At 34.3% G+C, this 60,948-nt stretch overlaps 1 long non-coding RNA gene across 1 annotated transcript; it reads left to right on the top strand.

Moving 5' to 3' along the window:
• The first annotated feature begins 1,135 nt into the window (after positions 1-1,135).
• Positions 1,136-29,464, top strand: LOC139356539 (uncharacterized). The gene is made up of 3 exons (XR_011608536.1): positions 1,136-1,971; positions 5,790-6,010; positions 29,101-29,464. It is a non-coding gene; the product is annotated as an uncharacterized lncRNA (long non-coding RNA).
• Positions 29,465-60,948: the final 31,484 nt, after the last annotated feature.

The following is a 60,948-nucleotide window of genomic DNA, read 5'->3' as shown; positions in this document are numbered from 1 at the left end:
TCAGATTAGTTTCTTATGACATATTCATATTCAAGTTACTAGAGAGGATTACTTTTATGTCACTTGCCAACTGGTAAAATACTTTCTCAGAATAGTTGTAGTAATTTACATTCCTATGACCTGTTCATAAGCATGGCTTGGTATTCTCACTGCGGGATAGATTAACAAGAAGAATAAAAGGAAAATGTGAGGAATCAGATCTTAGAAAAAAGAAGACTTAGGGAGGCTCTGCAATTGAAGTAGAGGGAAACAATGCTTTCCGTAAAAGCAGTGAACATCTATGATTTTGGCTAAGGATGCTTTTGTTTTCTTGTGGCAAAAGTGCTGTAGTTTTAGAGAACCCGATAATGTACAATTGCCTTCACTTACAATGTCACTAATAGGCAAGATGCCTTGTTTTCTCCCAACCAAGACAAATGACCCAAGCAAGGGTAACTAGAGCCTTTTGCTCTGGAATTCAAATCTTGAACAGAGAAAGCAAACACTGAAAAGCGTAGGAGCCATTCAGATTGATAGGGTTACACTGAAGTGACAGTCATTGTTTCCCTCTACCTCAATTGCAGAGCCTCCCTAAGTCTTTCTTTACAAAGGCCTGATCCCTAACTTTTTCTTTTTATTCTTCTTGTTAATACCTGTTTGTTAAATAAATGTGTTTTTTTGCTTAACACAATTGTAAGGAGTTTTAATAATACGTTAAGTTGTAATTAGTTTTTTTCTAAATAAATCATTAAATTTATTTAGATATTAAATAATCCTTCTTCCCTAAAATTATTCTTTACCAGTTATTTGTGCTGTCATTTTTATATACATTAAATTATTGTATTTAATATGATATGCTTTTTCATTGATTTCTTTGTATCTCCCTCTTCTAATAAATAGGACACAGATATGTTTATGAAATTGTATAATCTATTTTAATGTATTATAGAACTTGTTTCCCCAGCTTAATTCTTCATTACATTAGCTTCTTAGCTTTTCCTTCAATTGTCTTTATAATTTTACTGAGAATTATATTTATACAGGAACTTAGGATAAACTGGCATCTTTATAATATTTATTCCAATGTTGTTTTATTTGGAATGCTTGTTTAAATAGATCCATATATATTATTTATAATCATATAAATTCCTACGGTCATTTCTATTGGTATGTTGTAGCTACTTTAGTCAAGTACTGATTGTTTAAAAACTCGGATTACTTAGGATGTGAAAAAACACACACAAATCATCCAATGGAGAAAAATACATATATTTATGTGAGGCGACATTGAAACATTTCTGGAAAATGGAATTAAAAGGTAAAAATGAAAAAAATAAAAACATTATTTCTTAACATAAGCTTCATCAAAGTCAAGCACTTTTGTACAGATGATATCAGTCATTTAGTCTATCCCCAAAGAACTGAGGGTCCTGGCAATTTAACCATGGCAATGTAGTTTTTTTTATATTATCAACCAAAGAAAAGTGAGTGAACTTTACTCATTTTTTTTAAGATTAGAAAAAAACAATCAGAATAAGCCATATGAGGATCATAAGGTGGATGCCCAGTGATTTTCCACTGAAATTCTCACAAAATTGCCCTTGTTTGATGAGACAGATGAGTGGGAGCATTGCCATAGTAGATTAGGACTCTCTGGTGAAGCTTTCCCAGGCATTTTCTGCTAGACCTTTGGGAAACTTTGTTAAAACGCTCTTATAATAAGCAGATGTTATCATTATCTGGCCCTCCATAAAGTCAATAAGCAAAATGGTTTTAATTGTTGGTCCTCTTCAATTAGGGCACAAATAAGATGAATTTTTTTCCTTACAGATTGATGAGGATGGTTTGCTGCTATGGGCTTCATCTTTAACATCATCTCGTCTCTTCTTAAAATGAGTTATTTGTTTGTAAATTGTTGATTTATTGGGGCACGTTTCCATAAAATTTCATGAAGAATCAATTATTTCATCATTCTCCCACCCAAGCTTCACTGTAAGTTTGATGTTCGTTCTTGCTTCAATTTCAGCAGAATTCATGTTGTTCTGATAAGTGTTCTTTTCAAAATGATGTGTTATTCTTTTTAGTGCTTCAGACTAGATCCTGTTTAGATATGTTGTAATAAGTTAGCACAAGTGTATTTAGGTGCAAAAATTTGAAATCCATAAGTAATTTTTTAATACTATGCATTTTCCATGAACTTTTTGTCGTCATATTATAAACCCCTTCTGGAAATATAATAGCCTGAGTTACTTGGACCAATCACATTGATGAACAGAATTTAGAAATGAAAAAGACACTAGTGGCTAGTTTTCCTGGGTCACCCACTATGGATTAATGCATTCATTTCCCCAGTGTTGGGAGAGCAGTCCTACCCAAATTTGTACCTTCCTTGGATATATCTCTTAACCTAATTACTAATCAGTGGGGTAGATCACAATGGGTAGATCACCCTGTTGCTCTTCTCGACATTTTCTGATCCAACCTTCAGAGCTCCACAGGACATCAGGTAATGTTTTTCCCTCCTACCCAAATGCGAAATTTCAGTTTTCATCATACATCAGAGAAAGGGAAATGAAGTAAAAAGCCAGAGTCTCTCCAAGAGGGGAAGACCAATAAGGAGACTTCTTCACCTTAAGCTTGGATCCAAAGGACTATATTCACAGAGCAAGCCTGAAAACAAAATAAAAATTATCTTCCCAACTCCTCAAGGAAACACACACACAAACACACACACACATACACACACACACACAAAGTTTGCCTTGGTGCCAAAGAGAGACAAGGGGAAAACCTTATCTATCTCTATAATATTGAATGCAAAGCTAAAAAAATGAGTTTCTCATGGCAGGGATCATGTTTCTGAAATGTTTATATTTCAAATACACTGTAGGATGTTATTGTTTGTCAAATGAACACTTAGAAAACAAATATGTTATGTACCAAAGCTGGAAATAAAACAAATGCATTTAGAATAATAAAGACAATTTTAGATTGCAACAAAGGATTATAATTATTAACTTATGGTATGAGTTTTCTTGTTACAATAGTAATAACAAATTAATTTTTTCAAGATATTATATTAACTTTCATGTTCAATAACTATAGTTAATGTGACAACATGAATGCTGTAAATTTTCTTGTTGTCTGAGAAATAATTTGCACTAATTTGAGTGGGAGACTAAAGTGGTTAATTAACATAACATCTGGTCATTACACTAACTCCATGCTATGCTTTAGATGAGCAGCAAAAGGTAAAATCCTTTGCAAAGGAAAACTAAAAGTAATAGCATTCTGTCCTTGAAGAGCTTTAAAACTTGTTGCCTTAAAACACACACTGACAGCACACGTCTCAATAAATCAAAACAAACTTCTACAGAAGAAAATACATGTTAAGATAATTGAAAATTATGAGTGTACACTGTGTGTGTGTGTGTTTGTGCATGCACGTACTTCAAAATTTTATTTTCTCATTCTGTGAATACCAACTAAATTCAGTTCTCTTGAGAGAAACTGCTGAAACTGTATCATTGTTCAGGAAGCAGGAACTGGCTTTTGATAAAAGGCTTCCCTTTCTCTTCCACAATGCATCTGGGACCTTCACAGTTGATTACTGTAATATTTATATAATATAGCTTTGACGTACAATTGAGAACTGTAACACATTTTATATGGAAAAAAAATTGGCTAGCTTCAAATATTTTTAATGAATTGGAAGAAAGCCTATTTTGTTTCATCTGAAATCAAGAAAGAGTGCCAGGCTAGTTACTAAATACTAGTCAGTTTCTTTTATAAAGAATGCTTAGAATTTTTCTTTTGGATGTGGGTCCAAAAATCCTTCATTATTGCACTACAAAACTCAAATAAAAATGGTGCCTTCTTACAGACCCCATTAACTGCAGTATCAGATTGAAGATTGTCTTGCTCTTAGGAAAACCAAGATAATTGTACTGTTTTTTTTTCAAGTTACTACTTTTCTTTGTATGGATATAGAAAGAAATCTTATTATACTGAATTGAAAGGCTCAAAAATGATGAAAATTCTTTTCTTTTCACCGTGCCTTCATTTATTTATAATAGGCAGTATTCTAAGAAATTTCAGATGGGTATTAGAATAAATTTAAAAATAAAAAAAAATAAACCCGGAAACCTCACTAGGTCAATATACTACGTTAAAATAACTTAATTACAACAGAATCTCCAAACTTTTATTTATGATCACTTGTTTTCATTGATTATATAACAGAGATGTTTAATATAAAAATATATATGAAGCATTTTAAGAAAATAAAAAATATGTGAAAATCTAATTTCTTATGTCATATTGAGGAGCCCTGGATATGTACTGAGAAGGGCACATCACTCTTGTGATATTCTGGCCAAAAATGTTTACCCTCAAGTCAGTTATGAGAAAATGTCAGACCATCCAAATTTAGGGATAGTCTGCAAATTAACTGGCCACTACTCAATAAAAATGTGAAAGTTTTAAAATATAAAAGTCTTTGGATCTGTCACAGATTATAGGCAACTTAGGAGGCATAATGATTAAATGCACTGTGTGATTCTGATTTACTCCAGGAAAAGGGAAAGGACTTAATGAGAAAAAGCAAAAACAGAAAATGAAAAACCAAGAAAAACACTGGGATAGAATAATGTGTGTTGTTTAGTTAATAGCCTTATAAAGATTCTCTATGCCGACATTCACACATATCTTTGTAAGTGATTATTTGTGCTGTTTTTTTACAACAGACAACTTTTAAAAAGCCACTTCTGTTTGCTTTCTCAGCCTAATCTATCTTCAACTAAAGGAAATTAAAATTAACAAAGTAGGTTGCCTTCTACACATTTCTCCACAGAATCATACAAAAAACAAAAACTGTCTTTTACAAACACACATACATTTACAGACAATTTCATACGATTTTTTCTTTATGAATAATGTATATCATTTAGGAAACATTTTTATCTAATTTTAAAAAATACCTCATGGAAATCTTTTCAAGTCAACGGCATAGATATAATTATTTTTATGGAAAAATATTTCATGCTATTTAATAATATACCAGCATTTTTTTCAACCATTCCCCTAATGATGATCATTCATTTTGTTTCTAAGTTTTGTTTTCAGCCAACAGATCTGTAATAAATACCCTTTGAATTTCTGGGCATATTCATACTTTTATTTCTATAGGAGAGATTCTCATGAATAGGAATATTAGAATAAAATATATGTATTTTAGCTATAATTGACTGTAATGCTTCCCTTGAGGCAGTGATTCAAATTTCTACATTATGCAGAAGTAGATCTTTCTACTTATTACTGACAGCCATAAATATTGCCATCTGTTAACATTTCTTTCATATAGCTGATAAGTAACCTTTTATTGTTACTTCAATTTCTTTTGAACTTAATTTTATCTTCAACTAATAGTAAGATTGAGAATCATCAGTTATACTCATAGGTTATTGAAACTAACTCTTCTTTGAATTGTTAATTTGTGTATTTTTCTATGGGAATATTTGTCTTTTAGTTTTCAATGTGTAAATGACTTTTTAAATGACTTTTCTGTTGAGACTGGTTCTTTCTCTGTCAAGCAGACTGGAGTGCAGTAGCATGATCAGCTTCTGAGTACCTGGGAATACCATGTGCAGCTAATTTTTTTTTTTTTTTTTTTACTTTTTTGTAGAGACAGGGTTCTGACTATGTTTTCCAGTCTGGTTTCAAATTTCTGGGCTCAAGCGATCCTACTGTTATTTTAGAATGCACTCCTCCTACATTTTTTTTCTTTCTTTTTTTTTTTTTTTTTTTTTTAGTTAACAGGAAAACGTTCTCAGGCAGGTCCTTCAGGAGGTATTCCAGAAGAAGGCATTCGTATCATAGGAGATGACAGTTCAAGCAATAAAGTACCGTCAAATCTTTCTCTGAAATACTTTCACTGTACCTGAAGACCGCTCAGTGAAAGAAGATATGGAGGTGGAAGATAGTAATACTGATGATCCTGACCCTGGGTGGACCTAGGCTAATGTGTGCGCAGGTATCTTACTTTTTAACATAAATATTTAAAAATAAAAAATAAAATACACAAAGTTAGTAAAACACACATTGAGGATATTAAAAAATTTTTTTCATACAGCTGTGTAATGTGTGTCTGAAGCTGTTATTACAGAAGAATAAAAATTATCTAAATAAGAAGTTTATAAAGCACAGTTGTGGAAAGTAATGTCCTAGGCCTTCCCATTCACTCACCACTCACTCAGCCACTCACCTAAAGAAACATCTGGTCCTGAAAGCTTCAATTATGCTAAGTGCCCTATTCAGGCATACCATTTTTTTGTCTTTTCTATTGTATTTTCACTGTACTTTTTGTATGTTTGGATATGTTTTGGTACACAAATACTTACCATCATGTTCTAATTGTCTGCAGTATTCAGCACAGCAACATGCTGTACAGGTTTGTAGTCCAGGAGCAGGGGGCTATCCCATATAGACTAGGTATGGGGTAGGCTATACCATCTGAGTTTGTGTTAAGTCTATTCTATGATGTTCACACAATGATAAAATCACCTAATGATGCATTTCTCAGAACATATTCCCATCATTTAGTGATGCATGAATGTATATTTATTGTTACAGCATTTATTTTTCTAGCCTAAGAACTTTATGCAAAACAAAACCAAGCAAAACGAAAACAGACAACAACAAAAAACCTTTGCCCATTTAGAAAATGAACTTTAGCTACCTAGTAAAAGTAGATTTTGGTACATTTTGTGAAATTATCTCTCTTAACTGCTGTATTTATGTTAACATTTGCATTTTTTTTGTAAACCTCATCAAACACCTCATTAAATAAAGTACAACTGAAAGATAACTTTTATTTCTAAAATTGATTCATTTATTGAATCAAGCAATAAAATACTGTCAAATCTTCCATGGATATACTTTCCCCTTACTATTTCTCTTTCTCCCTTCCACACTAGTACCACTCTATTTCAGAAGGCCATTCATTTCTATTTGGATTAATACATTTACTTCCTGACTCTCTTAGCCTCTTGTCTTACTTTCCTCAATTTTGCTGATACTGATAATTATTTAGGAAATATAAATACATTCATCTCATTGTCTTCTTTAAATAACTTTTAATGATTTCCTATTGCTCTTCAGCTATGATGCAAAATATTTAATACTTTTTACAGTGATTGTTTCAATTTATTTCTCCTCATTCATCTCTTAGTACTCCTCACCTGTCTTCTGTATTCTGGCACCCATGAATGTCTTTCAATTCTCAAATCATACCATTCACTAATTTTTCTTCACACTTTTATGTCTTCTATCCCCACTGTTTGAGCATCTTAATGCTACTCTCTTCATCTTATGTGATATATTACAAACTTGTCATGCTTTGTATCTCATCATAGATGTCACTTTCTCAAGGTCACTGTCCTTCAAGCCTTTCAAGATGGGCTAGTGGCAATGTACTTGTTTATATCCTATACTCCCTCATCATGTGAATTTTAACACACAACTCTCAATGCTATGAGGAAGATAAAACAAATAGGGTTACATGGGTCATGGTTGAATATAAAGTCAAGGGGAGAGGAAAGACTTTATATTTCTCCACATTTCTGAATTCATCAAAGATATTTCTCTTCATTATATAAATTCCCAATACTGGTGCTTATGTGTATTATGTGGTAGGTGCTTAAATAACTATCACAGTATGAGGACCAATGTGTTGACCTTGTATTCATAGTTCATAAGTCATTAAGAATTTATCAGAGCTTTATATGAGATGGCGCCCTGCAGTAGGTTTATCAGCAAATAAACTAAGCATAAGGTATACTCCTGGGCTCCCGAAAACTGGAATCAAGTAAGAATATGACTGTTTTCTACTGTAGTGTGATCATCTATTTTTTATACTGAGAAGTTGGTAAGGTCTTGATTTAGTTATGTGTGATCCAGGTAACTACACAACTTTATTTAATTCTAAATAACTTTCAGCTGAGTGAGAGAGAGTTAAATTTTTGAGGCAGTCACTATGGTGTATTTCCATTTTATCACCAAGACATTTACTTAAATAAATACAATAGAACTAATGAATAAAAGAACCATTGAATCAGAATGGAAAGTTGGCCCTATTCATTTCTTAATTAAATTTTTCCAGATCATTGCATCTGGAGCATCAAGTATAATTTATGATTAATTATGAAAACAGTTACCTCAGATCCATGTCTCTTTTGAGCAATGTATTGGAAGATCATTGAGTATGAAACCCCAGGAAGCAAGGTCCATGAATGTTAACAATTTAGAACTGAGAATTACTATTGTTTTACACTAAATTGATATGCCTCACTTGTCTATATTATCAGTTACTGAATTATTTCTTTTGTGTTCTTTCAAAAGAGTCACAGTGGCACATGTTTTTGGGAATAGATTATTTTCTTTTAATTACACTAACTCTTGTGGAATTTGTAGTATATAATAGAATTAAAGTAAAATTAAATCAAAGTGACTTGAGGTGATCAACTTTTCTGTAAACAAATTCATATTAACACAAAGTTTGCCCTAAATATCATCATATTATTTATAATTTTAATAAACAAATATGAAACAGAATCAATGTATATAAATATATAGAGAAAAAATATAGCTATCTATATTGATAATATATACATACAGATAATATAGATATATCTATCATCTATCTATATGTAGAAATGGATTAAATGTTTTTTGAAGTACTTGAAAGAAAGTTGGAACAATCATGCATCTTTACTCCTCAGCACTTCAGAATATATTTCCCAAGAACAAAGACCTTATCTATAACATATTTTAAAACACCTTTAATCATGTCTAACCTGGAAATGTAACATTGGTACAATATTTATAATCTGTAGTACCTATTCAAACTTTGTCAAATGTTCCATTGACAATTTTTCACCATTCTCTAAATTAAATCCTAGATCATGCATTTTATTTGTTTTATTTCTTGTAAGTCTCCTTTCATTTGGAAACTTTCAGCTTTCCTTTGTCCTTTTTTTGTTTACATTTGATATTTTTAGAGTACAGTCTGTTATTTTGGAAAATGTCTCTCAATTTTGGTCTCTGTCAGGAGCAGCATTGAAGTAATGTATCCTGCTCTGTGCACCATATTAGGAGGCACATGCTGAGTGTGCCTTATGAATGGTAGTTGACTTTGATAATCTTTTTTTCTTTCTTTCTCTTTCTTTCTTTCTTTCTTTCTTTCTTTCTTTCTTTCTTTCTTCCTTCCTTCCTTCCTTCCTTTCTTTTTTCTTTCCTTTCTTTTCTTTCTTTCTTTCTTTCTTTCTCTTTCAATTTTCTTTTCTTTCTTTCCTCCTTTATTTCCTTCCTCCCTCCCTCCTTCTCCCTTTCTCTCTCTTTCTTTCTCTTTCTTTCTTTCTTTCTTTCTTTCTTTCTTTCTTTCTTTCTTTCTTTCTTTCTCTCTCTCTCTCTTCCTTTTTCTTTCTTTCTCTTTCTTTCCCTTCCTTCCTTCTTTCCTCCCTTCCTCCCTCCCTCCCTCTTTCTTCTTTTCCTTTCCTTTCCTTTCTTTTCCTTTCTCCTTTCCTTTCCTTTCCTTTCCTTTCCCCTTTGCTTTCCTTTTCCTTTTCCTTTCCTTTCCTTTCCTTTCCTTTCCTTTACCCTTTCCTTTCCTTTCCCCTTTGCTTTCCTTTTCCTTTTCCTTTTCCTTTCCTTTCCCTTTTCCTTTTCCTTTCCTTTCCTTTCCTCTCCTTTCCCCTTTCCTTTCCTTTCCTTTCCTTTCCCCTTTCCTTTCCTTTCCTTTCCCCTTTCCTTTCCTTTCCTTTCCTTTCTCCTTTCCTTTCCTTTCCTTTCCTTTCCTTTCCTTTCCTTTCCTTTCCTTTCCCCTTTCCTTTCCTTTCCTTTCCTTTCCTTTCCTTTCCTTTCCTTTCCTTTCCTTTCCTTTCCTTTCCTTTCCTTTCCTTTCCTTTCCTTTCCTTTCTTTTCCTTTCCTTTCCTTTCCTTTCTCCTCCCTCCCTCCCCCCCTTTCTTTCCTCTCTCTCTTTTTTTCTTTTTGAGTCTTGCTCTGTCACCCAGGCTGGAGTGCAGTGGCACAATCTCAACTCACCGCAACCTCTGCCTCCCAGGCTGAAGCGATTCTCCTGCCTCAGCCTCCCAGGTAGCTGTGATTACAGGCGTGTGCCACCACGTCCGGCTGATTTTGTAGTTTTAGTAGAGACAGGGTTTCACCATGTTGTTCAGATGCTCACCAGGTTTCTCTGCTGAAAAGAAACTATTCATTCCCATGAAGGGAAATAGTTTATGCCTGTGTAAATATCTTGCTTCTCACTAAACTTTCTCCAAATATTTTTATGGACTTTTTCTAGTATCCTGCCTATACCCTCTCGGTGACTAAAATCTAACCTCTGAATATATTATCTGCCATATTAATATAACATTAAATTGTCTTGCCCTGAGTTAAAAATTCAAATCACATGCTTACTTTTATATACAACTATATATTTAAGTTATTTTTTCTTCCATTTTACTTATCTAGTACCTATGTATGCCTCAAAGTGACAATGAAATAGAGCATGAGAAATTTTAAACTAAAAATTCACTTTTTTTCTCTCTATAGTTCGTCTTTTTTCAGAGGTATTCTATAAATAGTGAATACATATTTCTATATATGTACATTTTTATCTAAAATAATGCATTTAATAACATTTATGGAGTATAATTTTTAAATTGTTGTAGAGCAGAAAAATGTCTATCAACAAAATTAATAAAATCATTTAAAACTATGGCATAGTCTAACATACAAATGTCAGTTTTAGTTTACAATAGCAACTCATTTTCTTTAGTTATATACCAAGTAAACCGATTAAATTCACAGCTTTAAATAATCTGTGCAAATTAAAGGGAAAGATAATTAATTCTAAACAATATACAATGAAATGAATTACTTGCCTTGGCATTACAAAATCACTTTATTTTTTTCTCTGTATAATTACCTTTCCCAGCTGGTCATATGTGGGTTAATTTTAACACTGATTTTGTATACCTTAAGAACATATCTGCTAGGGAAACATCACAATGCGTTAAGTGAGCACTGAGTAAGAATTGTGCTTTTGTACATATTTGTGTGGGGGAGGTTTGGAAGGCAGGACCTTCTTTATGGAAATAAGATAGCATGTTTTCAAAATTCAGCATATATTTATGAGCATTCTTTGTACTCAATTGTAGTCTTTCATCTCAGCTCTAAATTTTAAGAGTGAACAAAACAGGAAAAAAAAAACTTTCTCATGGAGCTTATATTCTAGCAAAAGGAAATAAACAAGAAATAAATAACATCTATCTGTTGCATTCACTAGATGTTTACTGCAATGTGTCCTGCCATTGCCAGTATCTCAAGAGGTGATGCAGCCCAAGGGTGCTGCTGTCTCCCAAGGGGCTCAATGGGTTAGTTCTAGGAGTACCACGAGGAGCTTGAAGCTGGAACCGACTGCCTATTTTACAGTAAACTGCCTTAGCTACATTGATGCTGGAAGGATCAGCAAGGAAACCAGAATATGCAAGTACTCTCTCCCTGCTGAATTTCAAACCTTCTTTAAGTGTTCCATTTGGCAGAACATAGCAGGAAGCCAGTTGGCAAAGAAGGAATGTAGTTTTCTCAGTACCTGTATTACTGAGCAGATTATGGAAGGATGAAAATTCAATCAAAAAACAATAAGTTCCTAACATGCTCAAGTAAGTTATAATGGCAAAATACAAAATATACTGATATCGCTAAATCCAGCAGGACATGGATACTCAATAGCCTGTTGTTTTTCTTTTGGCTTACTTTGAACATGTGCACTGTTTTTGAAGTGCTTATTGTACATTTCTGCAGAATCTTCGTGCATGTTTTTCTTGTGTTCATAATTCAAAAGCTTGGAATCTTCTTCATATACTCTGCCATTAAGTCACCTTCATTTTTTATGGCAAAACCCTTTTTCAACTTACAGTTTCATTAGAATTTTAATGTGCAAAAATCGCAATCATTCTTATACACCAGTAACAGACAGAGAGCCAAATCATGAATGAACTCCCATTCACAATAGCTTCAAAGAGAATAAAATACCTAGGAATCCAACTTACAAGGGATGCAAAGGACCTCTTCAAGGAGAACTACCAACCACTGCTCAGTGAAATAAAAGACTACACAAACAAATGGAAGAACATACCATACTCGTGGATAGAAAGAATCGGTATTGTGGAAATGGCCATGCTGCCCAAGGTAATTTATAGATTCAGCACCAACAAAATATTAAAACTACTAATAGAAAAATAACAGAACAATTTATAGATACAATGCCATCCCTATTAAACTACCAATGACTTTCTTCACAGAATTGGAAAAAACTGCTTGAAAGTTCATATGGAACCACAAAAGACCCTGCAATGCCAAGACAATCCTAAGCCAAAAGAACAAAGCTGGAGGCATCATGCTACCTGACTTCAAACTACACTACAAGACTACAGTAACCAAAACAGCATGGTACTGGTACCAAAACAGAGATATAGACCAATGGAACAGAACAGAGCCCTCACAAATAATACCACACATCTACAGCCATCTGATCTTTGACAAACCTGACAAAAACAAGAAATGGGGAAAGGATTCCCTATTGAATAAATGGTGCTGGGAAAATTGGCTAGCCATAAGTAGAAAGCTGAAACTGGATCCTTTCCTTACTCCTTATATGAAAATTAATTCAAGATGGATTAGAGACTTAAATGTTAGACCTAAAACCATAAAAACCCTAGAAGAAAACCTAGGTAATACCATTCAGGACATAGGCATGGGCAAAGACTTCATGTCTAAAACACCAAGAGCAACAGCAACAAAAGTCATAATTGACAAATGTGATCTAATTAAACTAAAGAGCTTCTGCACAGCAAAAGAAACTACCATCAGAGTGAACAGCCAGCCTACAGAATGGGAGAACATTTTTGCAATCTACTTATCTGACAAAGGGCTAATACCCAGAACCTATAAAGAACTCAATCAAAACAAACAACCCAATCAAAAAGTGGGCAAAGGAGATGAACAGACACTTCTCAAAAGAAGACATTCATACAGCCAACAGACAAGTGAAAAAATGCTCATCATCACTGGCCATCAGAGAAATGCAAATCAAAACCACAATGAGATACCATCTCATACCAGTTAGAATGGCAATCATTAAAAAATCAGGAAACAACAGGTGCTGGAGAGGATGTGGAGAAATAGGAACACTTTTACACTGTTGGTGGGACTGTAAACTAGTTCAACCATTGTGGAAAACAGTGTGGCAATTCCTCAAGGATCTAGAACTAGAAATACCATTTGACCCAGCCATCGCATTACTGGGGATGTACCCAAAGGATTATAAGTCATGCTGCTATAAAGACACATGCACATGTATGTTTATTGCAGCACTATTCACAATAGCAAAGACTCGGAATCAACCCAAATGTCCATCAGTGACAGATTGGATTAATAAAATGTGGCACATATATACCATGGAATACTATGCAGCCATAAAAAAGGATGAGTTTGTGTCCTTTGTAGGGACATGGATGCAGCTGGAAACCATCATTCTTAGCAAACTATCTCAAGAACAGAAAACCAAATACCACATGTTCTCACTCATAGGTGGGAATTGAACAATGAGATCACGTGGACACAGGAAGGGGAACATCACACACCGGGTCCTATTGTGGGGAGGTGGGGGGAAGGGATAGCATTAGTAGGTATACCTAAGGTAAATGATGAGTTATTGGGTGCAGCACACTAACATGGCACATGTATACATATATAACAAACCTGCATGTTGTGCACGTATATCCTAGAACTTAAAGAATAATTTTAAAAAATATTTTGTTGGTGCTTTACAAATTTGCATAATTTTTAAATATCTGCTCCTCTAACACCATTTTACCTATAAGAATTATTATTGGCAAAAACACCATTTTACCTATCAGGATTATTTGGGGTTAAGATTTTGTAGAATTCAAGGGTTAAATTTGTGTTAAAGCAGAAACATGTATTCATATGGTAATCAATATTATGGACTGAAATAAAGGCAGCTAAGGGGTCCATGGAATACTGGTGAAAGGGATATTGCTTTATGTTCGACGGCCAGGAGAAACTTTATATTATCATTTGAGAATAAACTTAATGGAAGTGAGGATGTAAGTATGTGGATATATGTGGCAAGCACTTTTCAGGTAGAGGGAAAAGAGAGTTATTTGTCCATGGACAAACAGCAAGGCTGCCTCAGAGGGAGGAAATTGGTGAGTAAGAGGTTACGAGGTCAGTGAGACTACAGGAGACCAGATGGTCAAGCAAATATTTTTGATATTTTTATTTATATTTATTTATGTATTTATTTATTTATTTATTTATTTGAGACAAAGTCTTGCTCTATCACCCAGGCTGGAGTGCAATGGCGTGATCTCAGCTCACTGAAAACTCCACCTTCTGTGTTCAAGCAATTCTCCTGCCTTAGCCTCCCAAGTACCTGGGACTACAGGCATGCATCACCATACAGAGCTAATTTTTGTATTTTTAGCAGACACAGGGTTTTGCCATGTTGGTTAGGCTGCTCTCGAACTCCTGACCTCAGGTGATCCTCCCGCTTCAGTCTCCCAAAGTGCTGAGATTACAGGCAAGGTTTTGGATTTTACTCAGAGTTTATGGGAAGTCAATCTGGAGTTTGAGCAGAGGAGTAAGTTAACGTTATTTGTATTTGTAAGAATAACTACAGCTGCTTCGATGAGAACAGGCTAAAGCAGCAAGGTTGGTGTGATGCTTAATGTTGAGTGTCAACTTGACTGAATTGAAGGATGCAAAGTATTGTTCCCGGGTGTGTCTGTGTGGGTGTTGGCAAAGGAGATTAACATTTGAGTCAGTGGACTGGGAAAGACAAACCCATCCTCAATCTGGCTGGGCACAATCTAATCAGCTGCCATCACAGCCAGAATAAAAGCAGACAGAAGAACGTGAAAAGACTACACTGGTTTAATGTTCTGGCCTACATCTTTCTCCCATGTTGGATGTTTCCTGCCCTCGAACAATGGACTCCAAGTTTTTCAGTTTTGAGACTCGGACTGGCTTCCTTGCCCCTCAGCTTGAAGACAGCCTGTTGTGGGACCTCGCCTTGTAAGGTTTATTACTCCTTAATAAACTGAGATATATATATATATATGTATCTATGTATCTATATATAGATATATAGATTTGTATCTATATATCTATATATAGCTATACAGATTTGTATCTATATATCTATATATACATATATAGATTTGTATCTATATATCTATATATATGCTAAGATTCTTATAATACATATACAAGTGTGTGTATATATATATATTGTGTGTGTGTGTATGTATGTGTGTATATATATATCTCCTATTAATTCTGCCCCTCTAGAGAGCCTTGACTAATACAGTTGAAAACAGGATGTTCTAGCACTACTTTAGGACAGGAATGAGAGGGCCTTATATTAGGAAGAAGCAGAGTATTTGGTGAAATATGACCAGATGATATATGTAAAATCACCTCCTGCTTAATAACTGGAATCTATTCCTGAAAATCAATTACTTTGTAGAACATTGCTAAGTTCCTATATAATTTTAAAAATTATAATTGTTCACACACCAAATCAAAAGCATCAAGAAATTTGATAAACAAAACTCTAGTCTAGTAAAATGTCTATCATATCTAAATCATATCATCATGCCATATAATATCAAAATAACAAAAATATCATAGTAACCATTATAAGAAGCTTAGCATATTTTTCCAGATCAAGAATTAATATGTTTTTCAACAAATCAAGTCATAAAAATGAGAAAGAATGAAGTAAGAAAATATAAATAAAAGCAATTAGAAATTACAATGATTTTATAGATAGAATATAAAATATGAAGAAACTTGGAAAATCTCATGAGGCAATTGCCAAGAAATACTTGAAAAATAAGCATAAGATAGAAAAGATGGAAATCTAATCTGATACACAAATACACACAGACACACACACACATTTTAAAAGTTGTAGTAATTAAAATAATGTAGCTTTGAACCCTAAGTTGACCAATAAAAGAGTAGAATGGAGTAATAACAATCATGGTAATTATAGATAAAAGCATGCCTTTTACTGTCAAAATTATTACAAATAGTAACAAACATAATTCAAGTGTTAAAATAAGGGAATGCTAGAGCTTAACAAAGTATCTTCAGCCAATTGATAGACTATTCTTCAGGTTTTATGAGTGTTTGGAAAGCATTTTTAATGACAAAGAAATATTAAGATATGAGAGAAAATATTAGTGTTAGCTATCACATTTCCATATGGTAATTATTGTGCTAATAATTGTATACACACATATACACACATAATATATTTTACTCTCACAGTTTTACAAGCAAGAAATGGATAGTTTAGTTAGTAACTTAAGGCTTCTCAGCTCTTAGAATGCAACCATGTTTCAACCCCAGGCAGTGGGACCCCCCTAAGCCCCATTTGTTCTACTCAACTTCTTTCCCTACCACTCCACTGCCAATAAAAGCAAACTACAAAGTTGTTTTTCTCCTCTATCATCTAATCCCATCATGTAATATTTCTACTAAAGAGAATACCCGGAAAAACACATTCAAATACCAATAATATAGCCTATGTGTGGTTATCACAAGTACTTATTTTATCTTGTGCTTAATTTTTCCTTTTCAATTCTCTAAAAAGAGGAAAACAATAAAGATGAAGTTAAAAAATGCAAAACATTTCCACCAGCAAAAGACTAATAGCCAAGAAAATATTTGCTATACAATAAGTTTTGAAGTCCAGATGTATTAATCTACAATGTAAATATTGGCAGAGTACTTATGTTAACATTAAAAATATTTCCGGCCGGACGCGGTGGCTCACGCCTGTAATCCCAGCACTTTGGGAGACCGAGGCGGGCGGATCACGAGGTCAGGAGATCCAGACCATCCTGATTAACACGGTGAAACCCTGTCTCTACTAAAAAATACAAAAACAAATTAGCCGGGCGTGGTGGCGAGAGCCTGTAGTCCCAGCTAATCGGGAGGCTGAGGCAGGAGAATGGTGTGAACCCGGGAGGCAGAGTTTGCAGTGAGCCGAGATCACGCCACTGCACTCCAGCCTGGGCAACAGAACGAGACTCCGACTCAAAAAAAAAAAAAAAAAAAAAAAAAATTCCAAGCATCATCTGCTGAACTATCAAAGAAAAAAGGATAGTCTAATAGGTGAAGAGCAGGCAAACATGCATTCTGAAGTTAGCAGATTTCCTAAGTAAAAAATTTTGTATAAGTTAAACCTCAGGGAAAACAAACTAGGGACATATATAAACTGGCCTTCTGACAGGGTAATGTAAAAGTGTATGTGAGTGTTTTTCTTTTACATTTATTGTTTTGTTGTGGTGTCTTTACTGTTTTAAATGCAAAAGAAAAATAAATGAATCAGAATGAAAACATTTCACATTTGCTAAAATTCTAGAAAATTGCAGCACATTTAAAATAACAGGAACGTATAGAAATGAAAGCTCTATGGAAACAAATTACCAATTATATAACTAATTTGAACTTTTTTATCACTGAAATGTTTAAACCTTTTCTCAAATGTTTCATTCCAAAAAAGATTTTAACTTAAAATGTGCATATGATATCCAGTAGAGAATAATAACTGTATAGATTTTTTCTGGATCAAAAATCCTAGGTTTTTTCATGAGACATTTGCATCTCTGGAGCCATTTAACAGAGGCCACATACAGGACAATTGTAATTTTCTTTTAGGGAGACAAAAATGATTTTATTACATAAATAATAGATGTAAGTTACATACATTCAGGTGTGATCAGGAAGCACCAGGCACCCGTTAATGATAGAAACATGTCTACATTTATTTTTAAAATTATTTACATGACCAGGAGAATTCTGCATATGGCAACAAATAATGAAAATCAGAGAGTAATGGGTTCCTATTAGATGTAAATCTCAAAAATCCTAACTGATAAAGATTGAAAATTAAAGGGGGGAAAAAAAAAACTGGGGAAATAAGCATATAGTACTCTCCAGAATTTATTCCCATGCTCCAAAGGATTTACCTATACTGACAATGAATAAATAAATTACAAATAAGAGAAGAAAAATTATGTTTTTTAAACAATATAAAATCCACTAACTCAGAAATTATGAATATGGACACGTAATATGAGCAACTTATATGTGGCAATAAAGCACTACAATTTTTCCCAAATAATATAAGTTTAATTATAAAGAATATATATATATATTTCTTCCCACAATCATTAATTTTACATATGAAAGAAGGGAAAAAATTATTAAATTCTGTAGCACCCTGTAATTGCTCTTTGGCTGTAAGCTTAAATGCAATTTTTCATTCAGTTCTAATTCTTAATATCATTTTTTCAACACAAAAAGCTGCTGAGTGATAGTCTTGAAATGCTTAACTTGATTTTGTGTGTTCATTTATGTTGCTAATAGTTTTTCCTGCTGTGACTTCTCAAATCCAAGTGTCTTTTTATCATGCCAAGAAACATTTTATGTTATCTTTTCATTGCTGGAAACTCATTCTTCGTGGAGAGTTTCCATGTCTTATGCCTTAATCCCTTTGGTTTGTCTTATTTCTTTCTCTTCCACACAAATATATCACACTACATTGGGTTTTTCCAACAGATCAAAGCAGATTCTATTTTTGCTTCATATGATGATTTCACATGCTACTTTTATTATTTCTTGCCTTAGAATTATTTTTGATATTTCAATTCCTCACAAACTGGTGACAATTGAAAATATTCTTGCTCTTTATCAGTTTCATTTTATATGGTCTGAAATCCCCAAGTTGGTCTTTTAATTAATGGAATATCATGAATCCATGTTATAGTGTTTTACTAAACATATTCCATATATCAGTTACTTCTTCTGTACTCCTTTCTTTGTCTATTGTTCATTCATTGAGTATATACTATGTAGCCAGTTCTTTGCTAAGGAGTTTAAATGTTAACAAACATATCATACAAAGCTTATAAAATTGAAAGAAGAGTTAGTATATAGAAGGCAGAAAATATCACATTATGTGTGTGTGTGTGTGTGTGTGTGTGTGTGTGTGTGTGTGTGTGTGTGTGGTGGGTGACAGTGGAGGGAATGTGATTTTAAGCAGACCGCCCAGCATAAGCTGGAACCGTGTCTAGGAAACATATGTAGTTTGGTGTGGCTGGAGTGTAGGATGCAAATTGTTTCAACGAATACTGAGTAGCACCTTATGCTGTCTTTCAGGCAAAGTTAAATAGAAAAATGTACTTCTTACACATATAATTTACCGCAATCAGACCAGTCTAGCAGATCCAAAAAGCAGCTTGGATCTATGATAAGTGCATTTACAAATTATGTGCCTAATGAGGTGTTCATCTTGATCAGTTAATGTTTATTTCCCCCTAACGTTCAAATATTTCCTCAACTGTTTTATCAGTGATATAACAAAGGTTCAACTTGTCAATTGCATGGAAGCATTCAATAGAATGAAATATATTTGACATTGTATACATTCTGTATTTATTAATTGGAAGACTTAATATTGCTTATATGTCCATATTACTCAAGCAACCTATAGATTCAATGCTGTTCCTATCAAAATTCAAATGGCACTTTTTACAGAAAGAGAAAAAAAAAAAACTAAAATTCACAAGGAATTCCAAAAGATTCAGAATAGGCAAAGTAATCTTGAAAAAGAACAAAGCTTGAGGCATCACACTGCCTGATTCCAAATTATATTACAAAGCAACTGTAAAACAGTATGGTATTGGCATAAATACATACATATAGAATAAAGGAACAGATCAGAGTCCAGAAAAAAATTCATGCATATACAGTCAACTGATCTTAAGAAGGGGGCTAGGAATACATAAAGGGAATATAATAGTTTCTTCAAAAAATAGTGGTAAGAAAACTGGATTTCTACATGCTAAAAAAATGAAATGGGATCTCTACCTTATACCATACACAAAAATAAAACCATAATGAATTAAAGGTCAAGACTCCTAGAAGAAAAACATAGGGGAAAACTTTCTTGACATTGATCTTAGCAATGATTTTTTTTTTTTTTTGAAGCAAAGCAAAAACATACAAGTGGCATTACGTAAAACAAAAATGCTTTTGCATAGCAAAAAAGGAAAAAAAATCAACAGACTCAAAAGGCAACCCATGAAATGGGAGAAAATATTTGCAAATGATACATCTGATAAGTGGTTAATATCCAAAACTTACAGGGAACTCCTATAAATCAACAGTCAAAAAAAAAAAAAACTGAATAAAATTGAGCAAAACTTTGAGAAAACATGTTTTCAAGAAAACACACAAATGACTAATAGGTATAAGAAAAGGTGATCCGTGTCACTTATCATCAGGGAAATGCAAATCAAAACCGTGCTGAGATATTTCTGTCACTCCTATTAAGATGGTTGCTATATTAAAAAACAACAGCAACAAAGATAAGTGTTGGTGAGGATGTGGAGAAACTGGAATCATATACACTATTGGTGGAAATGTTAAATAGTGCAGGAGCTATGAAAAACAGAATGGAGGTTCCTCAAAAAACTAAAAATAGAATTTCCATTTGATTCAGCAATTCCACTTCTGAATATATATCCAAAATAATGGACTGCTGTATCTTGAAAGAATGTCTCCACTATTATGTTCATTGCATCATTATTCACAATGCCCAAGATATGGAAACAGCCCAAGTGTCCACTGACAATTGAATGAATAAAGAAAATGTCGTATATACATTCAGTGCAATATCATTCAGCCTTCAAAAGGAAAGAAAACTTGCCATTTATGACAACATGGATAAACTTGGAGGATATCATGCTAAGTAAAACAAGCCTGTTACAGAAGGACAAATATTCTATGATTCCACCTATATGAGTTATCTATAATAGTCCAACTTACAGAAGCAGCTAATAAAAATAGTGGCTGCCAAAGGCTGTGGGGATGGAAGAAATGGAAAGGATTTGTTCAATGGGTATAAAGTTTCAATTATGCTAGAAGAATAAGTTCTAGAGATCTATTGTATAACATACTGCCTATAGTAAAGAATACAATACTATGCACTTCAAAATTTGTTAAAATGATAGATTTCTTTCTTTCTTTCTTTCCTTTTTTTTTTTTTTTTTTGAGATGGAGTCTCACTTTGTCGCCCAGGCTGGAGTGCAGTGGTGCAATCAATCTCGGCTCACTGCAAGCTCCGCCTCCCGGGTTCACGCAATTCTCCGGCCTCAGCCTCCCGAGTAGCTGGGACTACAGGCGTCCGCCACCACGCCCAGCTAATTTTTTGCATTTTTAGTACAGACAGGGTTTCACCGTGTTAGTCAGGATGGTCTCGATCTCCTGACCTCGTGATCCGCCCGTCTCGGCCTCCCAAAGTGCTGGGATTACAGGCGTGAGCCACTGCGCCCGGCAAAATGATAGATTTCATGTTAAGTATTCTTGCCACAAAAACAACAAAACAACACACACACACACACACACACAAAAAAAAAAAAAACACAACAAGACACTAAAAACTCTGAGATGTGTTGGAAATGTATTTCCTTGATTGTAGTAATGGTATCCTGGATGTTTGCATATATCCAAACTTATCAAATTGTTTACGTTAAATATTCTTTATTTACGAATTATACCTCAATAAAGCTGTTTAAAAAATTACCAATTAAAATCAATCATTAGCAACTGCAATAACATTGCTGACAGTGGATCTCCCTGGTAAAAACATTTCAAAAAAATACAGTTTCCAGTGAAATCTGGGTAGCTTGTTTTTTGTACAAAGCAGAGGGGAGTCAGAGCTTGGTGATATGAGTAAGACATTGATTACAAATGATGTTGGCCTTTACCCAGGCTAAATGCCAAGTTCTCTTGGGGGCTCTCAATGTCGACTATATTTTGTTTTTAGCTAGAATTATAGGCTGATCTGAATATGGGCTGTTCTTTCCACATCATCTCCTGTCTTGAAGCATAGGTCTTCACTGAAAGAAGACTACAAATAGCATATTATCTTACATAATGGAAAGGGGGTAATGATTTGAAAATCCAGAAAGATAAAAGGAAGTGAAGTGTGAGATCCCTCACACACACGCATATTTAAATTTTATATTTTTACTTTTTTTGAATAACAAAAAGACTCAAAGAGAATCATGGGCAGAAAAGAGGGATGTACTTTAACTAAATATTTTTCAGATTTTTGAATGATTCAGCATTCCTGTGATTTTGTTGAAGGCAGTGGGTTATGTCTTAGCAATCTTTCCACATTTATAACTTGGAGCAGAGCCAGAATATGATAGGAATTCAGAATTTTTTTAAATTAATTGAACAAATTCAAACTATTTCCGCCCCTGAATCTACCTGCAATCTAAGTTTCCAATGTGGCATTGAACATTCTAGAACCTAAGCATAATTCCGCACATCTTTGTAAAGGCCATCAAGGTGCTAATGCTTGCATGTTGTGGTTTGAAGTTCTCTTCAGAGCAGGGCTAGTGGCCTGACCTCAGTAAAGCCAAATAGGTCCTGAGCTTTCTCCTTCAGTATCATGTGGCTTAACATAGCAATTGCAAGTTTGCTGTTGGAGTTGTTGATACGTTGAAAGCTTCCCATATAAGTCCCTATTTATGTGTTGGTATGAAGTTAGATATAACAGTAATTAAATATTGATGTAAATATTGAGGGTTCACTCACCAAGCCAGAAGACAATGAGAGGGTTTACCTAGAACTAGTAGAAGTCATTTCATCAATAGCATAACTGCAGTAGTAAGACCTTTATGACACATTTTTGTATGTGAGCCTAAAAGCAAATAATTTGTTTGAAATAACTTTGTAAATTATATCAAATAAAAATGGTACACTTTTTATATCTCACATTTTGGGGAGACCTAATTTCCTCCTCTTTTAAAAAATGGAAAGGATCTACTCTGATTTTTAATGTGGTGACATCCTTAATTATAGCAGAGAAAAAACATTCATTGTGAATGTTGATAGCTTAAACTGCAGTATGGTTTGGCTTATACTTTGAAAGTCTACAAAACTTATATGACTTTTGTATTCCTGCTCACTGGGATGATGCACTAATTTGATGGTGGTAGACTTGGTTAAATTAAAAATAATGGTATATGAAATTACTTTAAACACAAATAACTAAAATCTATAGCTCAGACATTAAAAATCAATTTAAATGTATAACTGAGTCTTTATTATACATATTTATATATGCATATCTCAAAACTCAAAACTAAAGAGAAGAACAAATCAAAGGTAATTAATCATATGCTGAAGCACAAGGCACTTCTAAGAGGTCATTTGTAAATCTCTTATTATCCATGGTTTCTGTTCATTTTTTGGTGTGTTTTACATTCTGTTGAAGTACAGCACAGGCATCAAAGAGTATAAATTATGAATGTACACACCAATTAATTTTCATAAAGTTAGCACATCTATTTAATCAGTTTCCATATGAAGAAATAGAACATTGAGTTATATCTAGCTTCTTCAGTCTCCCTTTTTATTACTACTTCACTCTTCTTCTAAGATAACACCTATCAGATTTCTGCTTTAGAAGGCATGGAAAGGTGAAAAACAAGGACTTAAATCTCCAATTTGATTAGTTCAGATTGGGAAGTTGAAATAGGTGACCCCACCCAAAGAAGTACTGCTGTTAGATGAAATAATAAGCTTGACAGAAACAAAATTCAATCCAAAAAGGAAAACTGTCTGTCTTGGTCTTGAATTGGGAAGAAGACTTCCCTGAATTTGATGTTATAAATAGCTATCATCAAGGTTCAAAACTTATTTCCATGTTACCTGAGCCTCCATAGCAAGCTATAACCAAGAAATGTTTCTCAAAAGTTATCAGGTGGTTTCCATCCTAGGGGAAACTGTAATTTCCAAATATGTCCTCACCAATATGTATCCATCTCATATCCTTTTCAAAGTCCCCTTCCTTGAACCCGGGTAGACCTCTGTAACTTTGTGTAATAAAGCATGTCAAATTATCCTATGTGATCTTTGAGGAGAGATCATAAAAGGCAATATACTCCACCTCTCTCTCTCTTAAGGCAAGTGTCTTTGGAACTCTGAACTGCAATATAAAAAATGTGAGTACTCTGAACCTTTCTTGGTGGAAAGGACGCAAACATACTGAGAGAGTGACATGAGAAGGCCCAGTTATTTCATTCTCTAGATATTTGAGTCTTGTAGACACCATGCATGAGAGTGAGGGAGCTGAACTTTCAGATAAGTCCAACTATTAAGCTGCTCAGGCAGCTGGTAAAAGTAATGCCTTTTTGAAGAAACATAAGGTCAGAGAAGGTGTCATGGCATTCCCATGAATCCTCAGATTCTTAAAGCCCAACATATTCTGTGCAGGACTAACTAGAGAAACTATATATTCAGAGTCAAGGAGAATAACTTCTTGGCAGATAGAGAAGAAAATCTGTATTGCCTACAAGAAATTATACTGGCAATTGACTTCTATGCAGCAATAGAGAGGGCAGAATAAAGGAGAATAATGTACTTAAAGTACTAAATAAATGTATCACATATACACAGTGAGTTGAGACTAGATATGATATTTAATATATAATATCCAAATTTACAGCTTAAAAAAGATTCAGAACAACCTTTACAGTACTTAATGCATACATTTAAAAGAAGAAAATGACTAAAAATAACAACCTTGGATTATAGTTTAGATACTGCAAATAAAATAGAATAAAATATGCAAAATTATAAGAAATGAAATGACAAAGAGAAGAGCAGGAATTAAAGAATTAGCCAACAAGCAAGTAGTGAGGATCAACAAATTGAAAGTAACATCTTTGAAAACTTGGAAAAATCTAGCAAACTCTCACAAGCATCATCAGGAAAAATCCTGAGAAAAAGGCACACATAAAATTACGCAGAATGACAAGAGGAGATAACTACAGACCCAGTTGGGAAGACAATGTGTAATACAAACGAGTGTTACAAAAGTATATATTGTAAGATTCAATTTAAACAAAGGTTAATAACTAGCAAAATTATAGAATGTATTTTTTAATTAAAATGATGAATATAAAAAAGAAAATGACAAACTGTAAATTTTAGGCAGTGAGGAAGGAAAAAGACGAAGAGAAGAACATTAAAATCAGTTCCCATATCAAGAAATAAAACATTATTTCTATGTTCTATTGAAATGATATTTGATAAATTTACAAGTATTCATAGTACATTTTATATTATATTATACTTATTCATTCTGCCTTATATATTAATATTACATAATTAGATTTTTAAAAGATAATTTTGTTAGAAGGTGAGAGTAATTGGGATAGCTAAGTGAATATATCTAACTATATGAATGTAACAGTTTCTCGTGAATTCAGAACACATTATACTTATCTTTGTAATTAGACACCTAGCTTAAGGGTAGATGAAAATATAACTGATAATATACTTATGATTAGATACATTGGCAAAAACAACTTGTATCTTGAATATTTTACCTATGCTTATTTCATCATTAAACTTATCTTCTCTATGAAAAATAATATTTAATTAAAACAAAAATGGTTTCTGGTTAAGAAATAAATCATATTTTATTGGAATGTTCATATAACAAATATTCCACAAATAGCAATTTAATAAAATAGAAAATAACCTTATTTTTAAAACACTATTATTTCTTCAATTAGTTTGCTCGGGCAATTTCCTACACACTTTCAGTGGGCATTTTTTATTTTTCTTACCTTATCTTCATGATCCAGAAATTTAAAACGTGTTATGACATGTTAAATAAATTGTCCAGGCCTTGAAATATTCAAATAATAGAAAATATGCCTTGGCAAAACACAGGCATGTTAGTCTTTGATTCTTTTAATGGTTTAGGCTAGTTTATGACTTTCTCTCAATAAAATCCATAAAATTAAAATGACCACGCAAGGGTTTATGAAGCGCCTCTGACCCAACATCATGAAGCCAGTGGTAGCAAAATTGTTCCCTGAATCTGCTAAAATACCTGGAGGCAACTATTTTACAATACATGGATAGAGAGGAGGCCTGGGAAATCCATTTTTGGGGAAAACTCTCACCTGGCAGTTATACACACACAAAGAAGTGTCAATGTCTACAAATTATATTTTAAACATTTTGAATTATATGTCAAATGACACCTTATTCATCATGCCTTAGAGAGAAATAAATGAGAAAGACCCTGGCAAAGTTAAAATATAATTATCACTGTTCATATAATCAGTAATACATATTGTCTCTAACAACAAGAAATGACCAATAAAGATTATTAGATCTCTAGACATCTTTAAAAATGATGTCTTCTCATCATTTTTCTTTCTTAAAAAATAAAAAATTTACCATCTGATGGATTTGACTTTAGAGGAATGGATTCGATATTCAGATTCTACTAAGAAAATTTTTTTCTCTAAGTACTCTGATCGATGTAATACTCTGTGCTAAATATTTGATGTAATATGTTGGAAACTTACATATATTGCTCAATATATATCAAAAAAAGGAACTAACATCTGTGGTCACAGAAGTCTTACAATCACTGGCTATGCATTCCACCTGTTGTGGAAAGCCAACGAGAGAATTGAGAAAAGGAGGCAATAAAATATAACAATTAATTAGTCCAGTTGCTGTATTTGAGTGATAGCTACAACCTAGCTTTTGAAATATTTTATTATGGTATGTTGTTTTGCTTAGAAAAACCCCACCCAGCAGTGGCTTAAACAAGTTTTTTTATTCCTTTTATCATATAACAAGAAGAGGTAAAGATGGTAATAGCTATAGCAGCTCAATAATCTAGTATTGCTATATCTGCAGTTCTCATGGGCTCTGCTCAAGATGCTAAGCTGACTGCCATGAACCCAGTAAAAAATATCTATATTTAAGGCAGGAAGAAAGAGAAAGGGTGGTTCAAGCTATTCCTGTCTTTTTCATAAGGAAGCAAAGTATTCTCATGAACATTCCTTGTAGATTTTCATATGTGTACATCTTAGTGTCCAAAACTGTTTCATGTTACTCTCTCTAAGGGCAATGAAGCCTGTAAGAATGAGACTTAACTTTCTAGATTCTATAGTTAGTAGATGGGAGAAGCAGAAGATTTCTGGGAATGGAAATTCAATTAGCTGACCACTAGAATCTGCCACAGTCATCAAAAACTTTATTCCATCATTCAATATATATTTGTTCAATGTCAAGTATGGTTCTATTTAAACAGCATATATACATATGTTAAATAGACTCCTTCATATGTATAAAATATGTTTATAAATACCAAAAAACTAAAAGCAACTTACGAAAAAAGGTGAATCACTTCAGATAAAAAAAAAATCAGAATACAAGTTTACAATGAAAATGTACCTTTTTTTTTTTTTTTTTTTTTTTTGAGACGGAGTCTTGCTCTGTCACCAGACTGACTGGAGTGCAGTGGCGCGATCTCAGCTCACTGCAACCTCCTGAGACATTCTCCTGTCTCAGCCTCCTCCAGGCACCCGCCACCACGCCCGGCTAATTTTTTTGTATTTTAGTAGAGACAGGGTTTCACCATGTTGGCCAGGATGTTTTCAATCTCCTGACCTCATGATCCGCCCGCCTCGGCCTCCCAAAGTGCTAGGATTACAGGTGTGAGCCACCGCGCCCGGCCGAAAATGTACTTTTAATAACTGCACCTGGATATTGCAGAAAATGTTATGAAAACAATTTTTGCACTTTAAATAGTGCCATACTATAATATGGAATTGTGTATTTATAGAAAGCTCATCAATATAAAGATGTTTCTGTAAGAAGATAAGGAAACTAATGTACCCATAATGCATATGACAAAGAGCTTAATACACCACATTAGACCTTTTATATACTTGTAAATTGATACTGCTATTCAATTTCTTTTTCTTAAAAAGGAAATAGCATAGACTTATCTTAGCGTACATGATGATAATACATTTTGTTCTGTGAGAAAATGTGGGGAAATGAAAAAGATAATTAAAGGGAATAATTTAATTGTGACATTATGTATGAGATCCTGAGATAAGTATTATGAAAGGAAGAGTATCATTTTATAATAACGAAACTGTTTATGTGGTAAATTTAAGACAAATTTTAATTATTTTGTTTAAGATATGTGATTTTTTTCAGTTCTGGTCTCATCAGGAATCACATAAGAAAAATTGAAGCAAATTCATTTCCGCTTTTGGAAACTGAGAAAAGCCAATTTTAGAAGTTCAGAAAATAAAAACACTGCCATAATGTGTTCCATCATATTTTTCTTTTCTTTCCTTTTTTTTTTTTTTTAAACGGAGTCTCACTCTGTTGTGTAGTGGCCTGAACTCAGTGGCTCACTGCAAACTCCGCCTCCCAGGTTCAGGCCTTCTCCTGCCTCAGCCTTCCGAGTAGCTGGGACTACAGGTGCCCACCACCATGCCGGGCTAATGTTTTTGTGTGTTTTTAGTAGAGACAGGGTTTCACCGAGTTCGCCAGGATGGTCTCGATCTACTGACCTCGTGATCCGCCTGCCTCAGCCTCCCAAAGTGCTGGGATTACAGGCATGAGCCACCGCGCCCGGCTAATTGTTTTTTTTTGTTGTTGTTGTTGTTGTTGTTTTTGCTTTGTTTTAAATATGTGCTTTGAATGTCTAAACAATGTATATTTGTGTCACTTTGTTATTAATTTTATCTCCCAACCATCTCTATGGGATCAGTTCAGAAATGAACTATTTTCCTGGCTAGAGCTACATTTGTTCTATACAAGAGCAACTAATTGCTACAACACTTGTTGAACATCATTTCCTTTTCATGCTCACATTCTACTGAACCATTCCCAATATCAGGAGGAGAGAAGATTATGACAGGAATTTACCTGTTTAGATTGTAACCACCATCTTTGTTTCTCCTTAAAACAAATTTGTTTACTTTCATTATCAAAATAACTTCCCATTATCTATTTGGCATTTGTCTTTGTGTTTGCTTTGCTATAAAAGAATATTTGAAGCTGGTGGTTGTCAAAGAAAGACATTTATTTGGCTTATGGTTTTACAGGCTATACAGGAAGCGTGGCACCAGCATCTGCTTTTGGTGAGGACTTCTGGAAGTTTCCACTCATGGCAGAAGGGAGACGGGAGCAGGCATCACGTGATGAGAGAGAAAGAAAGAGAGGAGGAGGTGCCAGGTTCTCTTTTTTTTTTAACAATCAGATCTGGACCCAGGAACTCAGAGCAGTAAGTCCCTCATTACCCCTTCCACCAGGCCTGCCTTCAACCCTAGGGATCAAATTTCAACATGAGATTTGGAAGGGCCAAATATCCAAACTCTATTAGCCTATCAGTAGCCCCTTATTCTTCTAAGAGTAAGTATATTCCTGTATTAAAATCTATAATATAACGCTGAGTGATAAGCTCTTAAAGTAAAAGTAAAAATAAAGAGGTGAAATTAATGTTAATGGTATATTTTATTTAACCAATATTCCAAAATATTATAATTTCAATAGGTATTTAATGTATTAATAACTAATGAGATATTTTATTTTCTTTTTTCTACTAAGATCTCAAAATTCAGACTTTATACCATACTGCAATTCAGACTAGTTGCATTTCAAGTAGCCCATAGCCAAATGTGCCTAGTGGCTACGGCCTTAGTACAACCCTTGTGTATCTCTGATGTAGCAAATATTGTTTCAATTGACTAAAGCAACACATGTCTGTTAACAATCAGACATGGTACCGGGTTAAAATAATTTTGTATAATTCAAGCTACTTGAGAAATATTAAGTGTCCAGTAGTAAACTTATTCAAACTAGGCATGATTATACTATTTTTATATTTTATAAATTAAGAGTGTTTACCATCCATAGGTCTTTATTAAAGGAGGTTTCAGGAAGAAGGGAACAGTGTATTGAAGGAGGACTGAGTTGAAAGAATCATGGATAAGCAAGAAAAAATATCAGTTTTATATATATATACACACACACGTATAAAATCATGTTAATTATAATAATGTAATAACATACGATGTTATAAATTATATTTATATATACCATTAGTATATATAATTGTATATACTTAATGTACATATTAACATACATAATTATATATACATTAATTATATGAACATCTTAAACATATATTAATATAATTATATATTATCTAATAATGTAATATTACTATTAATTATTATATTAATAGGTTTTATATTGCTATATTAATACTCATATAATTAATATCAATATTATTACCATATATAAACATATTATGTTAAAAATTATGATCTTTAGATATACAATTAATGTATATATAATTATGTATTTATGTATGATTCCCATTATGTAGAAAGTACTAAAATAGTTCTTGAGAACATAGAACCACATAAAGAGAAAAATTTCTGGCCTCATAATACTTAGACTCTAGAGACAAGTAACAAAAAAATAAAATACATAGTAATTTATTTCAAACTACTATGATATAATTAAATCAGAGAATGGAGATAGAGGGCATTCAGAAGGTCCTACAGTTTTAAAAAGGATGGTTAGGAAGTTAAGTATATTTTTTGTCTTTGTTTTTTGGTCAACGCATTTTTAGAGTGGAGCACAAAGCTTAGCTCAACTTTTTCCCCAAAGGGTATTCATTTAATTTGTAGTACAAATAGGGCATATCTGAGTATAACACATGGTGCTATTAATAATTATCCTGATACAACAAGAGAAAATAAGGATTCTCCCAGGCAAAGTTAGAGCAAGAGCCAGCCTATCCATATGTAGAAAAAGTTCTGGCAATCCCTTATGCTGTATGTCCTTTTCCCCCTGGAAAAATAAGCTCAGCTCAAATACTACAGTATGTCAGTATGAGTCTAATGCAATATAATTAATTGCTGAGTGTATATATAGAGAAATGTTTGTATTGTTCTATAGTTTTAAATAAAGATTATGAATTTTAAAATGGGAGATATTAAAAAGAAATGATAATTTTTCTACAATTAAGAAATACCCATAATATATTAAACTAAAAAGTAAAAGTAAAATAAAGAATGTAAATAAAATGAGGCAAAATAATTACAATTTTAAATAAAATAAAAATCATCAACTAAGAGATTAAACTAGAATTTACAAAGTAAGACTAAAATAAAGTGAATCCTGTGAGCTAAATAATAATTTAGAATAATGAGCAAAAAGGAAAATAAGAAACAGATAATAAATGAATACAAATAAACTAGGTATAAGACTTCACAAGAAAGTCTAGTTGTATTTCCTGAAATAAGAAAGTATCTGGAATGGTTCGGCCTCCTTACTAAGTAGGATGCACAATCTCTGTTGTCACTTGTTTCTCATCAGCTTCCTGTTGTTACATGCCATCCCCAACCACTTCCAGGTTCATATGTTGTTAATCCTTTCTGCCTTTACCCCAATATGCATATCTTTTTCATCTGCTAAAGGAAGAAAGACTCATTTAAATTTGAAGACACAAACCATAGCTAAGAAATAATTTGAGCAAGAACTTCCCTCAAGATGGTATAAGCTGTACACTTAATTTTTCTACATTTGTTTCTCCTCAGCTTGTTTTTCTTAGATGAGATATTGACAATTCTTCCAAATTAAACTTTTCTTAAAAAAGGAGTAATTCTAATTGTGAGAGACAAATGTCAATGGTTAGTAAGAGTAAATATGCATTTAGAATTTAGTAAATTCTAAAATTTAGTGAGAATAGCCTGGAAGTCTTGTTAAAATACAGATTGGTATGCCACAACTAGTTTCTGATTCAGTAGGTTTGGGGTGGGTCCCAAGAATTGGTATTTCTTGCAAGTATTCAGGTGATATTGACGTCGCTGGTCCAGAGACTCCAGCTGAGAATGACTACACTCAACTGAAAGATACATTGTACTATGAGCTACAGAAACATTCTTTTTATTCCCTGTCATTTTATTGGAATAATTTACCCATACATTCTGCAAAATCTGATTATCTTAGAGGGAATGTTATTGACTTATGAGGCAATATTGCTCACAAGTTGAGTTCATTTATAATTGGCACCTATTCACATGGCTGAAAGTTACTTAATCTCTAAACTTTTATTTTCTTACTAAAAGAGAACACATCTGGATTGTTAGTGTTTGTACATGTGGTGATGTTTAATAAGAGATTCCACATAAAGTGTTTGATACAGTGCCACAGAAGTATGTACTCAATACTGTTAAAAGAATGAAAAAAAAAAAAGAAATAAATAAAAGGAGGGCATTAAGAGGAAAAATATTCAACATGGAACATATAATTGCATGCAAAACACAATATTTAACTTTCCAAAAATATCTACACAACATTTTTATATGTCTTATCCAATTCTTTACAGGTAAATCATAGTATTAATAAAATGAATAAGTTTTTTTCTATAAGAGTAAATGAAGTCATTAAACATTTTTATTAAACTTACAAATACATTGCCTATAGAATTTAAAAACTGTGTTAGTTTATTATTATGCAATGAATATAAATGTACTGTAAATTTTACATATGGGAATGATTTTGACATTTTCTCCCATGGCTTATCTATTAAATACATACAATCTACTAATATGTGGTAGTGGTTAATTTCTTCTTTTCCTCCCTGATTTTGTGACTTCAATCTAAGGTTATTGAGAATGAAAGAGTCTGCTAGATATTAGAGAAGTACAGAATTTTCTCATTTAAAAATAAAATGAACTAAGTTAAATTCCTAGATAACTATCTTGACAAACAAATAAAAACTTCTTAACGATAACCTCCATGCTATTTTCAGGAATGTAATTTCTTACACTGAAAATGCTAGTGATCATTCTTTTATTTCAAATACATTTTTCTAGTTAAGATTGTGTGTGCTTCCTCACATTTACTTAGCACCAATTCTAAATTCTGTTTTATATATGCATTGAAAGAGTCCCCAGACCTTTTCTCCTGATACCTGCAAAGTAAAGGAATTAATGTTAACTGTTTCTCAGTCTTGCTTGAATGAAATGAATGAAATTGTATTTTTAGCTAATGTAGTTGTAACAATTTATTTATAGTAAAATGAGGGTAAAGAAAAACACATACAGTCATTAATTAAAATAATCCTTAGAAGCCATATATATAAAATAATGATTTATGAGAGTATACTAACTGAGGACACACCCAAATTCTGTTGATCTGTAAAATAAATAGCTTGGTCTACTGTACTATGAATTCCTGCCAGATCTCAGTGTGAGTTAGAGCTGTTTTGACTATTAGACAGCAAATAGTAACATCTGGAAATGTGAAGGTCAAAGGTCATTTTACTCTTGAAACTGCACGAGCATGATTCATAACAACCTGTATCTAACCTTCACATGAATTGAAGACTGCTGCTGACATTGCTGTATAAATAAATTTTAAAAATCCATTATTTCATTCTGTTGTGATTTTATTTTGATAACTTGTGTTAAACAACTAGTACAGAATTCAATAATTCTCAATGCTTCATTCTTCTGTTTAAATTGAAAAGTATTTTTGCTGAAATTAATTCCATTGTAAGTATGTTATAATAATATTTGGCAGACAAGGTTTGCTAAAGTAAAAAGTTTTCCATATAATTTTAAAGTGTACATGTTATTTTCTAGAACTTCCTTATTGAGTTAATAAGTGACTGTATTATATTTACATTTGAAAGCATGCACTACTTTAAATAATATTTCAAACAGAACTGAATTTTCTTCTTCCCTTTCATTATTTCCCTCATATCTCACGACATACTTTTATGGGACTGAATGTTTTTGTTCTCCACCACTTGAAATGTGTATGTTAAAGCCTAGTCTTGCTGTATTTACAAATGGGGCCTCTAAGGAAGTCATTGAGGTAAAATGATTCCATAGGGTTAGTGTCCTTATAAGAAGAGACAACATAGAGCTCTCAGTTTCCCCACCTGCAACAAGCAGGCAAGAAGAGTTCATGTTAGCACATAGCAAGATGGCCAAGAGAAGAGGCCTCACCAGAAACTGAAAATGCTGGCATCCTAATCTTGAACCTTTAAATTCCAGAACTGTGAGAAAATAAATTTTGATTCTTTAAGTCACCCAGTCTGTGCTTTTTCTGTTTGTGTTTGTTTGTTTGTTTGTTTTTGTTTTGCTTTTTAGGGCAACTCAAGCTGACTCATAACAGCAGTTTACTTTGGGTTTTTTAGAAGGTGATGTGTGCAAGACTATCCTCCCCACACAGTATTTCATTGAGTTAAAGCATGGGGTTGAAGGGCATACTGTTCACAGATGCTGGGTAATTTTGTTTGTAGATTTTAGAATTACCTAGTGACTATCAAGAAGTCCTAATTTGTAGCAGGCCAATTTCTAAATATTATCTGTAACTGACTAAAATGCCATCTCTTAGAAGAAACCAAATACAAAAACATTTTTAGAGTTCCACATATAGGAGTGTTTTTGTACGTAATGAGGGCAGAAAAAATTAATTTCCCCCCCCCTCTTTTGTGGATAAAATTGTTCTATTTTTGTTTCAATTCAGATTGCTGAATAAAATTTTAAATGTCCTCTGACTGAAATTCTGCTGCATTGATCCACAATCATAATCAGTCTAAAAAAATTTAAAAGCATAAGGTGTGAATTCATTTGAAAAAGCACAACTTCAAGACAGCAGATGTTCCACAAGTATGTAAATTGGATACTATTGAGAAATCAATGTTGTACTGCTCTCAGCTCAGTTCTTTTGCCAGTATTGATTACTCTTAAACCAATAGATCAGGTTACTACTATTTAACTCCTTTCAACTTACTAAAATGGGTGAATCTCTGACTTGTATAAAGGCTTTTAAAAATCATGGTGTTGTTTTAATTGAGTTGTTTCATATTAGAGAGAAAAAATTTTAAACATTCAATGATAATAATCTCAATATAGAGAAGTAAGTGATTTGTTACTAGATTGGGTTGGGTGAAGATTGGTTGGTTGCAATAGTTAGTCATGATTTCCGAAGACAGTGTTAGCCAAGTCGTTGAATAAAGACAGCCATCGGTCCTGGTGACATGAGGATGTTGTTCTTAGAGGAAGAAGGGAAAATAAACCAAGAATATCATCAAATTTTAGTTTTTAGAATATTTTTAAATTACAGTTCTATCATAATTAAAATTTTACCTCCTATGTTTGAAAAGTATTTTAATGTGTCTTTGCATGGAACTTTATAGCTATGAAGGCATATGCTTTATGATGAGTTGTAGATCTTGTTTAATAAGTACCAGGTGCTTGTCAGTTAAAATTTGTCAGTTTTCTATCATTATCTGTGTGCAAATGTTTCTAGTTAAATAAAATAGGAGAATTGGGGACTCTGAAAGGGTGAGCCTATACCTGGGTCATAGCTGGTTTCCTTTGATATGCTAACGTTGAATGTCTGGTTTCTTTAAATAGCATATTAAAGCCAAAGGATTGTGAAAAAAAATTACAGGTTTTGACCTTAAATGGAGGCATTTGCAGATGAATTTTATTTTGTAAAATAAAAAAAGAAAATGCAAAAAGACTGGTTTGACACAAGAAAATAAAATTGTACTACAATTACATTTGGGTCAGCATGTTTTTGGTAACAAATGTAACTTTTATATCACTTTGGCTTTGTGTGTAATATTATATGGAAAGTATTCTTAAAAACTACACATATTACCTAGAGGGCTAATATTCCTGAACAAATATCTGAGGAAGTATACAGACATCTAAACAGGCAAATAATATTATATTGGCATTGCAGAAAAATAAATAGTTCTCGGTAATTTTTCTTAATTAATTTGTCTTAGGATTTTAGAGCTGGGTGTGTGTGTGTGTGTGTGTGTGTGTGTGTGTATGTGTGTGTGTGTTATGATAGCAGATTTCCAAAATTCAACTGGTAAAGATTGGTGAGAATTTATTACCAGGAATAAGTGCTCAAGTTTAGAATAACTGCATGAAGTTTTAGACTTTTCTCTGGTATCTAACTCAGTTTTACAAAGAGGCTTACCATCTGTATCTTGTGTTTTTCTTTTCCTTTTTTATAAATGACTTTCTGCTGTTGCTTTTTTCCTCACCTTTGATTTAATGAACTCAACCTCATTAAATAATCACTGAATCTCACTTTCAATAGAATACACATTATTTAAGAACTTGGTGTATTAGAAAGGATATCATCATTATGATAGACTTTCTAGAAGACATAATTCTGCTTACTCCCTATTCCTTTTTTTTATTTTTTTCAATTCCTGGCCAATGATCCAGACACACAACTCAACTTGCTCACTTGATATCTTTATCCAATCTGTCTCTAAAGTGAGTAAAGCCACACTTCCTTTGCTTTAAAACTTTTATTCCCTTTATATAGTCAAGATATATTGTTACATCTTATGGTTTACAAACACCATTTTAATATTATCCGAAGTGTCATAGAAGTACCTCTCATTTCAATTATTTCAAAAAGTGATGATGTTTACATGCAGAATACATTGGAGAAGAGCAAGAATGTAAACTGTTGCATCAATTGAAGTGAGATGAGTTGCTACAAGTAAAGATAGAAAGGAGAGGGACTTTTAAAATAATTTTGAAACTAAAATAATAAACAGTTCTTCGAGTACGATTACAATTTGGTGGAGAGAGATTAAAGGCTAATAATGTTATCTAAATTATTGGTGTAGAAAACTGGAAAAAAAAAGATGTATTATGGTGAAGAAGACTGAGAGAGAAAATTTTGGGGCATACTGTCTTTCTTCTAACATAGTGGACAAGCATGGACTTGGAAAAACATGATATCTTTGCAGTAATTGTAGATGTTTTCAATTTAATCACTCAGCACTTTGCTATAAGCAAATGTGATCATCCTCTGAAGTTTCCTATGATTCCTGAAACTACCTGATACTTTGGAAGGAAGCAGCGAACATGAGCTAACAGTGACTTCTATAGCTTTACGTGTCTATTTCTCACTGATTTTGTAAATATCTAATTCCCTGTATCAAATCTCTTCCTATTTCAAATAGCCACAATGAGTTCTGTTTTATGAACACAACCTTGATTAATCCTTTACCTCAGTTATTTAAAATAAATGCATTACTTTGAAAGGAAATATGTCAAAAAGTTTCAATAATATCACCTATTGAAATAGAGTAGGGAGAAGTGATTCTTGACAAAATAATTTTGGCAAATATTTTTATTTTCATAAATTTATATATTTAGAAGCAATTAATATTTTATAATCAGAAAAAATATATATTCTGAATGTTATATAATTATAATATATATTGATTAATTAGTACATTAACTATTGCATGGCATGCACTGTTCTAGGTAGTGGGGATACAACTTTGTTCAAAGCAGAGAACTTGTGTTCATTTAGCTCACAATTGTATGTCAAGGAATAGAATGATAGAAAACTGGAAGGGAATTGAGAATGCACACATTTTAGGCAGATCCTAAATGAGCTGAACTACTGATTGTGTTGAGCCAAGAGTGTCAAGTGCAAAGGTCATGAAGTGGAAATTGCTTTGGCTTATTCAAGAAACCTCAAGAAAATGAAGGCATACGGTTTGGTGTGAGCAAGTGGAAGAAGAGCCAGATCTAAAACTAAAGGTGCTATTCTAAATGCAATAATAAACCACTGCAGTGCTTGCATAGTTGTGCACATAGATGTAGAGCAACATAATTTAACTCACATATTAAAAGCATTCTTTGGCTAGTGTGTGGAGAATAGTGTGTGCAGGGTTAGGATGCAGGAGTGAAACCAGTTGCCCTGTCAGGACAACCCTACACGAAGTCCAGCCTAAAGATGTTGAAAGCTTGAAACGAAGGCATTGTAGTCGAAATGATAGAAAAAAGTAGAGTTCAGTATATTTTGAAGGTAGAACCAAAATTATTAGTCCTGAGGAAAAAAGAAGAGTAAATAATTGATAGGGACAGGAGGCAGGGAAATTCTGGACAGAAGAGGGCGGGTCCCTGGTGAGAGCCCCAACCCTCAAGCCTGGAAGCACAGCCCAAGGTGAGAACTTACATCCTTGTTTTCCTGCTTAAATATTGCCTTTTCCAAAACTACCCACAGCCTAACCTGCCCGCCATTTTGTGCCTATAAAAACTCCAGGCTCAGCTGGCAGAGAGAGGGAAGCAACTGGACATCAGAGACTATGGTTAGATGTCAGAGAGAAGCAACTTGACTTCAGAGGGACAGCTTGATGGTGTAACTTTGAAAAGGAGTCCAGCCAAGGACAGCCAGACTTCAGGGGAAGATTACCTTCCCGCTGTATCCCCTTTACAGGTCCCCTTCATGCTGAGAGCCACTTTCATCAGCAATAAGATCGCCTGCATTTACCATCTTCAATTTGTTTATGCAAACTCATTCCTCCTGGATGCCAGACAAGAACTTGAGTGCCATGATATGGGTACAAAACGCTGTCACACTGTCCCTGCCATGAGCTGTTAACATTTAAGCCATCCACGAATAACAAAGCTGAAAGGGCACTGGTAATACTCCTCCTGGGGCTTCAGGGGTCATGGGCTACCCCTGCCCCAGATGCTGCCACAGGGCCCACATGGAATTTTGCTCCTGCTGGTGCCCAAATGTACTTGCTCCAGCTCCTACACCCACTCACCTGCATGCCCCCTCCCATGAGGGGTAGAACACAGAGGGTTTGAGGGAGTGGAGTTCACCGCTGCCAGTGCCGAAGTGACTGGTTAGGTCCAGCACGCCTGTACTCCAATTCCCACCTACAAAAGGGCCAGGGAAGTATCTTACTTCATAATGGTGACTAGATTTTGCATCTGAGTAACAAGTTAAATAATTGGATGTTGCTATATTACAGTTCTAGTAAGGACCTATATATGTCAGCTTGTTAAGTTTTCACAACACTGTGAAAAATATTCTACTTAAACAACTTTTTAAAAATTAGAACCTGAGATTTAGGTACATAAAATAAGTGGTATGAGGTCACACAATTACTAAGTTAGTAGAGAAGAAAGTAAGTTCTCCTAAAGTTGTTTTGCAGTCATAATCAGAATGTAACATTTGGCTATATTTTATTGACCAAGTAAAATATCTCTGCTACCTCATTTTCTGCCAAATTGTTTAAAAAACATCAAATGACTTATAATCCTTTATTGATGAGTGATGTTATAGATTTACTGATATAATACAATTAGAAATAAATATTAATTGATTAAACTATACCAAAACTTTCACATAATCAGCTAGGGAGAACCTTCTAGTAAACATATATTAACTTTGCCAGATCAGGAATTTCCCAATTTAAAATATTACAGAAAACTTTTATCAAGGGAATATCATTGGTGTATTATTGAAAAAATTACTCACAAAAAATTTATATGCTTTAAAACCATAAATTTATGCATAGATGCAGAAATTTGTATAATTTATAATAGCTAATACTTATTGTGTGCTTATTGTTTGTATGCAATGTTAGCCACCATTTCTAGGTGATACAGGTGTATAAATTCATTTAGTACTCATAATAGTCCTAAGAGTTGCATTACTAGTATAAGTAATTATAATTATTTTAATTTTAAAAATCAGAAAACCGATGAGTACAGAGAGTACAGCATTTGTCTAAAGTTGCAATTAATAAGTGTCAGAGTTAAATCTGAAGACTCTGCTGTGGCTTCAGGGTCCTTGTTCTTATGCACTGCAAAATACAGCATACTTACTTCTTGCTTTTTCTTTTGACAGCTTTATCAAACTAAAAAGTAGTTTATGTTGCTATGAAATATATCATTTTGTCATAATAACTACAATAATGTTTTAGCAATTATAATTGAAAACTAATGTGTATCTTTCATTCTGACCTGGAATTTTTAAAGGTATACATAGAAACTCATGTTTTGACATAGTAACATTTGTTTGTATTCTTCAGGAGATGATTAGATCCATGTTAATGTAAAAATAAGGCTAAGTATGTGAGATACATAATACATCAATAGGGTACCTAATTTTAAAAAAAGTAACAATACAGTAATTTTTAAGAGTTATTTTTGTGCATTCACTGATACATTTTTATTTTGTATTGTCTCCCTCTTTTAGTGCCTTAATTAGGCTCTACAGTTTCTGAGGGAACTGGTTTATTATATGTAGCTGTGAATAAACCTGAAGTTACCCCTGACATTTATCTTGTTTCATTATTTTTTTTAATTCCAAAAAATGTGTGGAAATTTTGAGGAGCTTATATTGTTTGACCTTAAGATTATACATCCCCTAGATTGCATTTTTCTTGAGTATTCATTCTCATTTCTAAGATGGTATACATTCCTATCCTTGAACTCATAAACATTGATATGAAAATATCCAAAATGTCAAGGATATAAAAATAAATGATCTGTGATCTCCCAAGTTGATGAATGGATATTCCTATATATTTTAACATGCACACAACATAAGTTTAAATGTCACAGCACAACATTATACAATACAATAATTACATGTTTTCTATGTGAATTAATAAAATTGGGAAAAAGGAAAATGGGTTATCTTTGATTATCAGCATAGCTTATCTTCCTTAGACATTTTTTTATTTTGAGTTTACATTTTAAGGACAATATTTTTTATCCACTAATTTAAAAAACTCAAAGAAATGAATACAATGACTTTTTAATAATAATATTTAGCAGAAAATTATGAGCATTAACAAAAATTTTGAGTCCTAAATAAATGCCAAGCACTATTTTAGGTTTTAACTTACTCAATTTTTATAACAAATCTGTTGAATAAGTGTTATTGTTATTTGCCTAGAGAGAATAAGTAACTCGTGCAGTGTGCAGAAATGACCTAATAGAGACTGACTACTGTATCTAGTCTCCTTAAAAAATCACTGTTTCCAAATAGCAACTACTTTTGCTTTTCTCTGTTTTCCTAGTATTCAAAATTAATAATTAGATCTAATAGATACTGAGTGCCAGTTATGTGTCAAGCTATGTATTATCACATTCAATCCAGTCCTCTCCACAAGCAGAAAAATAATTATTATTATACTTAATTTACAAATGTGAAAACTGAGTCTTAGATAATTACTGGGGGTAAGCCTGCAAAAGTAAAAAAAATACTATTGGAAGTTGTTTCAAATCCAGAAAATCTGATCAAATCCATATTTAAAAAATTGTCTTCACTGCCTTCCCAATAGTTACCTATATGCTGACATTTTATACTAGTGTAATAATAATGCATCTTGTATTTTTATGTTTTCATTTGTACATTTAGTTTAGTATTATAAATACTTTCTTATAGATCTAGATAGAGTGTGTAGTCATTTTATGGTTTAATTATGGTCCATGGAGTTGATATGCTATAATCTTCATAATTATTTTTTGATTTAGATAATTGGATAGATAATATAAACAAAGTCCTTTTGCATTTAAAAATAGTTCTTTATCCTATTTAACTTATCCCAAACATTTGAAAGAATAAGCCATAGTTTTCCACTCTGGAGTGCTTTTGCAGCTTATTCTCTGCATCTGATAGTTGGTCTCATTCTTTTTATTGCCTTCTGCTTCCACCTGTAATACGTGATTTTAAATTCTCTTTCCAAGCTCTGGCCTTTCTCTTAAATGCCAGACTAGAGATTTCTAAATGCTACCTTGATATCTTCACTTCATTGTTTCACAGGCACCACAAATCAAGATTTTCAAAGTAATTTTTACTATCTATGCAAGTTTTTTGCTTGTAGGCATTATTTTGAGTAGAGAAATTTTTTCTCCTTCCAGTAAGTGAACATAATACTTAGGTCATCTCTGAGTTCTCCCTGATATCATATATAATTACTTACAATAAATTGTGGTATTTCTTTCTCTTGTATATTTCTTTATTCTATCCACTTTGCTTCAAGCTGACTAGTAACACTTAAGTTCGTAATCTTACTCTACATATTTATTGCAATAGCTTCCTAACAAGTTTGTTTCCCATCTTTCTCTTTCCAAATGCTGCCAATTTTCTTTATAAAAGACACATGTGATGTCCCATATTATCTTAAAAATGTCAAGTGACCCCATTTATTCTAAAATCATATATTTTATGATATGAGAAAAGATAATTGCTCTTCTCATTGGGAAAAAGGCACTTTAATACAGTGCTTTTTGTCAGGAAAAGCAAACCAAATGGGAGAGGCTTAGACCTAGTTGTATCAGGCCATTTTTTGCATTACTATTATAAAGCAAGATAAATTTTTCAACCCCCTAACTGACTGAATGGACCCCTCCTCTCAACCAAGGACTTTCCAAAATAAACCTGAAAAACTAATTCAGTCCATGATGGGACGAGAGCTGGGACATGCCTCATTATATTCTCCTCCCTTTGGAATTCAGGTACAACTGACCGACACTAACATTAAAACAGAGATCTTAAGACTGGCAAAACAGACTCTTTGTAGAAATAAGATACCAAATTCCAATTTGACTCTAGTATAGCATTATATGACAGAAGACGGGCCTTGAAAGAAATACAAGTATTTTAACCCAAAATATACTACTTGACATATTTTTAAATAGCCCTGCAACGCGGTCTCTTGTCGGGTAAATTTACTTTCTCTAGAGAATTTTCTTCCCTTACTAGGCATTTTCAGGAGTGTTTAGCACCTTTTAAGATCTAATAAGACAGTTACCATCCAGGGTCTCTGAAGACTGCCCCCTGGAGGCTTCATCTGCCTAACAAGAACCTTGGCTTCCACCGTCTCCCTTATCTTAACCTCAAACATTCTTTCTTTCTACTGACTTCAACACTTTAGGCAAAACTTACCTTTTTCAAACAATTGCCAGTCAGGAAATCTTTGAATCCACCTATGACGGGGTATCCAACATCCTTTTCTAGCTGTCACACCTTTCCTGACCAAACCAATGTATACCTTACATGTATTGATTGATGTCTGCCTGTAACTTCTGTTCCCTTAAAATGTAAAAAATCAAGCTATGACCCAACCACCTTGGGCACATGTTCTTAGGACCTTCTGAGACTGTGTGATGGGCGTGTCTTTAACCTTGGCAACATAAACTTCTAAATTGATTGAGACCTGTCTCAGATACTTTTTGGTTTACAGTATAAAGGAATATCTGAAACTGGATAATTTATAAAGAAAAGAGATTTCATTGGCTCATGGTTCTGCAGGCTGCACAAGCATGGCATCACCGTCTCCTTGGCTTCTGGTGAGGGCCAGAGGAAACTTACAATCCTGGTGGAAGGCAAAGTGGAGGAAGGCACATCACATGGTGAGAGCAGGGAAAAGACAGCGAGGGTGGGGAGGTCCCAAACTTAAACAACCAGATGTCATGTGAACTAGCTGAGCAAGTACTCACTTATCACCAAGGGAATGGCGCTAAACTCTTCATTAGGGATCCACCCCCATGATCCCACCACCTTCCACTGGGTCCCTCCTCCAATGTTGGTGATTACATTTCAATATGAGATTGGGGGGAACAAATATTCAAACCATATCACTGATATTATAGTAAATTGGTTATATTAATTTTTATTATATATTTAGAGTTTGGGTTAACAAGGTTTGGGGACTCTGGAACCTGAGAAAAAGAAAAGAATCAAGAAAGGATAGAGTTGACTTATTTGAAATAGGGGCCTGACTAAGAAATATAATTTTGAGAAAGTAAAAAACAGGGAGAAATATCCAACTACGGAGATGATCAGTACTACTTTACCTGTGATTCTTTTTATAATTTCTCTGCTGTAAATTTTTAGCAGATAACATATAAAGTGTTTAATGATACCAAGGATATTTATAGATACGTGTAGTAAAGTTTCAAGACTCTTTCATACTAACTTGTAATAGTATGAAAGTCATGGCAGAAAGGAAAGCAAACATGTCATTTTTCACATGACAGCAGCAAGGAGAAGTGCTGAGCAAAGAGGGAAAAGCTCCTTATAAAACTATCAGATCTTGTGAATTCTCACTCATTATCATGACTGTAAGTTTCCTGAGGCCTCCCCATCCATTCTGAACTGTGAGTCAATTAAACCTCTTTCCTTTATAAATTACCCACTCTTGGGTATGTCTTTATTAACAGTATGAGAAAGAACAGACTAATACACTACTCTCTCCATTTATCAGAATAAGCTCTTGTCCTAGCATATGAAAAGTTAATCTCACCATTAGCCCCAAAACTCTGGCTAAAAATAGACATTAAGGGAGAATATCTTGCTGGTGTGGAAAAATATGGATTTTTAAGTGATGGAATAAATTCAGCACCTGTGTGACATGGTAAACTTACTTAGTTGTTTTAATACAACAGTTCTCAAACTTTCTGGTCTCAAGACTCTCTCATACTATTAGAAATTATTGAGGTCCCAAAGAGTTTTTGCTCATATGGGGATGCATATTTTGATAGTTATATTAAAATTAAAACCAAGGAATATTTAATATATTCATATACCATGTCTTTTTAAATAGCAAATATAACCTACTACAATTTAATATAGGTATCTTTTTATGAAACATAATCATGTGTTCCAAATCCACAAATATTTAATGAGAAAAGTAGCATTTTCTATTTTGCAAATCACTTTAATGTCCAGTTTAAAATATTGTCATATCTACTTTGGTATATATTCTGTTGAAAGATGTCTTGCTTGAACTATGTTAAATAAATTCAACTTCACAAAGATATACAGTTTTCATATAATCATGGAAAATCTCCTTTGATACTAAATCTTGACTCAGTCTGTATATTTTCTTCATGGTTAGTTGCAATGTGGAAACTGAAACCATATCAAGGAACATTCTTACTCTATTACTTTAAATGCATTGGTCTATCTTGTGTTTTGAGTTGATTCTATGCCCGTGTATTATTTTGGAAAATGTTGGTTCATTGAATTATGTACATATTCTAAATGTTGCCACAATTCATGACATAGTTGAAAACTCATATTAATATCACAATTGATATCATCAGAATAAGTCTTAAATATTGAGTACATATCAAGCTCATGGTGGTAGCTACAAGTTTTCCAAATGCCTAATTCTTCTTGACATCTCCAGCCAGTGTTTTCAGTTGTGGGTTCTGCACTTACTGTTCAGGGGATTCTGTGCTTTCTTCCAAACAAGGCTTTATATTTAATTACTTTTACTTTTTCAAAATTTTATATAATTTATTAGTAAATATTGATCTTCCAGAAACTAGTCATACTTCAATCAATTTTCAGTCTCACAAAAGGAAAAAATACTCGTACATCTCCTAGGCTGTAGTCTGCATCCTATCCTTTCCTTGTGGATTTATATCTCATTTTTTTAGCTATTATTTTAGTGTGCTGTATGAAGCTAAGTGGTTGGACATGGGTGACTAAACAGTCATCTTTAATTGGAATTTCAGTACTTTATGGTTTAAAAAGAGAATGAGGTTTTCTTCATCACTCATGTTCATTATTCCCCATCCATTTATTTCCTTACAAAGATAATTAGAATCTCCAATGGAACTTCAACTAGTCATTAAATGAGCACTTCAACAAAGCTTTAGAACTAGAAGTACACAAGTACTAACTTACTATGTATATCATGTGTTGAAATATGACCAAGTGATATGCATATTCTCAAATTACTGTAAGTAGTACTGTATGTAAAAAACTGAAGTGCCGGCCGGGCGCGGTGGCTCAAGCCTGTAATCCCAGCACTTTGGGAGGCCGAGATGGGCGGATCACGAGGTCAGGAGATCGAGAGACGATCCCGGCTAACACGGTGAAACCCCGTCTCTACTAAAAAATACAAAAAGTAGCCGGGCGAGGTGGCGGGCACCTGTAGTCCCAGCTACTCGGGAGGCTGAGGCAGGAGAATGGCGTAAACCCGGGAGGCGGAGCTTGCAGTGAGCTGAGATCCGGCCACTGCACTCCAGCCTGGGTGACAGAGCAAGACTCCGTCTCAAAAAAAAAAAAAAAAAAAAACAACTGAAGTGCTAGCCTCTATGTGTCACATTGCCTATGAATCATCAGCCTGGTTCATTCTCAAAAAGGTGTTTAGCATGAGAATTAAGCTTTTATTCAAGTTACAAAAATATTTAAAACTTTAAAAAATATATTATTTAAGTAGAATCACTTAGAATGTTAATAAAATTGCATAAATGAGTTGCATAAATAAACAACTAGAATATATCAAATAAAGATAATGATGTTACATATGATCCAAATAGCATATTGCAATGGCATATACTTACTTACTTTTTATACATCAAGTTTATCCTCACTTATATGTTTGCCTATAATAGTAAGGACAATGAGACTTTTCTTATTGTCCTCTCTAGGACAATAAGAAAACTAATTCTAAATGTTGGAGATCTGCGGGGGAATTTGTGAGTTTTAAAACCAACAATAAAAAATTAAGAGATTGGAAAAGGTTAGAGAAACTTGTAATTTGCATAAAGTAAATATCTAATAAATGATGTTGAGAAGTGAGCTGTGTATAAACAAATAACTATTTGTTACATTTCTGTTGTTGAAAGGCCTCTAAGTGTAAAGACAAATGTTCAATGCATGGTGAGTCAAGGCCGCTTCCAATTCACATTTCAGATAGAACCAACGAAAATCGTGTAGAAAGGTGGTTAGAGGAGATGTTGGAAATATTGATAGTGAGCAAATATTCAAATCTGTTGAAAAAATCGTTGCTTTCAACCTTTAGTTCCATATAATCTAGAGTCTCAGAAATTACCTCCAGGTCCTTTTGAATGTATGAAAGGGAATTTGAACACAAATGTTTGTTTTATGAGTCATCACAATATGAAATTCAGTTGAGAAATGAAACCTTCACTATGCAATTTTCATGTTGATCAGTTTGTCAATAGTTCAGAAGGAAAGTTTCATTCAGCTGAAAGTGGAACAAAGAAAAGCTGGGTTGGGGATTTTTACTTTTAGTGACTTTCCTGTCATTGTACCTGTTCATTTCCACCCAAGAACAGAAAAAAAAGTGGACAGTTGTTTTTTGTCTGCATTGACTTATAAGATCTGATCTCTTCTGAGATATGGTACTGATTAAAAAAGGTTTTGAACCATTTGGAACGCATTACTAAATGATGTTATGGAATACCTTTTCTTAAGAGCTTTAGGACCATGGTTCAAAACAGTTTTTCTTTGTATATCAGACAGGGGAATTAACAAAATCAAAGGTCCTAAACCCTTTGAAACTGTATACAGAAGTTTGTGGGAGGGGCCTTAGCACATTATTATGAAGAGAGTGTACACATCTTTCATCAGATCCTTAAAGGGGTAAGAAAACTTTACAAAAGGACAATAGACATTTGATGAAAACAGTCTTTCCAATCCTATGATTGTATGACTATGCTTATATAGTCAAGTTTACAAAACATAAATAAACTAGTAAACAGGAAGGAAAAGCTTGACTACATAAGACTTTAAGAAAAAATAAATATTTAGAAATAAAGACATGTTTCCTTAGAGCACTTAACATTGTGGCAGGCTTTTGTAATTTAGAAAGGAATGTTATTTACTTCATTTGGTGCAAAATAAATATATAGAAAAGAATATTTTTTATCAATTGTTTTAACATTTTTCAAAGTGTTTCAAAAAGTTAACTTTCACTAGTAACTGATGGTGGCCTAATATTAGGATACTTTTTGACAGAGAAAGGGTCACCAATAAAACTAAAGATAGGGTTTGCTTTCATTTTGTATTATTTTGAGAAACTATATGTCATTGTGAAGAAACCAGTTTGTTCAACACGAGAAAGAAGGGTCAATTAAAGAACTTATTTACTTTATTTTATTTTTATTTTTAAATGTATTTATTGATTTTGGTTTTTCAAACATTTAATTAGCTAGTACTCATCAAATATTTTAGTTTGTTTGGTAAAAATTAATCCATATTTTGTAGTTATGTGCTAAAGATCATTACATTAAAACTATTTGAAACAATTTTTCCAAAAAGAATAAACTCAATTTTTGATTCACAGATTCATTTAAACTTTAGGATGCAGATTTTCTTTACTTGGCTTAGGAGTTAATTATCATGAACTCCTAATGTGATTTATTTTGCAATATTCACATTGACCCAAAGAGTAAAGTTTTACAAACCTGCATGAAATAAAATACTACTTACAAGTAGTTAAAATCCATACTTATGGAGACTTTTGTAGATGAAATCCATGCTCACAGAGACTTTTGTAAATGTCACTCATGTTTATAAGACTGGAGGAAAAAGGTGCAATTGCTTTCTTCTTATTTTTTTTCTATATTTATATATTATATTTATGCTAATCTCTATCATATGTAACTCTATTAGTTTTATTCACCTTTTAGTAGAACTCTTCAAATAATAGTTTCATGGTCTTCGAAGGATACAGTATTACTCTTACATCAACATATTGTGGGGACTGAGACAAGAAAACTGAAGAGTAATAACAACAAGAGCTGTAAAGATTCTTTCCCACATAATTGATTTACATCATCCCTGAAATGCAAGCAGGTCCTTGAAATTCAATAATTGAGTGTCCTTGTACTTCTTCAGATCTGACATATTACATCTTTGTTATTGACTACCCTGAGTTTCCTTTAATTAACTTATAGAAGCTGCAACATGAAGAAGGTTTCTATTTGGGTTTACTAACTTCATTATAATGTCTTCACTGTCTAAAATATGCTAATGGAGTTTGATGAGATAGAGTCCCCTCCTCCAGTAAATCTAACATGTCCTTAGATACTGTTTTACTTGGGTCATTTACAAGAACCTCCACCATACTGTAACATAAACTAATGATCACAAATAACATCAAGAGAACTATTCACTGAATGACTACTTGCAATAAATAGTAAATAATGTCAATTAATTCAACCAAAATTCACTTCAGATTACTTTTATCTGTTGTATTTTGTGCAGCTTCAGGATACTCACCATGATAATAATAATTACTATTACCCCACCAAGATACCAAGGTAGGTGTTTCAGGAATACAAAAATAAGTAATATGATCCTCAGCCTCAAGTAGATTATCTGCTAAATAACCTAAAACACTGTATTAATAATATAGAGACCAGTAAAAGCCATAATTGATTTGCAAGGTGATAGAAGGACTCAAGATATGGAAAGATACTCTATCAAACTAAAATTATGAAAATTTGTTTTCATAGTGTTAAATAATGACATCCACATCTACCCATATGTTTTTGACCATATTGAGCACATTATATGAGATGTGTTTTCCCCTGTTTCTCTGGATTTATTTTCTACTACTTTTCCCATATGTTATGTCACAATAGTAAGTCTTTTTTTTTTTTTTATTTTTTTTTTTTTTTTTATTATTATTATACTTTAAGTTGTAGGGTACATGTGCATAACGTGCAGGTTTGTTACATATGTATATTTGTGCCATGTTGGTGTGCTGCACCCATCAACTCATCGTTACATCAGGTATAACTCCCAATGCAATCCCTCCCCCCTCCCCCCTCCCCATGATAGGCCCCGGTGTGTGATGTTCCCCTTCCTGAGTCCAAGTGAACTCATTGTTCAGTTCCCACCTATGAGTGAGAACATGTGGTGTTTGGTTTTCTGTTCTTGTGATAGTTTGCTAAGAATGATGGTTTCCAGCTGCATCCATGTCTCTACAAAGGATGCAAACTCATCCTTTTTGATGGCTGCATAGTATTCCATGGTGTATATGTGCCACATTTTCTTAATCCAGTCTGTCACTGATGGACATTTGGGTTGATTCCAAGTCTTTGCTATTGTGAATAGCGCTGCAATAAACATACGTGTGCATGTGTCTTTATAGCAGCATAATTTATAATCCTTTGGGTATATACCCAGTAATGGGATGGCTGGGTCATATGGTACATCTAGTTCTAGATCCTTGAGGAATCGCCATACTGTTTTCCATAATGGTTGAACTAGTTTACAATCCCACCAACAGTGTAAAAGTGTTCCTATTTCTCCACATCCTCTCCAGCACCTGTTGTTTCCTGACTTTTTAATGATTGCCATTCTAACTGGTGTGAGATGGTATCTCATTGTGGTTTTGATTTGCATTTCTCTGATGGCCAGTGATGATGAGCATTTTTTCATGTGTCTGTTGGCTGTATGAATGTCCTCTTTTGAGAAATGTCTGTTCATATCCTTTGCCCACTTTTTGATGGGGTTGTTTGTTTTTTTCTTGTAAATTTGTTTGAGTTCTTTGTAGGTTCTGGATATTAGCCCTTTGTCAGATGAGTAGATTGCAAAAATTTTCTCCCATTCTGTAGGTTGCCTGTTCACTCTGGTGGTAGTTTCTTTTGCTGTGCAGAAGCTCTTTAATTTAATGAGATCCCATTTGTCAATTTTGGCTTTTGCTGCCGTTGCTTTTGGTGTTTTAGACATGAAGTCTTTGCCCATGCCTATGTCCTGAATGGTACTACCTAGGTTTTCCTCTAGGATTTTTATGGTATTAGGTCTAACATTTAAGTCTCTAATCCATCTTGAATTAATTTTCGTATAAGGAGTAAGGAAAGGATCCAGTTTCAGCTTTCTACTTATAGCTAGCCAATTTTCCCAGCACCATTTATTAAATAGGGAATCCTTTCCCCATTTCTTGTTTCTCTCAGGTTTGTCAAAGATCAGATGGCTGTAGATGTGTGGTATTATTTCTGAAGACTCTGTTCTGTTCCATTGGTCTATATCTCTGTTTTGGTACCAGTACCATGCTGTTTTGGTTACTGTAGCCTTGTAGTATAGTTTGAAGTCAGGTAGCGTGATGTCTCCAGCTTTGTTCTTTTGACTTAGGATTGTCTTGGAGATGCGGGCTCTTTTTTGGTTCCATATGAACTTTAAAGCAGTTTTTTCCAATTCTGTGAAGAAATTCATTGGTAGCTTGATGGGGATGGCATTGAATCTATAAATTACCTTGGGCAATATGGCCATTTTCACGATATTGATTCTTCCTATCCATGAGCATGGTATGTTCTTCCATTTGTTTGTGTCCTCTTTTATTTCACTGAGCAGTGGTTTGTAGTTCTCCTTGAAGAGGTCCTTTACATCCCTTGGAAGTTGGATTCCTAGGTATTTTATTCTCTTTGAAGCAATTGTGAATGGAAGTTCATTCCTGATTTGGCTCTCTGTTTGTCTGTTACTGGTGTATAAGAATGCTTGTGATTTTTGCACATTAATTTTGTATCCTGAGACTTTGCTGAAGTTGCTTATCAGCTGAAGGAGATTTTGGGCTGAGACAATGGGGTTTTCTAAATATACAATCATGTCATCTGCAAAAAGGGACAGTTTGACTTCTTCTTTTCCTAACTGAATACCCTTGATTTCTTTCTCTTGCCTAATTGCCCTAGCCAGAACTTCCAACACTATGTTGAATAGGAGTGGTGAGAGAGGGCATCCCTGTCTTGTGCCAGTTTTCAAAGGGAATTTTTCCAGTTTTTGCCCATTCAGTATGATATTGGCTGTGGGTTTGTCATAAATAGCTGTTATTATTTTGAGGTACGTTCCATCAATACCGAATTTATTGAGCGTTTTTAGCATGAAGGGCTGTTGAATTTTGTCAAAAGCCTTTTCTGCATCAATTGAGATAATCATGTGGTTCTTGTCTTTGGTTCTGTTTATATGCTGGATTATGTTTATTGATTTGCGAATGTTGAACCAGCCTTGCATCCCAGGGATGAAGCCCACTTGATCATGGTGGATAAGCTTTTTGATGTGTTGTTGAATCCGGTTTGCCAGTATTTTATTGAGGATTTTTGCATCGATGTTCATCAGGGATATTGGTCTAAAATTCTCTTTTTTTGTTGTGTCTCTGCCAGGCTTTGGTATCAGGATGATGTTGGCCTCATAAAATGAGTTAGGGAGGATTCCCTCTTTTTCTATTGATTGGAATAGTTTCAGAAGGAATGGTACCAACTCCTCCTTGTACCTCTGGTAGAATTCAGCTGTGAATCCGTCTGGTCCTGGACTTTTTTTGGTTGGTAGGCTATTAATTATTGCCTCAATTTCAGAGCCTGCTATTGGTCTATTCAGGGATTCAACTTCTTCCTGGTTTAGTCTTGGAAGAGTGTAAGTGTCCAGGAAATTATCCATTTCTTCTAGATTTTTCAGTTTATTTGCGTAGAGGTGTTTATAGTATTCTCTGATGGTAGTTTGTATTTCTGTGGGGTCGGTGGTGATATCACCTTTATCATTTTTAATTGCGTCGATTTGATTCCTCTCTCTTTTCTTCTTTATTAGTCTTGCTAGTGGTCTGTCAATTTTGTTGATCTTTTCAAAAAACCAACTCCTGGATTCATTGATTTTTTGGAGAGTTTTTTGTGTCTCTATCTCCTTCAGTTCTGCTCTGATCTTAGTTATTTCTAGCCTTCTGCTAGCTTTCGAATGTGTTTGCTCTTGCTTCTCTAGTTCTTTTAATTGTGATGTTAGAGTGTCAATTTTAGATCTTTCCTGCTTTCTCTTGTGGGCATTTAGTGCTATAAATTTCCCTCTACACACTGCTTTAAATGTGTCCCAGAGATTCTGGTATGTTGTATCTTTGTTCTCATTGGTTTCAAAGAACATCTTTATTTCTGCCTTCATTTCGTTATGTACCCAGTAGTCATTCAGGAGCAGGTTGTTCAGTTTCCATGTAGTTGAGCGGTTTTGATTGAGTTTCTTAGTCCTGAGTTCTAGTTTGATTGCACTGTGGTCTGAGAGACAGTTTGTTATAATTTCTGTTCTTGTACATTTGCTGAGGAGTGCTTTACTTCCAATTACGTGGTCGATTTTGGAGTAAGTACGATGTGGTGCTGAGAAGAATGTATATTCTGTTGATTTGGGGTGGAGAGTTCTATAGATGTCTATTAGGTCTGCTTGCTGCAGAGATGAGTTCAATTCCTGGATATCCTTGTTAACTTTCTGTCTCGTTGATCTGTCTAATGTTGACAGTGGAGTGTTGAAGTCTCCCATTATTATTGTATGGGAGTCTAAGTCTCTTTGTAAGTCTCTAAGGACTTGCTTGATGAATCTGGGTGCTCCTGTATTGGGTGTATATATATTTAGGATAGTTAGCTCTTCCTGTTGAATTGATCCCTTTACCATTATGTAATGGCCTTCTTTGTCTCTTTTGATCTTTGATGGTTTAAAGTCTGTTTTATCAGAGACTAGTATTGCAACCCCCGCTTTTTTTTGTTCTCCATTTGCTTGGTAGATCTTCCTCCATCCCTTTATTTTGAGCCTATGTATGTCTCTGCGTGTGAGATGGGTCTCCTGAATACAGCAGACTGATGGGTCTTGACTCTTTATCCAGTTTGCCAGTCTGTGTCTTTTAATTGGAGCATTTAGTCCATTTACATTTAAGGTTAAGATTGTTATGTGTGAACTTGATCCTGCCATTATGATATTAACTGGTTATTTTGCTCGTTAGTTGATGCAGTTTCTTCCTAGCCTCGCTGGTCTTTACATTTTGGCATGTTTTTGCAATGGCTGGTACCGGTTGTTCCTTTCCATGTTTAGTGCTTCCTTCAGGGTCTCTTGTAAGGCAGGCCTAGTGGTGACAAAATCTCTAAGCATTTGCTTATCTGTAAAGGATTTTATTTCTCCTTCACTTATGAAACTTAGTTTGGCTGGATATGAAATTCTGGGTTGAAAATTCTTTTCTTTAAGAATGTTGAATATTGGCCCCCACTCTCTTCTGGCTTGGAGAGTTTCTGCTGAGAGATCTGCTGTTAGTCTGATGGGCTTCCCTTTGTGGGTAACCCGACCTTTCTCTCTGGCTGCCCTTAAGATTTTTTCCTTCATTTCAACTTTGGTGAATCTGGCAATTATGTGTCTTGGAGTTGCTCTTCTCGAGGAGTATCTTTGTGGCGTTCTCTGTATTTCCTGGATTTGAATGTTGGCCTGCCCTACTAGGTTGGGGAAGTTCTCCTGGATGATATCCTGAAGAGTGTTTTCCAACTTGGTTCCATTTTCCCCCTCACTTTCAGGCACCCCAATCAGACGTAGATTTGGTCTTTTTACATAATCCCATACTTCTTGCAGGCTTTGTTCATTTCTTTTTCTTCTTTTTTCTTTTGGTTTCTCTTCTCGCTTCATTTCATTCATTTGATCCTCAATCGCAGATACTCTTTCTTCCAGTTGATCGAGTCGGTTACTGAAGCTTGTGCATTTGTCACGTATTTCTCGTGTCATGGTTTTCATCTCTTTCATTTCGTTTAGGACCTTCTCTGCATTAATTACTCTAGCCATCAATTCTTCCACTTTTTTTTCAAGATTTTTAGTTTCTTTGCGCTGGGTACGTAATTCCTCCTTTAGCTCTGAGAAATTTGATGGACTGAAGCCTTCTTCTCTCATCTCGTCAAAGTCATTCTCCGTCCAGCTTTGATCCGTTGCTGGCGATGAGCTGCGCTCCTTTGCCGGGGGAGATGCACTCTTATTTTTGGAATTTCCAGCTTTTCTGCCCTGCTTTTTCCCCATCTTTGTGGTTTTATCTGCCTCTGGTCTTTGATGATGGTGATGTACTGATGGGGTTTTGGTGTAGGTGTCCTTCCTGTTTGATAGTTTTCCTTCTAACAGTCAGGACCCTCAGCTGTAGGTCTGTTGGAGATTACTTGAGGTCCACTCCAGACCCTGTTTGCCTGGGTATCAGCAGCAGAGGCTGCAGAAGATAGAATATTTCTGAACAGCGAGTGTATCTGTCTGATTCTTGCTTTGGAAGCTTCCTCTCAGGGGTGTACTCCACCCTGTGAGGTGTGGGGTGTCAGACTGCCCCTAGTGGGGGATGTCTCCCAGTTAGGCTACTCAGGGGTCAGGGACCCACTTGAGCAGGGAGTCTGTCCCTTCTCAGATCTCAACCTCCGTGTTGGGAGATCCACTGCTCTCTTCAAAGCTGTCAGACAGAGTCGTTTGCGTCTGCAGAGGTTTCGGCTATGTTTGTTATTGCCCTGTCCCCAGAGGTGGAGTCTACAGAGACAGGCAGGTTTCCTTGAGCTGCTGTGAGCTCCACCCACTTCGAGCTTCTCAGCAGCTTTGTTTACCTACTTAAGCCTCAGCAATGGCGGGCGCCCCTCCCCCAGCCTCGCTGCTGCCTTGCCGGTAGATCACCGACTGCTGTGCTAGCAATGAGGGAGGCTCCGTGGGTGTGGGACCCTCCCGGCCAGGTGTGGGATATGATCTCCTGGTGTGCCTGTTGGCTTAAAGCGCAGTATTGGGGTGGGAGTTACCCGATTTTCCAGGCGTTGTGTGTCTGAGTTCCCCTGGCTAGGAAAAGGGATTCCCTTCCCCCTTGCGCTTCCCAGGTGAGGCAATGCCTCGCCCTGCTTCAGCTCTCGCTGGTCGGGCTGCAGCAGCTGACCAGCACCGATCGTCCGGCACTCCCCAGTGAGATGAACCCAGTACCTCAGTTGAAAATGCAGAAATCACCGGTCTTCTGTGTCGCTCGCGCTGGGAGTTGGAGACTAGAGCTGTTCCTATTCGGCCATCTTGCTCCGCCCCGACAATAGTAAGTCTTTTCTATGAGACTCACATAGGCCAATTTAGTTCCCATGTCAGGGTCTTTGCAACTGCTGCAACCTCTGCTGGAAAGTGTCCCATCTCCACTTCCACCACCAATTTTAACATGCCTGGCTTCTCTTCATCATTAATGCCTTGAATCAAATATTATCTCTTTAGTGTGGCTGAGCTGACCATACAATCTAAATTATACTCTTTATCTGTCCTGTGTCTGAGTTTCTATCAGTAGTAATACTCTCTTATATTATGAACAATTACCCTCTTATTTTCTCATATCACATTCCAATAACTAAAATTATAATATACTTGATTATACGTATTTATTTGTCTGTTGACTGTATCTTCCTTGATTAGAATCTAAACCTCATGATAGCACAACTGTGCGTGTCTTCTTAACTGCTCTAACCTCAATGCTTAAAACATAGCATCAGCATGTAGTAGACATTCAACAATATTAATGAATTTTACATAGACATGGTAGGGGAGGTCACTGAACAGAAGAAAGTTTTATTTGACTCACTTTAAATTTTAAATTGAACACAGATCTAGTTTTGTTCTTATTTAAATATTCGTGATGAATTTCATTATTTTTTTCAATGCAAAATATCAGCTTTATTTCCCTCATGATTTAACCCTGAATGAGATTTTCACAAACCGAATTTAACAATTGATATGGTTTGGCTGCGTTCCATTCAAATTTCACCTTGAATTGTAATAATCTCGACATGTAAAGGGTGGGGCCAAGTGGTGATAACTGATAAAGAACAGTATGGGGGTGATTTCTCCCATACTATTATTGTGGTAGTGAGTGAATAAGTCTCACAAGATCAGATGATTTTATACATGGGAATTCCTAAGCACAAGCTCTCTTGCCTGCCGTCATGTAAGACATGACTTTGTAACTTATTCACCTTTATTGTAAGGCCTTCCCAACTACGTGGATCTGTGAGTCAATTAAACCTCTTTCCTTCATAAATTTCCCAGTTTCAGATATGTATTTATTAGCAGCATCTGAATGGACTAATACACCCATGCATTTAGATCTTAAAGATACTGAAAGAATTTCAAGGGCTAGAGAACCAGCAAAAAGTGGAGAAAGAAAATTCTATTTCTGGCTTGTGGACAGGGAAGACAAAGTATTTGAGAAATATCAAGTGGTTGAATTAGACTGGATCGCAAGGTTTGTGTATCAAAACAGTAGGAGCTAAGACTGAAAAGGAGAGAGAAGATGAGATGAATTAAAGGGATTGTTTTAGGCTAGCACTTTAAATTTTACAAAGATCACATCTGAATTGAAAGATACAAAAAGATAGAATTTAGGAAATGGGCATTTGAGGTTTAAGAAGCTTGTTAGCATGGAACAGAAGTAGGAAAACCTATGCACTGCTCTTAATTCAGTTTGAGCTCAAACATCGAAGGCACACAACTTTCAAACCCAGTATAATATAATAGGTGTCCTCATTCTTCTCCAAGCCCACCGTGGAAACTTAGAAATGTAAGTCCTATGACTGCACTCATTTCTCTCCTCATGACCCTTGGTATTTATATTTGTATTTGTTATGGGACTTTTATTGAATAGTACAGTTTATTTTATTTAATTTTTATTTATTTATTTATTTATTTATTTATTTATTTATTTATTTATTTATTTTGAGACAGAGTCTTGCTCTGTCACCCAGGCTGGAGTGCAGTGGCCGGATCTCAGCTCACTGCAAGCTTCGCCTCCCGGGTTCACGCCATTCTCCTGCCTCAGCCTCCCGAGTAGCTGGGACTACAGGTGTCCGCCACCTCGCCTGGCCTTTTTGTGTGTGTGTGTATTTTTTAGTAGAGATGGGGTTTCACCGTGTTAGCCAGGATGGTCTTGAGCTCCTGACCTCGTGATCCATCCGTCTTGGCCTCCCAAAGTGCTGGGATTACAGGCTTGAGCCACCGCGCCCGGCCTATTTTGTTTAATTTTAAATACAATTTTCTGTTTAGAAACATAATGTTTATATAGAAAAAGACTTTTCCTACATAATACAGTCTCTGACGATGCCTAGAATTAACCCTTACATTCTGTGGTTAGACAAACAAAATCTTTTCCTCATCCTCACCCTACACTCCCCACCATGCTCAGCTGTGATCTCACCATAGTACTTTATCCATGGTTATAGAAGAATGTTCCTCACAGTTTTACTCAGGAATAAAGTTTCTGGTAATGCATTTTTATATGTTTAATCTTTCTTTGTTTTTAAAGTTTATTCTGCAATTCATAGTCTAAAATCTTCTTTCCACATCCTTATTACATTAAATCTATGATTAAATCTCTGCTCAAGAGATTTCATCTCCCTTAGGATTTTTTTTCTACGACTGGAAACAATTCTAAGATTCCCACTGGGGCAATCTGACCCTTATTGAGATCTAATCTTTGCTACTATACCTTACTGACCTTGACTCAAATATTTATTATTTATTGGTCTCCAAACTTCTATTTCACAGTTTATGGCCAGTATGTGCTAGACTGACATTGGCATCTTAAACTTATTTTTCACCTTGACCACATTAGGAATGATGTATTTTTAAAATACAACCAGCAGAAAAGGTTCATTTTAGTGACATATAACACTGAGACAAGGTTGTAATTCAAAAGCAAAACAGAACAAAGGCCTAGTAGACAAGTTAAAAGATGGTTAAAATTAATGGACTTCGGGTTTTATAAAGGCTTTGTGACTGTATGAAATACACAAGGCAAACAACTTAGTAACAACAGGATATTTATCTTATAAAATATGATCTATCATTTGCATAGATTTTTAGAAGTATTATAGTTAATTGACAATAATTGTATATCAATGATAGTCATCATGTTATGCAATAGAACACCAGAATTTATTCCTCTTACCTAACTGAAAATGTATACCTGGACTAACATCTCCTTTTCTCATCTAATCCGTGCCTGCATCCTCTGGTAACCACCATTCTACTCCCTATTAGTTTAGGTTTTTTTTCCATCCCACATATAAATAAGATTATATAGTATTTGCCTCTTTGTGACTGGCTTATTTTACATAACATAATGTCCTCCAGCTTCTTCATGTCATTGCAAATGACAGAATTTTCTGTCTTTTAAAGGCTAAATATTATTCCAGTGTCTACTTATGGAATATTTTAAAAATCCATTCATCTGTTGATGAAGATTTAGGTTTAAGTCTGGCAAGGATTTATTAGGAAGCTTATTATCATAGAGAATAAAAGCCATGAAAAGAAGAACTCACATCTCCAAATTCTGGCATTGAACTTTAACACTCATTAGAAGCTAATAAACATTAAGGAGGTTCTGAGGGGAATCTTAACTAAGTCTCAATCTTGCTGACTACCCACACACACAGAAATGATCCCAATGCTTTCCCCAGGCTGCTCAGCCATGCGGTGGAAAAGACCTTCTCCCCAAGCTTAAGCTATCACTCAACAGCAGGAGACTCCTGCTCTTCTAGCTATGAGCACAGGACACTTGTGCGTGACAGACAACTCCGAGCTGGGCAACTTGACATGCATGTTAAACAAAGAAAGGGGAAAGAAGCAAGCAGGAACAAGTGTTTCTAGTTGCAGACCCTCCTGTTGGCTACTACTGACAGAATCCTGAGGCATCAGAAAGTTTCCTACAGCCCACAAATAGTATCCATTTCTTTTAAAAACAAGTCACAGAACAATCCTGCCACAAAGCAACATGACACTTGGAATCACATGGCCACATCAACTGGAAAAGCAAGCATTATCCATGACTGTTAGACGCCACCCAGCCCAAGACCCAATTTCTGCAGTGACCTAGAGAACCACAATTTTCCCGACACCCACACATCATATCTTCTCATATCTTGACCATTGAGAATAATGTTGCAATGAACATGAGAGTGCAGACCGCTCTCTAACACACTGATTACAGTTCCTCTAGATATATACCCAGAAAGAGGATTACTGAATCATACAGTAATTCTATTTTTAGTTTTTTTGAGGAAACTCCATACTGTTTTCCAAAATGACTGTACTAATTTACAGTACCACCAACAGGGTATAGGGGTTCCCCTTTCTCTACATTCTCACCAAGAGTTATTACCTTTCTTTTTTTTTATGGACGTGATATCTCAGGTGGTTTTAACTTACATTTCCCCAATATTAGCAATGAGCATTTTGTATATATATTTATTGGTCATTATTATGTCTTCATTTGAGAAATGACTATTCAAGTCCTTTGCCAATATTAAAATAGCTTTTTTTTTTCCTTGTTATTGAGTAGTATGAGTTCCTTGTATATTTTGGATCTTAGTTTCTGTTTCTTATCAGAAGTATTCTTTGCAAATATTTTTCCCTATCTCTTTATTTATTTTCTTTGCTATACTGAAGATTTTTAGTATGATGAAATCCCATTTCTCTATTTTTGCCTTTGTTGTCTGTACTTTAGGATCTTATTCAAGAAATCACTGCCCAGATCAGTGTCATGGGGTCTTTTCCCTGTTTTCTTTCAGAAGTTTTATAATTCCAGGTCTTAAATGCAAACCTTTAATATATTTTGAGTTGATTCTTGCATAACAGATGAAATAGTGTTCATTTGTATCTTCTGAATGTAAATATCCAGTTTTTCCAACACCATTCATTGAATAGACTGTCCTTTACCCATTGTGTGCTCTTGGCCCGTGTGTCAAAAAATCAACTGACTGTAAATCGGCCGACTTATTTCTGGGCTCTTTATCCAGTTCCATTGGTCTATGTGTCTGTCTTTATGCCAATACCATGCTGTTTTGAAAGTTAGCATAAGGAAAGAAATACAAAGATCAGAGTAAAAATAAATAAAATAGAGATGAGAAAAATGAAAAATCAATGAAATTAAGAATTTATTCTTTAAAAAAAGCTAAACAAAATTGACAAACCCTTACGTAGACTAAAAAAAGAGAGATAAGATTCAAAATTAGAAATGAAAAAGGAGACATCACAACTGATAACATAAAATACAAGGGACCTTAACAGACTACTCTGAACAATTATACATCAACAAATTGGACAAAATAGAATGAATGAATACATTTCTATAAACATATAAATTACTGAGACAGACTCATGAAGAAATTAGAAATTAGAACAAACCCATAACAAATAAGGAGATAGAATCAGTAATTAAAATAATCTCACCAAAGAAATGCCCTAAACCAGATGGTTTCATGGCTGAATTCTACCAAACAATTAAAGAACTAATACCAATCCTGAAAATCTTTCAAAAAATCAAAAAATAGAGAATACTTCTAAGCTCATTTTATGAGATCAGTACTATTCTGATACTAATGCTAGACAAAGACACCACAAATAAAGAAAAGTACAGGCCAATATCACTGGTGAATGTGGATGCAAAAATTATCAACAGAATACTAGCAGACTAGATTCAGCAGTACACTAAAAGAATAATTCACCTCAACCAAATGGGATACAAGGTTGGCTCAATAAATGCAAATCAATAAATGTAATTCACCATGTTAAGAAAACAATGGCACAAT

This window comes from Macaca nemestrina, chromosome 10, assembly GCF_043159975.1.
Source record: "Macaca nemestrina isolate mMacNem1 chromosome 10, mMacNem.hap1, whole genome shotgun sequence".
NCBI classification, from domain to species: domain Eukaryota; kingdom Metazoa; phylum Chordata; class Mammalia; order Primates; family Cercopithecidae; genus Macaca; species Macaca nemestrina.
The sequence above is the reverse complement of the archived record's forward strand: the minus strand, read 5'-3'. Positions and strand labels throughout refer to the sequence as shown.